The sequence below is a fragment of the Amia ocellicauda genome, chromosome 8 (genome assembly GCF_036373705.1).
Source record: "Amia ocellicauda isolate fAmiCal2 chromosome 8, fAmiCal2.hap1, whole genome shotgun sequence".
Lineage (NCBI taxonomy): Eukaryota > Metazoa > Chordata > Actinopteri > Amiiformes > Amiidae > Amia > Amia ocellicauda.
Window position 1 is genome coordinate 14,231,119 of NC_089857.1, and position 60,948 is coordinate 14,292,066.

The 60,948-nt window shown below is 36.4% G+C and overlaps 4 protein-coding genes and 1 long non-coding RNA gene across 6 annotated transcripts; 4 read left to right on the plus strand and 1 right to left on the minus strand.

The window, feature by feature from the left end:
- Positions 1–15,082: 15,082 nt before the first annotated feature.
- On the plus strand, positions 15,083–15,935 carry LOC136755237 (uncharacterized). Its single transcript, XR_010817641.1, has 2 exons — positions 15,083–15,399; positions 15,572–15,935. It is a non-coding gene; the product is annotated as an uncharacterized LOC136755237 (long non-coding RNA).
- A 10,159-nt stretch (positions 15,936–26,094) lies between these two features.
- Positions 26,095–36,018, plus strand: skor2 (SKI family transcriptional corepressor 2). The gene is made up of 8 exons (XM_066712110.1): positions 26,095–27,881; positions 28,304–28,367; positions 28,948–29,025; positions 31,890–31,955; positions 32,296–32,394; positions 33,736–33,803; positions 34,942–35,004; positions 35,390–36,018. The coding sequence occupies exons 1-7, from the start codon at positions 26,130–26,132 to the stop codon at positions 34,999–35,001; spliced, it is 2,187 nt and encodes a 728-aa protein (XP_066568207.1). The 5' UTR covers positions 26,095–26,129; the 3' UTR covers positions 35,002–35,004; positions 35,390–36,018.
- A 1,313-nt stretch (positions 36,019–37,331) lies between these two features.
- ier3ip1 (immediate early response 3 interacting protein 1) lies at positions 37,332–39,400 on the plus strand. Its single transcript, XM_066712115.1, has 3 exons — positions 37,332–37,480; positions 37,802–37,903; positions 38,177–39,400. Exons 1-3 carry the CDS (start codon positions 37,390–37,392, stop codon positions 38,230–38,232), a joined length of 249 nt encoding a protein of 82 aa, XP_066568212.1. The 5' UTR covers positions 37,332–37,389; the 3' UTR covers positions 38,233–39,400.
- Positions 39,401–43,219: 3,819 nt separating this feature from the next.
- hdhd2 (haloacid dehalogenase-like hydrolase domain containing 2) lies at positions 43,220–47,525 on the plus strand. Of its 2 annotated transcripts, none has more exons than XM_066712112.1 (7): positions 43,220–43,288; positions 44,861–44,967; positions 45,363–45,571; positions 45,824–45,908; positions 46,157–46,373; positions 46,687–46,750; positions 47,138–47,525. In XM_066712112.1, exons 1-7 carry the CDS (start codon positions 43,250–43,252, stop codon positions 47,239–47,241), a joined length of 825 nt encoding a protein of 274 aa, XP_066568209.1. In that variant the 5' UTR covers positions 43,220–43,249; the 3' UTR covers positions 47,242–47,525. The 2 variants fall into 2 exon arrangements, with proteins under 2 accessions (XP_066568209.1, XP_066568211.1); XM_066712114.1 differs by having other exon boundaries at positions 43,276–43,372.
- Positions 47,526–49,977: 2,452 nt separating this feature from the next.
- On the minus strand, positions 49,978–60,109 carry katnal2 (katanin p60 subunit A-like 2). The gene is made up of 16 exons (XM_066712111.1): positions 59,863–60,109; positions 59,227–59,297; positions 58,575–58,741; positions 58,361–58,400; positions 58,095–58,212; positions 57,432–57,530; positions 57,231–57,329; positions 55,829–55,906; positions 55,023–55,121; positions 54,363–54,426; positions 53,889–54,007; positions 52,746–52,837; positions 52,484–52,594; positions 51,389–51,551; positions 51,146–51,248; positions 49,978–50,837 (listed from the first exon to the last, which is right to left on the minus strand). Exons 1-16 carry the CDS (start codon positions 59,917–59,919, stop codon positions 50,698–50,700), a joined length of 1,620 nt encoding a protein of 539 aa, XP_066568208.1. The 5' UTR covers positions 59,920–60,109; the 3' UTR covers positions 49,978–50,697.
- Between the last annotated feature and the right edge of the window lie 839 nt (positions 60,110–60,948).

Sequence of the window (60,948 nt, forward strand, 5' to 3'; positions counted from 1 at the left end):
AGGGGGGGGGCATAACTAAAATCAGCTACCCGTAGCTAAATTAAAATCTGATCGTTTTCTCTGTAATTGTTTTCTGGCCATGTTGTACAGTGGCAATATGCAAAAGACAAAGAAATGGTGTTCAGCTTGCCAGTTTTGATTGCTTCCACTCATTGGCTGGCCTTGTAATTGCATGCAGATGACCCTTGAGGGGCCGATGAAAAAACATTAGTGTCATCTGCTGTGGATGAAGCACCAGTTTTGCCAACAATTCTGAAATATTTAGTTCCCCCAGAACACATAAACCTCTCATATTTTCTAAGCTCCGCCATTGTGGAAAAAAGCACAGGTAGTTTAATACGAAAGCTTTTGGCAAACCACTTGTAAAATAGATGTCAAGCACAAAACACATTATCAATACACAGAGCATTTCTCTGAAACAGTGCTACCAGTTTTACCAGAAATGGAATTGCTTTCAGATATTCTAGGTACTATCTGACAGCTGAGTGAAAGTCTGGTGAACATTTAAGATCCTTTTCTTATGGTACTTCAAACTAATACCTTTACCAAGGAAATATTTATAGTAATATGAGCATTACTGGCACAATACAGTATGGTGTAAAACTTTGGCATTGTGTATTGTGTAAGTAATTTAAGTGAATCTGGGGAAAGATCAGAAGGTGGACGGAAAGGGTACAGCCTAATGCATCCATATTATTGTATAGTTGTAAGTTTTGGCAAAATATTTATCATTGTCATACATCATTATTGTTTATCATCATCATCATCATCATCATCATCATCATCATCATCATCATCGGTAGCCTTTATCCATCCACTGCTTTATGGCTTTAGAGAAACTTACTGACTTTACCCTTGTAATATACTGTTCTGTGCTGTAATACACTGTATCATACAATGTAAATATACACTCACCTAAAGGATTATTAGGAACACCATACTAATACTGTGTTTGACCCCCTTTCGCCTTCAGAACTGCCTTAATTCTACGTGGCATTGATTCAACAAGGTGCTGAAAGCATTCTTTAGAAATGTTGGCCCATATTGATAGGATAGCATCTTGCAGTTGATGGAGATTTGTGGGATGCACATCCAGGGCACGAAGCTCCCGTTCCACCACATCCCAAAGATGCTCTATTGGGTTGAGATCTGGTGACTGTGGGGGCCAGTTTAGTACAGTGAACTCATTGTCATGTTCAAGAAACCAATTTGAAAAGATTCGACCTTTGTGACATGGTGCATTATCCTGCTGGAAGTAGCCATCAGAGGATGGGTACATGGTGGTCATAAAGGGATGGACATGGTCAGAAACAATGCTCAGGTAGGCCGTGGCATTTAAACGATGCCCAATTGGCACTAAGGGGCCTAAAGTGTGCCAAGAAAACATCCCCCACACCATTACACCACCACCACCAGCCTGCACAGTGGTAACAAGGCATGATGGATCCATGTTCTCATTCTGTTTACGCCAAATTCTGACTCTACCATCTGAATGTCTCAACAGAAATCGAGACTCATCAGACCAGGCAACATTTTTCCAGTCTTCAACTGTCCAATTTTGGTGAGCTTGTGCAAATTGTAGCCTCTTTTTCCTATTTGTAGTGGAGATGAGTGGTACCCGGTGTGGTCTTCTGCTGTTGTAGCCCATCCGCCTCAAGGTTGTACGTGTTGTGGCTTCACAAATGCTTTGCTGCATACCTCGGTTGTAACGAGTGGTTATTTCAGTCAAAGTTGCTCTTCTATCAGCTAGGCCCATTCTCCTCTGACCTCTAGCATCAACAAGGCATTTTCGCCCACAGGACTGCCGCATACTGGATGTTTTTCCCTTTTCACACCATTCTTTGTAAACCCTAGAAATGGTTGTGCGTGAAAATCCCAGTAACTGAGCAGATTGTGAAATACTCAGACCGGCCCGTCTGGCACCAACAACCATGCCACGCTCAAAATTGCTTAAATCACCTTTCTTTCCCATTCAGACATTCAGTTTGGAGTTCAGGAGATTGTCTTGACCAGGACCACACCCCTAAATGCATTGAAGCAACTGCCATGTGATTGGTTGGTTAGATAATTGCATTAATGAGAAATTGAACAGGTGTTCCTAATAATCCTTTAGGTGAGTGTATATATATATATATATATATATATGCAGTCCTGCAGTGAGATACACTGTACTGTATTGTACTATATAGTACTCTACTGAAATATACTGTAGACCATACCATACTGTATTGAGTGTACAACAATAAAACATTGCAACTGCTGCTCTAATCTTATTACTACAAACAATCCCAAGGCCATAATTTATCAGGTAACTTCTGTTTTTATATCTGTGTCTGTGTTATTATTATTTATTTTATGTGACGTCATATAATGTCAATAGATATAGAATTTAAAGTGCTAGCTGTAGGCATTCACTCACATGAGGATGGGCCATTTTGTTAATTGTAACACCGTCATTTTAAATAGTTTCAAATAGATGAATCAATTTAAACAAATGGTCTCAATTTAACAGAGCAGGGTGGGGATAATTAAAAATGAAATACTACAAATAATAATCCTGCAAGATTACTACACTCTGCATGTTCTTACATGCAGACTAATAATAAATATTGTAGAGTTGTACAGACATTATTTCTTAATTTAATTTGTGCTGCACTCAATGGTTCGCCTTTTTTTTTGTAAAATATGAGCATGTATCTCTAAAGAAGAAGTTTTGTGCCGTCACTGAAAATACAAAACACTTGTGACATGTTTTCTCACTGTATGGTCAAAAATGTTTTTTGCCCTGAGTGGCTATTGATTTCTAACCAAAGTGGCGGGTTCATCATAAACTTAGTTTAAGGCCCTGTTACACTGAAATAAATATGCGATATACATCAATGTAAAGATAGGTGGCTATGTGTCAATTCACTAGATCAAAAACTACAAATTCAATACTTTCATTATATGTAGCAGTGTTGTCTTATTCTTTGAGTGTCCCTTAATTGTTTTTTGTCAAAGTATTTTGTTTGTTTTTGCTTGCTTTATTCTGATACATAATCCATGGTTTTAAATCGTTACAACTTTTCAATCACTATGTAAGAGGATTCTTTTATCTTTTCATTTGTAGCTTATGCTCATTTTTAGAAGCCTGTAGATGGGTGTGTAACTAGGGATGTATGGAGTGAGAGTTGTGTTAAAACTGCAAACTCCCCCCTTCTCTCTTTCTCCTACGTGAAATAAATTGCAAATGTTTTGTTTTGTGTTCTGATTTTTTTTTTAAATAGACAAATAAATATTTTAGAAGTACATTTCTGATTTACTAGGACATTATTTTCCTTAAACAGTAGGCCTACAATGGTTCATTACCTACATAAAGAACATTCTTCATCCTACCTGATAACTTATTACAGTGCTCTGAATAGCTTTTTATCTGATGATTGAAAATGAAGTATACAATTTAAATCCATGACCTAGTACAGATATTGATATGTGTGATATCTATAATTTCAGACAGTTATTCCCAGCTGTTGCAATATATATATAAAAATACCCCTTTAGCACACATTTCTTTATACCTCTTCTGTATCACGGAGCTTTTGTGATCATTACATTACATGGTTAGCCTTCAAAGTACCTGCTTGCCACAAAAACAGATATTGGAAATATATACTTTAAAAAAACATCCTGTTTTATTTCAGCATTTCTAGTCTAGTGCTAATACAATATCTCTGCTTTAGCTGGATAATTCTCTGACTCCCACTGAATGAAGATTTAAATGTATGATTTGCCTGTTAAAGAAAAGCAAACCCTTTTGATTTGTTGCCAATGCATAGTAACAGTATTTGCTTTCCTGTGAACGTGATTTTAATTGTCATGTCACTCATGACACCAAGAGCTTATAAATATAACATCTGGAAAAACATTAATGCAGCACATATGTTTTAGCTAAGTGAGTAAACATGTTTTTCCTTTCTACTTTAGGTGGTACTGATGGTCAATCCTTTGATATTAGTCTTTTAAGTGGTGGAGCTTCAGACTTTACTAATGTTAATCCTTAATCCCATAACACAAATAATAATAATAATAATAATAATAATAATAATAATAATAATAATAATAATAATAATAATAATAATAATAGACCAAAAACAAAACAAATATTGAAGTAATAGTATCTGTCCATTTAACGTCTCAATATACCACTTATTGACACACAACACAAGTTTGTAAGTCGTTTCTTTTGCCATCTTACATGTAATAAGCATTGGATTGGTGTTATTGATCAACTTCTAGCAAATAGAAAGTGTTTCTATTAAACATGTAACAGAGTTACGTATAACAGTCTTCAGAATAAATCTGGAAGAGGAAATGACTGTCTCATCAATGATGCCAAAACATTAGAGAGCACAGAAGTCTTGGTCCTGTACATTGAACTCCTTAATGAGCAAAGACTTGGAATCAGGGGTATTGTAGAGCAAATAACTCAACCCCTCGTTGAAAATCATTTGGTGCAACCAGATCAGGCACATGATCCCAATTGCTCCAACCCAGATATATAAATGGGCAGAAGATGTATTTCTTGAGTAGTTCATGCAGGACAAATTAGCATGTAGAGCCTTGTAACCCCAGTTTACTTAACTCTCTGCAAAATGAAAAGTGAATCTCTCACCATATGAACCATTTTTTTCTCAATGGGCCCAGGATGGAGCCACAGCCTTTGCAAAGGAAAACCAGACAGTGCTGAGTCAACATGGGTATATTTCTATGTATAATTTAAATATATGACATGTTTTCTAACTAGTATAATATGTATTTTTTGTATACTATTAAAACTCTATAGATACACACACTACATCATTTTTCTTTCTGTTATTCAGTGGTTATACTATCAGCAGTGGTACTGTTGGTTTTAAAGGTACATTCAACTCCTCAATGGCTAAAGATAAGGAAACAGTTGTAATTATGTCAATAATTGACTCAATTAAGCTCTCCCTTGCTATGAAAACCAGAAGACCTATTCACTCTCCATGGCCATGGAGTATCACTTCACTGCAGTCTAAAATGAATCCTAACTATTTTAAAATGTGTTAATTTAGAAGTGAATCTGTTCATAATCACCAGAAATGTATCTTAAAATGTAACACCTGTGGGAGACATTATCTGTTAGTCAGTGTAGAGTTCATATGTTTGCAAATTGTACAAGCTGACAGCTTTACTTTCTTTAGCGTATCTTCCCCTTCCAGCAAGCACCAGACCTGATCTTATCTAACATCCACTTCTGAAATCCTGCTGTTACAGGTTAGGCAATTAATTTAGATTATTGCCACCGATTAATTAATCAAATCGTAATTAGAGGTTGACACAGTCATTTATTTTCTGTCAACCACACTTAATAAGGCTGAGTTAATATTAGGTGATTAAAGAAAAAAAAAAAAAGGAAACCTGACTTATTGGAATGAATGTGATTAATTAACGCGCACTATAAAAGTAAAAGCAGCATGCACCTCATTGAGCTCTGGGTAGCACACACTTAAGGATGGAGATCCCCAGATTACATTGTTATCCTCTACTAAGACAAGCGTCCAGACGTCTGTGTGGTTCTGCTGGGATGCTGGGGGATTCGGGGGGGTGTTTTTACACTTTAACACAGGCTCGGTGCCCTGCTGATGTTTAGAGCTGTTGGCGGGGTGGGTGTGTGGTAATGGCAAGGCAGATTAGGAATACACTGACCCGGTTTTGGACACATAAGTACAGAGCTAACAATGGGTCTTAAGCTTAATGCTCCTGAAGTGTATGCAAGTGGATGTGACATACATTCAACCTCAGATGACAAAGCCATTGAAACACATACATTGAAAGAAAACAAACCAAAAACTGTTGAGGACTCAGTTTCCCATATAAAATTGGATACACATATCGATTTTAAAAAGTGTATAAGATCTGACATCTCCCTTTATCCTTTAAAAATATTCTGTGACATTGCTATGCTATGCTATGAGTCTTACAGCTATCCTGCCCCTAAGAGGCATTAATAGCATTGGCGCCATTGATAAGACTGGCAAGTTCCAGTTCTACAACAGTTAGAAATGAACACATAATCCACAAGAGAACATGCAGACTTTCTTTGACTCCTTCCTTGCCAAGCACACAATTTGACCCATGTTGGACAATGTGATAATTGCAACACGTCTGTCAGTTAATGCCTCACATAAGGGTGATTAACTTTTACTGCTGCTGAGCTGACAATCGGGACTACAAAACAATCTGGGTCATCATATTTAAAATCTAAAGTGAAACCTCTAATCTCTCTTAATCCGCCATTAAAGACAGGGATCATAATGCGTAATATGAAGAAGCGGTGGTGTAGGGGTGTTTAATGTTTGCTTTTGAGACCTGTGTTCATTCTCCACCCTCAGAGAAGGAGCTTGTCCTTATATGTTATAGCTTGTCCTTATATAATTATATGTGAAGAGCTGCTCAGCAAAGGTTTCTGTTTGTTTATCAAAAGATTGGTTAACTCTGAAAGCCTATTGTACCTGCTTTCTTGAGGATTTGTAGGTATTCAACAAATTGACCTTGTACTATTGGATTCAAATACATAAAGATTTTTTTTTACACAAAAGGTTAGCCATTCACTAAGATATTCCACATCTACAGACCTTTGCTTTTTTGTATTATTTAATTAAATATCTGTTAAACAAACTTCATATATATATATTATTGCATTGTAAATGGATTCTTAGCTGACAGATGAAATACATATTTTATTTTTGATGTTATATCAATTTTATTTCTTATACAATTCTTAAAATAATTTAAACTAAGATTGTATGGCTACGAGCCTGTGAATCAAATGTTAACAGAAAAAGATGAAAAAAAAACTTGTTGACAGATTTTGAACAGCTCCACAGCCTGTTTGTGAAGGCCTCAATATACTTAATCTATGAGCTGGGAATGTTTTCCTTTTCAAGTCATTTTTTTAATCTGTATTGTTGGGGTGTAAATAAATTCGAGCTGGTTTTTGTTTTTGATTTGCTTTTATTACTATGGATTAAGGGTGATACAAAAGTAGATCTCATCCTCATACAGAACATATGACACTACCACTATAGTAACATGTTGGTTTTCTTGCCACGTATCACTAGCAAACACACTTAAGTCACATTAAGTGCAGATTAGTGTGATATGTTTGTTTCTGTTGCTGAGCAGACAAGACTGCTAATGAGTTAAAAATACAAAACAAGCACAGACAACGTAGTCCTTCACCTTTTGTTTTTCAGTAAAGGAATTCCATCCAATGTGAAAATAAATGGGCATATTTCAGTCCCATGACAATTATAACAAAGTATAACAGCTGTGTAATCTAGCCTTCGTTTTTCACCATCCAAAATGACTGAACCCCAGTTGTTTTCATGCCATGCCCTGTTTCCTATCCATCTTTGAAAATATCTAGGTATGCTTGTTTGTATGTGCCTGCAGTATTTATTTATCATATCATATTTATAATTGATTAACTCATTGATTGTATATTTTCAGCTTTTTAAATACATTTTATGGATCACACAACAAGGCTTTTGATAGCCAATCAACACTATGGTTGTTCTTTCTTTGCATTTTTATTTAAAAAGTGAAAGATCTATTAATTTTACATAACTAATAAAACTATGTGAACATTCAGTGTCATGTCCATGGCAACATGAAACAAAGAGTTTTGATTCATAAGACAGCTGATGAACTGACTAAATATATATTTGGAAATGGTAATGTGCCGCACTTGGATGGGTTTATAAAATTAAAATTGTTTCAAATAAATGGACAGAATTAATATTGGTCTCTTAAATAAAATATCATTTTAGTTTTAGAGTCCATGAAAGTTTGTGAAGATTTAAAATCATATAAATATTATGAGAAATAATAAAACATTAAATATTTTTATATTTTATGAAGCCATAATGAAAATGTTTCAGAACAAGAGGTAAAATATACTGATACACATTTCCAATTCCTATTTTATTCAAGCACATCTATTTAGTTTATTGTCAACACTGAAAACAAATATTCATAGAAGACAAACACTTGGAGATGTTATTTTGCTGCTTCCTGCCAACAGCGCATTTCAGTGCTTGTTTTTTGCTTTGTTTAGTGAACAATATATGGGCTGTAAACAGTTTAATCTGTAACCCCCATATTTTGCTCTATATGTTACAAGGGATTTAGATGCAGATTATAGGATTACACAATTACTGCGAGCATGGGTGGCACTGGCTGATTTCTGATATGACACTGAAACCTACATCCCAATCTGGCCAAAAGAGACGAGACATTCCAACAGAATAGTACATACAGCCATTTCTTTACACAAACAAGATTATGTTAGCTTCAAATACCCACTGCTGAAAGTAAACTCTTAGATGTGACCTTTAAAAACAGATAATTGCAGCACATCTGTCACTAAAATAACCAACTGAATACACCAGTATAATTCCATATAAGGCACCAGCGTCAGGTATATATAACTTGGACATGTTTTAAAAGTGTGTAAGTACTCACTTGACCTAATCATGTTTGAATACCTGAACTGATTATGTATGAGTTCTGTGACATTTCTTCTCTAAATAAGTCTAACAATTAATTGAGCGTGAAAGTCAAGTATTATAATCCCAGTTCTCTCTATTTTGCAAAATGTGCTCTCAGTCAGAGATGTTCAGAAAGAGACACATTTTTTAAAAAACAAGGCCAAAGGCAAAATAATATGTTGTAAGAAAGCAAAACTCTTAATTATAATGACAGATATACCTTAGAAAATTCGTTTTTTGGTCTGATATACAAGCATTAGACATTGGTATAAAGCTTGAAAATTGGTTGTGATGTAATATTTTACATAAACACAATGATTGTTTACATCTGGTCCATGGGGATAAATTATTACCAATATTTTAAGAATCAAATTCATGCAATTGGTAGGAATTAGCTAAACTTTGATGAAAGATGTTGACTGGTACTAAAGTGTGTCAATTTATTTTTTTTGTCTGCTCTGAAATAGATTTTTGTGATGAACTAAAGTCACATCCTTTTGATTTAGCTGTGAATGTAATTGTCCCAAACACCATTACATGGTCCATTAGATCTTGCAGTAAGTCCATCAGTGGTCAATAGTTCACAACTGCAGCCCTCTGGTGTCACAACCCCTCTGTCCCTCTCCCGCTCAGAGCGCCGGACCACAGAGCCATTTCCATAACTCTCTACAGGGAAATTAATCTCTAACATACATAAAAAAGGACACTAAAGACAATAAGAGGTTACAGAGACATCGTAAACATTACACTCTCCCATTTTCTGAAGTGAAGGGCAGACAGATTGTGTGTCATCTAGCAAAATTATGTGGAGAGACTGAAAGAAAATTAAGTGTAAGCTCATAAAGAAAACTTCTTATGTTTGCTTGTTTTACTATTGTTTTTAGTTTTGTTTGTTTTTTGTTAGTCAGTTTCAAAATAGGTAATGTAAAGCAAACCTAGCCTACATGATTATTTTTTTAAACAAAACTGGTCAAATATAAAATATGTCAATCAATATAGTCCTATAAAAGTTGAGGGTGTGGCTTATTCAACCATAAACAGAGAAAGATGATGGTCTCACTACATTCATGACAGACATTGAAATGGAAGGAGTTTCAGTGAATGACAGAAGACTTTAATGCAATCTGTGTATGATCTTTACATTTACTAGTGCTATCTGACTTGTAATATTTTCCAAAGTGGCTAAATGTTTTGCTATAGGTTGATAGGACACAGTTTTCATACATTTTCATATTTCTTTTTACAAAAACAAAAATATAGCAGATGTCGGAGTTTAAGTGGCTTTATGTTGTTGCTTTTGTTGGCTAATTGTTGGTGTATGAACATATTGATTCACTTTACAAGCTATACGTTCAGTTTTCATGTAACTTTAATGAGATATGTACTGTTTATCCTCATAAGTACACCCTTTACCAACTTTGGAAAATGAGATCTTAAGTAACGATCTTCCTAAATCTAAGTGGTTAACACTCATGCAAAAGATCTTTGGATTACTCTGGGTAGAGTGTAAGGAATTTAAATTCTGTCTTCTTGTATTCAGTCTAATACATGGATCTATATGGTGTTTATATGGTTCATTAAAACATACACCTGCCCTGGCCCACAGAACCTCTGTACTATAATAAAATGTGTAGTCACTTGACTGCCTACTTTTAGCTTAACTTGAGTACAATGCATCTTATGCCATGTACACTTATGTCCATAACTGTACACTGTCCCTGTCCAACAAACAGAATAAATGAATAAATAACAATTGCCAAGTTCACAATCGTTTTATCCTTTCTATTTACAAGATCTGAAGACAAACATCTGATACTCTTATATTCAACACATACAGATTGTTACTGAGTGCTGATTGTAAACATCTACAGTAGTGAAATCTGTAGAAAATCAATGAGATGGAATAATTATAGTGATAATTCTGTTCCTTGACAGTTTACCAGCTGTAGTGACACTGACTTTGAACACATCACCTCTGACATTGCAACCTTAAACCTAACCTTCAGGTCACATGCTCCCATTAAGAATTACATCAGCAGCTGGTCAGATAGAAAATATTGATAGGAATAAATAGTAATTTGCAGCTGTAGATGCCACATTTCAGAGTAGCATCACAGAGGAGCAGAGCCCAAGCCACTGGAGTAAGCTTACTGAGGAAGAGAGGAAAGAGAGAAAGTTTGGTTTGTTTTGTCTTAACTTCTCCCACCAAAAGAAAACACTCGCTGCCGTTAAATTGTCAGTAAGTCATTGCTCTTAACAAGAGGCATCCGCTGAGCAAAATACAGCTGCCCCCTCCTCAGCATTAATCATGGCTTTAAAAGCGTTTATTAATGCCTTGTCAGTCACTAGCGGTAAAACAATGCTGTCAGACCCCTGTTAGCCAGCTATGTGCAAACAATGGTGATTAAGCAACAGATTAAACATTTTCATGAATATTTAAGGGGGCTGTTTTTGAAAGTTTCCTGTCCTTTTACACTAATAGCTCCATTAAAACCTATTTACAAGCCAGTGGTGAGAGTAACTGTGTGCACTTAAAAAACAGGAAAGTTCCCCTGGAGAAGCACTCCAGCAATGTAAGGATGACATCTGATCAATAGGGTTCTTAAAGTAAGACTGTCTGTATCAACCCAATGGAAACTGCCTAATAATAAAGACATAAAGAACTGGCTCAGGCCCAACTTATTAATTAAGGAGGTACAAGTTAGGCACGTGTGCTTAACTGTGATCCAGATCCACTGTACCTGTTTCAACCCGCCCTCCTATTCTCCAAACCAAAGCAATTAGACTGCTTCTGCTGTTTGTTCTTTGGGTGTCTGTTGCTTTTGGTCAGGCTAAATATACCACACACAAAGGGCCTGCTTGATAAAGGTCATTATACCACTGAATGTTGAAAAATAGATGTATCAAATGTTAGTTACAAAACAAAAAAATAAAAAAGCGGCTGAAGCTTAAAATACAGCAGACTGATTTATTGTTTTTGTTTTCTCTAGCGTTAATATTTTATGCTTTCCGCTTACAAAAAGTTAATTCTTTGCATTACAAATCTATGCCACTAAAATGAATCAAGGAATGGGCTTTCTAGTTAGAATTAGGCTGCCTTTCAGATTAATCATATGATAATAATAAGTCAGTGTTTGATTGTTCTGAGAACCCATAAAAAAAAATCCTGACTGAAAATAGCACTATTAAAAGTGAGGGTTTTTTTTAATCACATTAAATACCTCAAGCATGAACACACTGAGGAAATACATGCATTGAACAAAAACTTTATATCCGTAGACAAAAGGGACACAGAGAAAATTGTCTTAACTTCACCTTGTAAATAAAACTAAGTATTAGTAAAACTTGCAATCTTATACATGTGGCAGATCAGAGCTTAAAATGATCCTTAGTAATGATGACAATCTAAATGAACAGTGCATTCATTCTGGGATTCATGTTGCTTACAAAACTCATACAGACACCACTTTCACTAGTTTCCAGAAGTGAAACCAACACATTCCGCCAAGATTAAGAGTAGAAAATATATTGCATTTACTCCCAATTCAGGATGCTTGTGGGAATTAAATACCTATATTTTGTTATATGATGCAATACAGAAAAGTAGCAGGGGGTTGTTCTTTCAGTAAGAAACATACAATACCTTCAATTCTATGTCACATGAATGTACAAGTTAACATTCTGGCAGCTTATCCCAATGACATATTCTCTCTTATAAAATGAAAATGAAAAAGAAAGATAGATGAAAAGAACATACATAAAAAATAATAATTAAGCACTGTGTTCTCTGACATGTGAAGAATAGTTAAGTATTTTGTTTCAGTTGTTGCATGGTTATATTCCCCGTTTTCATTCACATTAAAATATAAATTTAGATCATGGTTTTCCCGCAAAAAAATTATGTCTGAGCTTCTGCCGCACAAATGATGCTAAAGGCATTTTCTTTTAAAGAACACGTCTAGCAAAAACTTTGTGTTTGCCTGTTCCTGAAAAAATAATAATTGCTTTTTCATGGAACTTTTCGTGCAATATTTGTGAATAATCATTTAATTGATAGAGATGCTTTCATTAGATTAAGGATAAATGTCAGGTCACGGATTCAAATGGATGGGTTATGTGAAGAGGAAAATGGCAGAGCAATGATTGTTGAGGATAATTAGAAACCGAAATTAAAATACGACCTTAAAGGTGACATGAAAGGATACGAAAGAGAAATCATAAGAGTTGTCACTTGAAGTTGAGTGTCCTGAAGGAAAATAAAGGTGCAATACCAATAGCTAACTATTTATATTTTTAAAAATCATGTAGTGTACTGCTTTAACTGAGAAAAATAAAAAGCAATAGACCATCATTATCTTGAATTAGGGAGGAATAACACAGATGCGTGTTAACGTATACATCATTGCTCATGTCCCTGCTGACACGCAACGTTCTCACAACGTTGTAGAAACGTGATATTGTTAGCTGGGTAGCCCCTCTTATAGTCTCTCTGGGTCGTTCAGCCAAGGATTTGTAGATGCTGCTGTTTTTTATTCTGTAATGTAATTAACTTCAGGGAAATTGCACATTAAACTCCATAAAATAAAGTGAACTATCAACTGTACAACATTTCGGTTCGATGTCCATTTGAGGTTTAATAACTAATAAACCGTAAATTAATAATAACGTGTATTTGCGTATTGCATTAAAAACAGGTTTAGTGGAAATTAATTGAGCATATCAGACCAGAGATTTGTATTTCTGTAGTAGTCACCTGTTACTCTTCTTGGGTCGCTATATTGTAACATAGGTTATAAAATATGTAATCTCTCTCTCTCTCTCTCTCTCTCTCTCTCTCTCTCTCTCTCTCACACACACACACACACACACTATATTACCACTCTTTATAAAATTATAACTATCATAGTACAGACAGGAAGAATTATGATTGTGTGGTAACTTTTTTTTTTTTGTGGCGTTAAAAACTAAAATAATAAGAATAGCATAAAAACATTCAGAAAAGCCTTTTCTTAAATTATCATCTAATCCAATCAATCAACAGTATCGATGGGGATTTGATTACGTAATTCAAATGTTAGTACAATCACTCACTTCTAAGAGTATTCAAATATACAATACTATCGTGCTCTATTAACTAAGGTTGGTATACTGGTCATGTTCTTCGCAATTAAAAATCATATGTTTGACTTGACATCTGTCATAAGTATGTCATATACGCCTATACACATATTATGTATAATGTATTATGGAGTTTAAACATCTAAACTGAGTAGAGTTTAAAATCATGAAACATCTGAATATAAAATTATCATAAATATCTGCTCTATTCATACTTGCATACGTATTTTATGGAAGATATTCTGGTATTTTATATTGCAATATGCTACTCTGCAGGATATTTTTATTTTTATATTAACTTACATATTTGAAAAATGTTTTTTTCTCCTATATAGAGTATTTTTGGCAAAGCTTATCCTTAATTGGTAATTGAACTCAACACAATGACGTCTGACTATAGAGTTCGTTATTTTACAACATTAGGCTACTGATGAGCTCAAATTGCTTAATTAAAGTGCATGGGTGCTGGGTTTGGTACATTCAGATGAAGTCATTATCACAGAAGCGTTTTTATTTTTTCGTCTTTTCCAGGATCATATATTTTGGAACAGATCATGATGGAATTGGACTAAATAAAATAATTGTAGATCTTGTGAAGCTATAGGCTAGTAAGTGTTTGGTATGCACATAGACAAACGGTGGAGAAAAAACACTTGGTAGGGTAATCCTTCAATTATATACAAAAAAATGTTTTATTGATATACTTGAGTTATAACAATGTATGGCTGTATGTTGTTAGGGTCTATATGTATATCTGAAACGTATTTATCTAATCAGTTATATTATATATAGTTATAAGTGCATTTTGATTATAGAAAAGGGTAATGTCCCCATTTTACAATAAACTAAAAATGTTTAAATCTTGGCAAATAGAATATAAAGAGATTTAGATGAATTTCAGAGGAAACCTGTCAAGTGGACGAATGGACAGTATGTCCGAGGCCAGTAATAATGGGAGAATATGCCGTATAAAACAAGGGATTTAAACACGGGATTTCAACAGATTGTGTATGTGTGTCTGTTCTATGTTTTAATTTGTGTGTATATATATATATATATATATATATATATATATATATATGTGTGTGTGTGTGTGTGTGTGTATGTATGTATATGTAAGACAAAAAATAACCTTAAATCTTAACTGATAACTCTTTTATCATGTTAATATAAGACCATTCTCATCAGATAAAGAGGTTAAGTCTGCAGGTGATTTAAGCCCCTGCTTTTATTGTCCCCTTGCGATTACCACTGGAGGCTATTTCGTTGATAGATAACCACTAATCTTTGTTTTGTAATAACAACTGATACCGGCTAATTGATTTAACTGTATGCTTATACATACATATATATTACACTAACATTAGCCACCTAAAAAAGGGACCTAAGTTAAATGATCGTTGGCGAGTTACAGCAGGGCTCCCATTCGTCCCGGCGCTGTGTCCGTGCCGGCGGTGCGTGTGTGCCGGCTGACGGCGGGCCGCGGTGCGTGTTATTACGGGAGACGCGCGTCACGGAGGACGGGCAGCGCGCCGCAAACGTGCCGGACACAGCAGCCAGAAGAGCAGGGCTGCGCAGCAACTTCTGGCACTGAAGTGCACCCGTATGCCAACGGGGTGTCGGACAGGAGAAGCTCAATAAAAAAGGAGAAGGAAAGAGGCTTGTCTACAGAACCGCTGCCAATGCGAGCCTGCGTTAAAGCCGGACCTCTTCAATAGAGCAGGTAAGCGACCTTCTCTAGGTTTCCCCCCTTGTGTTTTTATTTTTTTGGTGGATTGTGTTTTCCAGGTGATATTGGTGAATGGAGGGGGGTATGAGGCGCACTTATGTTTCAACATCCATTCCTAATTGGCTCGATTGATCTCTTTATTGTCGAACCTTTCTTTTGATTGAAGGGTGGATTTCAAACAGCTTCGGCCGCTTTGTGACCTAATTCTGTGCAATTTGTTGCTAAGAGATTAATTACCGAAGAGAGTCGATCAGATTGATCTGTGATGTCCGTGAAGACCTCCTTGTCATTAAACTTCCCTGCAGCTGGAGACTAACTTTTTCGGGAACATTTTTTATGCAATAACTTTCAATTAAAACGTTAGTTTGTTGCTTTAAAAATATGACCACAAATCCGAATAATTTTTTTTTATTTTGTATTGACTCAATGTCCTCGTCGACATGAATGGTAACACCTTTTTCCATATCTGTACCGCTTTGTGTTTCTTTATTTCAAAGATTAAATAAACAAATTAACACATTTACTGTGAATGCTTGCTCATGTTTGTGCTTGAGGTCTTGTGTGCTATGTTAATTTAAAAAATAAAATAAATGCCACCCAAATAGACTACCCCAGACTCAGTTTTGTCTTGGAAATATTTAACTATGTTGAAATTACTGAAGGAAGGCCTTGGACTAACAGTGAATACCCACTATCTTAATCTCTTGTAACGTGACCCTAGCATGACAGAGCGAAAGACCAGCATAACTTGCATGCTTGCCTTTCCTATTCATATATATATATATATATATATATATATATATATAAAGAAGTTAACTATGTGTAGCATAAACAATTATGTTATTTGAAAATAATTCCTTACTATATTTATTTCAGTATTCAAAAGGAAGTACATGGAGGCCCAGTAACACATATCAGTATATAAGGAATGTTATTCAAAATAATTTCAAATAGATTATAGTATATTAGTATTTTATCCTGTCTAAGATTAGTTTAAGGCAAGACTGTAGTATACCATGTCAAATGTACAAAAATTACTAATATTAATGTTTCATGATTAAGACATTACAAGAATAATTTGGTTGGTTTTATTTTGTGCAAAATGATTTTTTTTAAATGTTGGTGTTTTTAACTTTTAAGTTTTAAGAAACTGAAGAACAAAACTCACAGTAACTGTTGGGGGTCATTCAAAGCACAGTTTGAAAAGCTCTTATAAGGGTACATAATGATCTGTCACTATTTTAAATGTTGATTAAATTAAAGTCAAAGTAAAAGGGCTTTGAAATTAGGATACATTAACCAGTCAAGAATAAGCTCAAATGCCCCAAACTGGGTTCTTAGCCTATATCTAATGTCTAAAACATGCTTAATAATGTTTAAAACTGATCTTTTTGAGACATTTCTTCTGAAGTTTCCTGTTGCAACACATTGATATGGAACTATGTAAAACCTGACAGTAATGAACAAGTGCAATGTAAGTTCCAACATGCCAGTCTTTGATAGCAGAACAGCAGGTTTTGTGATGCAAAATGTTACTCATAATTCTTTAGGTCGATGGACCTTGCAATGAAATGTATGTGCACATGTATCCTTTGAATCAGACATGATGCAGTCATTGATTCCAGTATTTGTGGAAAAAGTAGTGTGAAAATACTGAATAATAAGCATAAATTCCATAAAATCTCTTACTGCTCTATATAACCTACTACCAAGTATTCCTGCAGGTATAGCGAGCAAGTCCTTCACTTCTATATGTCAATAATATTGGGTATTACATTGGGTAAGGGTGCACTTACACTTGGTCTGTGTCATGCAATGCAGTTGCTATATGGAAAGTATTGTCTTGACTAAATAATATCCATTTTTTAAAACAATTGTTTCACATGACCTCCATTGATGTTTCTGTTCATGCTTGACTCCATAAATCTACAACCTAATCCAATGGTAAGCAACAGCCAGTCGCCAGGACCTAGGAGGTATCCCAGTTTGTGTTCAGACTGGGCTGCCACATTAGTTTATTGCAGAAATCATTTTAATTTGTCAAGTGCAACATGTATGGGTCTGAAGCTCTCTGTGATTGAAAAATACCTACAAAACCTGCAGTATGCAAGACATCCAGGATAAGTGTGATCCTCCACTGAACTATGTTGTCTTTGTCTCACTGTTTGTGCACAGCACTTGTATATTTTGCTTTTATTTATCTACAGACCTCAATTATATATATAGATGTATATATAGAGATATAGATATAATGTGTGTGTATCTATAACTGATATACAACAGTGAAATAATGTTGTGAAAACAAGCGTCTTTCTAATGTATTAAATCCATGTTAGCACCAACTACAATGGTTTTCAATTGGTTGAGTTTAATTTAACAATCTTTACAAATGAAGCCGGAGTGTTTGTAGTTAAACAGGTAGGTTAAACAGTCACAAGATTACCGGTCAGTGGCAATTTTCATGACTTCTAAGATGGTTTCAGAGTGTGTTACAGTCACAACTGAAATTATTTTTGTCATCTCAGATTAGACTGTCTGTCTGATACGAGATGACCTCCACACAGATGCATCAAATTCATTTTGGGAAGTCTGAAAAGGTAAGGGTTGAAAAGCTGAATCATTCAGTATCTCCTGGGTCGTTCCTCTGGGACAAGCAAACCCAAGGAAAACTGAAAAGCATGTAATCTTTTCTTATCAGAATGCTTCCTGTTCCACTCTTAGACCACCTTCAGCATGTCCTGAGTTCGAAGAGAAATCAACCTGAAGCAAATTAAATGGTAAATCTATTACATGGTATAAAAATGTTCCCACAGTGCCTCCAACTTATAGGCCTGTATCAGTAGACATTTCAAGACTTGTCACTGAAAATAAGTCTCTGCAGGAATAATAATACCTTATGCACAAAGGATGGTAACACAGTGAGGGGGTAAATGGTGGACGTTAAATTAGACCTAAACTGACATCACACCCATTATGATGAAGGGGAGTAAACAGCCTCCTGGGTGTGATTAGCAGACAGCATATTCCCTTATTTGTTTTATAGGTAATTACTTAAAATGCATGACATTTGCTTCATGTTGTAGCATTTAAAATTATAATAACCAGCTCCCCTCAATAAATATCACATTACAGACAAATTCATAATCTGAGGAACTATATACTGACTTATAAAAAATAGTGCCCTTCAAGATACACCAGGGTTAACCGCCAATAATAAGACATTGCAGTGTTGTTATTATTAATTATTATTGGTCTGGAACATTTTTAAAAATGTTATTTCATGCGAAGTGGGATTTTTAAATGTAATATTTAAATTGTCTTGGCTGCTTTTTAAGGCAGTTATCCTTCATTTTAACCATAGCAGCACCTTTTCATCTTCTTAAAATATTTCACCATCATGCACTTAATGACGGAAATTTAGATTTTGAAAACTATATTCAGTAGTGGGTTTGTTGCATATATGAGTACATTTCAAATGATGTGCTTCAGAATTTGAATGTCATTCTAAGACCCACGTAAATACGAATACAAATACGAAATACAAAATACATTTAAGTGACAGATATCGCAATCATGGATGATTTGTCAAATGGTAATACTTTGCTACCAGGACATTAAAAGACTGAATTAAATAAAACGTAAGAATTAATCATCATATTCATATAATAACAATTTAGGCTCATAGAAAACATTTTCAAAAGTGATATTTTATGTAAAATACAATCCACCCGTTAGTGATGTTGGAAAAATCAGAACGCGACGTCATTCTCGTGGCTAATTGCGGTGCGGGTTGTGACGTCAGTGAATCGGTCACATCCACGCTGTGTATTATGCTCCACTCCCAATAATTGTCTAATTTAATCTTCAAAACCTATGAAATAAGTCTATGTATTATGAGTTAGGGACAAACGAAGCTCATGCATCCTTTAACCAAATAAAAAATGTGATTAATCTGTTTAAATTACATTGCACTATAAGGCTTTATTGAGAAACGAGCGTTTTGAATTAATATTTTTTTTATGATAGGACGGTGGCAATATGTAAGAAATCGGAATTGTGTCAGTGTGAAATGTTGAAAACGAAAGCCCTTCAAATATGCTAAAGTATCCTGTAATGTCTGTGTATTTCTATCAACCTATACATAAATATACACGTCTATAACTTTGGGAAGCTTTTGAATATCAATGACTAACATGTCCCTTCATATTATACATGTATAATTGCATGTCATGCTGTGCAAGGAATTAGAGCAATCCTAAAGCACGGGCATAATGTATCATTTCAGATGGCAGAGAGACTTCTGGTATTTAAAAATTCAAATGAATGGCCCGGAGCATGTTTGATTTGTTGTGGTTTGATTTCATGTTAAACGTCTCTGTCTTACTAAGTCTTGTAACACTGAATTATACGTTTTTTTTAATGTTGACCCAAAAGGTCATATAGGCAATTCTTTTTAAACGCCTGATTAATTCCTCAATATGTTTACTGCATAGTCTGCGCTAAGCACACAATTCACGTATATAAATCTCAAGCCTGTAAAAATATTTGTGAGACGGGCATAATTATATGAATATACAAAATAATAGGTGTAATTAACAGTAAGGGTATGCTTCACACCTCATAATAAAACTGTGTGTGTATATATATATATATATATATATATATATATATATATATATATACACATACACACACACACACATTGTGGTGACAGTTTTTTCGTTGTGTGTGTTGGTTAGGTCTGAAAGGAGACAAAAGCAGAAGTGATGTGATCTAAATGAGGGTTACATGCACCAGATGGGGCTTTGTTATGGCTTCATCAATACCCTTTGGCTTGGGAAACAACTGCACTTTATTGTTCCTCTTATTTATTTTATTAATCACAGAAGCGAGCCTCAAAATTCTGAACTTTTAAGTACTGTACATACATAATGCCAGCCTTTCACAAGTTCGTATATTATTACACTAACCGTCAGATACTTTCTCTTCATTAAGCTTTCAAGGTATGTGATAGTGTGACATAACACCTTTAGGAACAGCAGCTGAAAATGACTCCAGTTGTTATATTAATTATTTCGTATTATATTGTAATGTTAATATCACCAATTTTAATTAAAACGTATACGATTTCACAGTTAAATCCAAAACACAAATTCACGGGATAAAGTATAAAAAGCTAATATGTAAAAACAAGAGAGTAGATGTAGATAATGTTCAAACTTGTCTAGAAATTGAAAGTAAATCCTTCATATAGGCCTAAATGCCTTTTTAAATTTGTATTACTATTATTTTACCTTCACAATGAACTAGAAATGGTATAGGCTACAGTACTTGTTATGGGAGACATAAAAAAAACCATTCAATTATTAAGTTCCCATCAATTTATTACTATCATGCATGCATTTCAACAGGAAATTGACGTGATGGGAGCAACTGATAAAAAAAAATAAACATAAATGAGAATAACGGTTCTTAAATCGTTAGATCCCTCATTTAGCCCCAGATTATGTCAAAAACGTCGACACCCCCCCTAATTGCAAATTACAACCCAAGTAATTGATGACTGCCTTCTTGCCTTCAAGTACTGGGTTATTAATTTCTAGGACAAAAATATATTTAGTCCAGGCCTTACATGGGGCAGTCTGTTTATTTTGCACAGCAGCTAAATACAATATAGTTGATATACAATCATACTATACATATACGACTACACTGAACAGTGAAATGCTTTTCATATGCCAAAATGAAGTTGTTTACTTCTGTATAAATATATGGAAAGAGATTAGTGTTACTTATTCTTATTTCTTCTTCTTCTTAATAATAATAATAATAATAATAATAATAATAATAATAATAATAATAATAATAATAATATTTATTGGCAAACGCCCTTATCCAGGGCGACTTACAGGCTATATAAGCAATAAAAAAGTGCAATAATACAGTACGAACTAGTTACAATAAAGAAACGTGTTTTTCTATTTTATTTTTGGCAATTAAGGTCAATGTGTTTTTTTTTGTAATGGATACAAAAATTATGCTCCCCGACGCTTTCTTTATGTGGCTCTTTCAGAAATATGAAAAGCTTAAATTAAAGCCATATATCGCGTTCCTGCATGATGCAAGAACCACAAATGCTGTTTATTTCTCGCAAAACATAGTGTTATATATATATATATATATAAAACACTGGTTTATGTTAATGTATTCATAATAATAAGTAACCATATGAAATTCAGCCTCTAATCTGCCCGTGTATATTGTGGTTTAAGACTGAAGTATGCGCGTTAAATCATTAAAGCAACTTGATCACTTAAATGTCAACATTTTAGCCTAAAGTTTATTATTATTGGTGATAGGTGTTTGTAATAGATGTAGGTGTGTCTGTTCGTTCTGGTCATTTATTGAGTGATTAACGATATACAAATAGATATTTTGATTGACAGCTGATCACTGAAATTACAGGGCACGTAGCAAGCATTGGAGATAAAGCCTTTTAGACAAATTGCGCACTATTGTACTGTATTTAAAATAGCCTAGATATGATTTCTTCTTAATATAATCAATTAATGATTTTAAAAGACTAAAACATTGAACTTTAAGTTAAATGTGTATGTCGGTTCAAATGCTCAGTATCAGCATCGATATTGTAGACGTCGATTTAAATGCAAATAACTTATTGGAATCATTCCCCGTTATTTATAGAGGGGGCACCAAAGTAGCCCAAAACTTTCATTGTCATGTGCAGTCCCGAGGGTAAACTTTTCTTTAAGTTTAATAATCAAATGTCGATTGTCTTGTCATCTGCATGCCTTTTCTTATTTTTGCTTTCCTATTTTGTAAAATACTGAGTACAAAGGAATTCATGTACTATTTAGTAGCCTATAAACGCTCTTCTTCTTTTTAATTAATATACATTAATAATTTGAATGCATGAATAGAAGGCGCCCGTTTAAAGATTTATTTTAATTGGTATTTAGAAAATTCTGCGTTTCACAAATGCACTATAATCGGTTAAAATAATATATGCAAACGGCACTACAACACAGCACAATTGTTTTTTCCAAGCTTGGTCGATGGGGGAATATTGCCAGTTTGATCAAAAGTTAATATTGATTTCATTTTCTTAATGTGCAAAGTGCACTTATTTACATCTGTCAATTCATGACTGGTTTATTTAGGTTGCATCTAATTTTATGAATCGCATATTGATGAAGATCAACCACATGTTTTACCTCTGCATTTCGTTTACCAATATGAACTGATTTAATGAAGAATGGTATAGCCTGCAATGTAACACAATCCAAGAGCTATTTTAATTGTAGAAAAGTCTGAGATGTGCATTTACTGTATATTTACTGGTGCAAATGAAAAGTGCAGTAAAATAAATGTGGTTTTGAATGGTAGCTCTATGTATGGGGCAGAACAGGGCATGATTAAATATCTCCTAGATCTTAGATCAGACATGCATTCACAATCACAGGGACGCGTGCTATCTTTTCCAGTGCCATGTCCCTCTCTCCCACCATGTTAACAGACTGGGTGCATATGGCATGTGTCGATTGCTGAGTTTCCTCATGCAGATTGGAGGTGAACGCATCCCAGGCAGCCCGGGGCTTGGCTGGTGCATCAGCCCCTCTTTAGAGGAGGGTAAGACGTGTTGAGTGGAGAGAGAGAAACGCCATTGGCTCCTCGGAGAGGCTTTCAGCAACCGGGCCAGTGGAGAGGCAGAGCCAACACACAGCCAACACACAGCCCACAGATCATTTAAAGGCAATGTGTCGTCTGGCAATCGAGTAGTCACTCTTCAGAGAGCAGGGGTAACTTATGCGGAGTGGAAAGCCAAGAATCCTTGTAAATTGGTTAATTGGACTTTTACTTTTTATGCTGATTTTTGTTTTTGCTGGTCAAGAAGAGCGCTTTAAAAAAAATAGTTTTTTTTGTGGTATGGAGATGTACAACCCTGGTTTTATTTAGAGGATACCTTTTTTCCTTACATCATTGGAGGTACGTAAATTAATACATTTTATGAGTTTGATCTAATCGTTCTAGTCTTATGTTTAATACACAGGTTGCATCTGCTGTTTCGTAACACGATATGTATATAGCAATCTTCTTTATGGATTATTATTATTATTATTATTATTATTATTATTATTATTATTATTATTATTCGGCATGTCTAGCATTTAGTCAGTCTACTTTACGACATCATCGGCGTTATTATTATTATTATTATTATTATTATTATTATTATTATTATTAATATTATTATACTGCAGAAACATGTTTTTATGTAGACATGGCAAGACTGTTAGCAGTATAAGTGTGTGTGTGTGTGTGTGTGTGTGTGTGTTGGTGCAAGTGTGGCTGGGGGAATGTATATTTGTGTGGTTATGTACAGACTATCCCTAGTAACATAAACGTTTTCTGCAACAAATATCGACGTTGATACAAGGTTGTAGGATGGTTGGTGACAAAGCAACGGTTTGACAACGTTGCGGCAGTTGTGTTGTGTATTACTTGAGTAAACATTTCTTAAATCACACTTAATAATGTTGTAGCAATGTTAAATGTCAACGGATACACAAAGGGATGTGGTTTAGTTCGCAACGCTGTAGCATCCTTTCTGTGAATTAAATGTAGCTGCACTTCAAGTCCCAGCACTGCAAAGTGCGCCTGATGTGGCCACTGCTGCGCGCAATGTCAGACCTGGGCTGTAAAAGCTAAGCGCGCTGAAATGCTGGTGTAATGCTTGATGTAAAGCAACACTGTTGTGCATCTCAAACTGAACAATGTATCATGTCACAAATCTTTTTTTGCGGAAACATATCTGAAGTGTTGGTGAAACTTAATAAAAAGTTGATCTTGTCCTCACTCAAAGCAAATGATTTCAACATAACAACAGCAACAATATTTTCACATTTTTACTGTTTTTTTTTTCCGGTCAGATTTGTCCTAATAAAACACCTGCTTGTGCTTGGTTTGTTTCTCGTGTGTGTTTGGCTGGGTATTGTTCTGAGCACCATGTTGTGTTATATCCAGCCTTTTTGTTTTAAAAAATGTGGTTTTGAAGATAATGAGAATGGTGCTTAATTGTGGAACCGCAACAAGTTAAACTAGGTTAACAAAATCATTTTTTTTAATGGAGTAACAGGCTTGAAATTGTGTACATTAATTACATGTTGTGGTTCCAGAGAATGTCAATGTTGTTATTATTATTATTATTATTATTATTATTATTATTATTATTATTATTATTATTATTATAGCAGAATACAAATATATTATTTAGTATTTAGTAGTATTCCTTAAAAATCGCAAACCAATGACATATATACATACATACATTCGTGCATTTAATATTAATGCTCTCAATATGGGATGTGTTCATCTAAGATTTCAGTTTATTACTGACAATTAGTAATTAATACAATTTAAATTACAAAAAAAGGAGACAGAGACCAAGTTGCGTAATCATTTATTTCCCTTAATAAAAATTGGTATATTGTGAATAAACGAATCGCTGAATTGAGGCCACGGAAAGTGAATACAGTATTTTAATTTGAAAATGTTTGAATATTTAGCATTTTATATTTAAAAATCTTTTCATTCAAATAAAAATACAGAGAAATAAGACGTATATCGAAGTGAAATTCTTATATATTTAACCTATTATTTTAAACCCTCCAAAATATCCTTTTATTCTCGCAATAACCAATGTTTGGCAATGAATAGAAGTATACTGTATTTATGAGGTGCAGCAATAACAGGTGGTTTTTTTTTTTTACTTTTACATTTGATCAAAAACAAGTGACTGTCATGATTTTTATTCTCTTAAATCTTATTTATTTATTTATTATTTATAACTATTGTCCAGGGATATAAAGATCTTCTAGTTTTTGTTTTCTTTTCCTTCGTTTTTTTTTAAACAAATGATTGTAATCGTGCATAAACATCAAAGCAAAACACTTTTTATTCAAGCAGAGACAGCAGTTATTTTGGTGACAAAAGATACCGTTTCTATAAAGAAAAAGATTTTGAGGAAATGAACACATTGTGTTCCCAAACAAGCCATTTGTTGATTATAAAAACAAGCACATATTTTGTATTTCTCATGGCGAACAATATGCATCAAACTGAATCGAACTAATACATCATAGTAATAAATGTAACCAGTTAAACATTTTTAAAACATTTTCTCAACTGGATTTTGTTTTACAATTTTAGAATTTATAACCATGGATAACTGATAAAAAGTGTAAAATTTATTCCAAAATATTCTGATTATTTTAAGAATGCTTTTTTGTTGTTTGTTTGTTTTATTGTATTTATATTTCTGTTTGCATCTTTTGGACTATATAAATAAATAAATAAATACATATAATTTGGTTGAGTGGCATTGTAGCAAGATATAGTGAAATATACAAATGGAAGAGATTTTGTTATTGTTTTTTACTTATACATATCCATAGCCTATAACATTAAATACACGCACAATCAATAGCGTAGACCTATACTGCAAAGGAAGCAAAAAAATACACAAAAGTTGTTCCTGAATCAACCATGCAGTAAACATTCAAAATGCCCAATAATGAGTAAACAATGTGTAAGTTTGTTTTTGCTTTTCATTATATTAAATCTCTATAATAACAAAGATATTGTTCTATTGTTTCTGACAGGGGAAGAGGGAAAAACGATTTCATCTTGAGGACTTCAAAGTAATGGAAAAGACTCCACTTCCTGGACCTAACGATATCGTAATGACCACACCACCCAACACCTACCAACAAGAGCCCGTCACCCCGCCTAGAGGCAACTCCTCCTCTCTGAAGCCCAACCAGGTCGGCCAGGTCGTGCTGTACGGGGTTCCCATCGTCTCCCTGGTGATCGACGGCCAGGAGAGGCTGTGCCTGGCGCAGATATCCAACACCCTGCTGAAGAACTACAGTTACAATGAAATCCACAACCGACGGGTAGCCCTGGGCATCACTTGTGTGCAGTGCACCCCTGTGCAGCTGGAGATCCTGCGGCGGGCCGGGGCCATGCCCATATCTTCCAGAAGGTGTGGCATGATCACCAAAAGGGAAGCCGAAAGACTCTGCAAGTCCTTCCTTGGGGAGAACTCGCCTCCTAAGCTTCCCGACAACTTTGCTTTTGATGTGACACATGAATGTGCATGGGGCTGCAGGGGGAACTTTGTCCCAGCCCGTTACAACAGCTCCAGAGCGAAATGCATTAAATGCTGCTACTGTAACATGTACTTTTCCCCCAACAAGTTCATTTTCCATTCCCACCGCACCCCAGAGGCAAAGTACACCCAGCCCGATGCTGCCAATTTCAACTCTTGGCGGCGCCACCTCAAACTCACTGATAAAACCCCACCAGATGACCTAGCCTTCGCGTGGGAGGACGTGAAAGCCATGTTCAACGGGGGGAGTCGCAAAAGAGCCCTTCCACAGGGTCACTGCTCCTCTCTGGGGCAGGTCAAGGCAGTTAACACTGTTCTCCCGCACATGATCTCCCCAGACCTGACCCAGAAGAGAGCGAGATTCGAGGAGGACGAAGACGTTGATGGAACGAGCTTGTCCCCCCGGAAGAATCCGCGCAGCTACCCTGTCATTCCAGTACCAAGCAAGAGCTTCGGCATGTTGCAGAAATTCCCCGCTACCTCGCTGTTCCCTAACCCATACACTTTCCCGGCTTTCAGCCTGTGTCAAAAAAAGGAGGACGGTGAGCCGGCAAATGGACAAAAAACAAGTGGACTTTCTGGCCTCCTTTGGCCAGGTAGAAAAGATGCTTTCTACCCTCCCTTTTGCATGTTCTGGCCTCCAAGGACAACAGGCGGCATCCCGGTACCCACCTACCTCCAGCCTCAGCCCAATGCCCTCACCTCGCTCACGGAAAACCCAACGCTGCGACAAGCCTTCCTTGACCTTTCGGAGCAGAGCGAGAGCAGCGCCTTGGCCAATCCCAGGGCAGGGCTGTTTGACAGTGACTGTACATCGGCGACCAACGATCTCAGGCCGGCCCAAGACGCGCGGCTCAAAATTATGGAAGCGCCTTCGTTCCCGACCAGGAAGGCCAGCTACCATTCTGCATTCCGACCTGTGGTGAAAGACGCCGAGAGCATCGCCAAGCTGCATGGAAACATGGAGGAATTCGGCTCTGATCGGCACCTTTCTCCAGGGACCAGCTGCAGTTACCAAAGCGAGAGTGGCGACAGCGATGAGGAGCAGGAGGTCGACGTAGAAACCAAACAAGACGAGGAAGAGGAAGACTTCAGCGCCAGGCAATGCGTCCAGCTCAGGGGGCTCACAGAAAACACGGAGCAGAGGAATAAAGACAGGGTGCATTTCCCCAGTATGGGCACGGATTCCACGGAGGAAAAAAACGGCCTCTCAGCCAGTTCACCTGCCAGTCTAAAAGACTCCAGCCCGATTCACGCCTCACTGGAGGAGTCAAACTACAAAGATGTAAATATTCCCTTAAGGCTGTTTAGCTAATTATTATTTAAATGCAGCTTTAGGCTCAGTTGATATATATGCATAATAAGATTGATAGCCATACTCCCTGCAGAAATGAAATATTCAGTGCGCTTTGATTCTCCCTAATAAGCTGAATCGCATATTGTTTAACAGCTACATTATATTTGTTCTTCCTTTGTCACTTTTCCCTATTAGCCTTTTTAATCTTTAACCCATAGATACTCTGCATCAGCTGCTAGGGCTAAAGGAGTCAGGCGCAGCTGTCGCGGTGGAGAAGTGTGCCGAGAAAACGCACTTTAATCTGGCCCTTGATAATATGCACGTTGATTATCACGGATCATTTTGCAACCTGAATTATACATATAATTTGGAATTGTGTATCAATATGCGCTGTTTCAATTTCATTTCAGGGACACAAAAACAGAGGTGACGGACAGACAGCTTTTGCTACCAAAGAAAATATCAGCCTTTCAGGTGAGGGTTAAATCCACCATTTACATCTCTATGTCCCCTGATTTTCCCATATTGAATGTATCACCCAACTGTGTTCACTGTATGAATGGAAAGGTTCAACTGAACACATTTTAGCAGAGCTTTTGGGAACACTTTTTAAATCATATTTAGTGCCTACCCTTTATCATTACTCAAACTATGATCTATAAAGAGAAGTATTTATTGGACATAATGAAAACACGCAATGTGTCAAGATACTGAATGCCATCTTACAATTTAAAGCTCTTCACTTTATTTAATCACAGTAGAACACATAAACAGTTCCCAATTTATACATAGTATTTCACACTCTAAAATTAATATTAATTGATACATAATAAAGGGCATTTTCTTTTGTGTACTAAGTGGAATTTTGCCTCCCTCCTAACATGTAGTTAATTTATTAGTAATAATTACATATTTGTTTTGTGTATTTTTAAAACAATTTTCCATGTCAGCACATTAATTGTGTTTTATGTGTCCTTGTATGGAAATGGGTCTGTGTTTCTGAAAAGCAGACTGATACTTGTTTCTGAGTGTTTCTGTTTTCTTGTTTTTTCAGACGAAAACAAAGAACAGAGCAACTTCTTTGTTTCCGAAACGGACACATCTGGTCCTGAGTACTGGAGAGAGACTGCAGGTATGAACTGAATTAATGAATGACTCTTTAAGGAAATGTTTATTAATCCACGGAATGGAGTGCTTGGCTATAAAAAGGCGAGCAGAGAAATTATTTGCAGTTCAGACGTATGCATGCAAATGTGTGTATGCATATCTAATTCATCCAAGGGCTTAAAAATGAAAACCTCCCAAATAAATACTATAGCCAAGAAATATGAGCAGCCCTTCATTACATTACAATGTCATTGCATACGCATTCTACTGGGACACATAACAGTTCTAGAAGAATATCAGCCAACACAAGAAAGGCGACAATCGGTATTTGAACAATATAAAATGGAAATAATTGCATTTTCCTCCAAGAAACCTTCCATTAAAAAGATCACAGCTTATTGCTTTTAATATCTGTCAAAAAGACATTAAAAGTGTTTTATGACATCTATGCCAACATTTATATTATCTACACGATAATGATCTCTTCACATAATGTATAATACATTTTAAAAATTACATGAAACAAATTAAATGAAACCACCTTTGCCTGATTGCTAAATGTCTCCAAGGGCTGAGAGAGGACGTGATTAGAAGTTTTGATTCCAAAGTGTCTATTGCAGTGTCTTAAGGAGAGTTCTGTTTCTTGGGAGAAAAGAATCTAATTTTCCATTTATGTAATGCAAACTGCTTTGGCTTTGACTATTCACGGTTAATTGACTGTCAAACGAGGTTGTTATCCTCAGGCAATGTCTGCAAATTTGCTTGTCAAATGAGACAGAGAGAGGTAAGGAGCAAGAACACTGCGGTTTAAAATGAAGAAAACGTTAGAAGGCTTAAGAAGGAAGAAATAAAATGAAAAGGCAGATTATATTCACAAATGGGCTGGATTGCTTCATTTAGGTCTTTGATTTGATTTGCATGTGACACATCCACCACATCCACCCACAGATATACATATAAATTGTGTGACTGGATTGATTTTATTTCCTTTGAACAACACACAAGGGTTCCTTTTCACTTGAAATCCCGTAGACAATATAGAAAATATTTAACCAAGGATTGCACTTCGTTGTATAAAAGAAGAAAGGTGACAAGTAAAAGTGTACACAAAACCAGGCAATCTCATGGATGTACCTTTTATCCGCTTGACATTTTGAGTGTGTTTTCCTTTATTTGTAGTATAATAAAAAGCAATGAAATTGAAATCGTGACCTGTCATTGAGAGGTCCCAGTTTTACAACAACAATTATGGTAGAGAAAAAACAATAGTGTGCAACATATGTGTTTTATCTAGGCTTTTAAAGTCTCCTCTGCGATGTTTGTCTTTATCCATTGGAGCGCCAGAGAAATAATATTTAGAAACACAATGATAATGTGTCTGAAAACAGTCTAGTTGGCTTCACATTATTTTTACAAACCATTGTTGACAGAATCTTGATCCACAGAAACTTTTCCAATTTCAATATTATGCTCATCTTTCCTGTTATTTGCAATATGCAAAACACTAATCAGAGGGTGTCCTATTAGCTTGTCAGATAGATACAATGCCTCAATGCCTTACTGACTTGTGCTGACCTGACAGTATAAATAAAATATTCTAAAAGATGATTTGATTGACAGCTGTGTGCTCAATGTATGCAACAGTGAATTAAATGCCAGTTATGTCCCTTATGAACCCTGAATATATATAATTTTACTATGAATCCTATCTTGGACCAGTTAAAAAAATAAATCACAGTAAACAGGATGGCTGATAGGTGAATGATTATCCAGCAAACTGAATTCTAGTCAAGTCTGACATTTGTATTAATTGTAGCAGTGGTTAAATAATAATAATTATTTTTTTCTTATATAAAATTATTATTAATATGTCTTTTCCCTGAACTTATGTCATTAATTACATGATGGTCTTTATTTTGCATATGGTTTACACTGTTATATCATACAAACTAGAAAGCAAATAACTACAATGGGAGGGAACTTACTTGCTTACCTAGGTTATCTACACATAACCTTCTTGAGTTTTTACTGGAATTACATGTTGGCTGGTAAAGGGAAAATACATGCATGCATTATAACAGCTTCATGGCACTGTACAGTTCCCAAGTACATGACATTGTACAGCTCTAGACTGTAGTTTTGCTGGTCTGTTCGATTGACATGCTTTTAATTGTACTGGATGATTCAGTATGAATTATGTTTTACACCACATATAATTACACCGCAAAGATATGATTCTGTATCAGCATCAATACTACAGTATTTAAGTACATTGTTGTATTGCATGTGCAAGAAATGTAAAGCTTTGAATTAGCTTTTTTGTAGCCAGTGAATATAATGTGTTTGTGCATTTAAGGGGGATTTTGTAGGTATTTCAAAACATTTGAACATGACTGCGTATCCCAGTAATGAAGGATGTCTGGGGGATGATAGTGAGTCCTATATAACACCTCCCAGTGTACATCAGGGAGGAGAATGTGGTTAGTGTGCCTTCTACTGGTGAAGGCAGGGAGCTGTGGCCAGGTGTCACAATATGACAAAAATACAATATTTCAATTTAGTTTTTTTTGAAGTCGTAATTTATTTGCTTTAAGTGTATGTGATGAGGGTTTCACTCCCTGTAACATTAGCTCCTTGAACTCTGACCCTTATCGGTCACAAAGACAAACCATTTACCATGAGAATCACTCTCTACTTTGTCATAAAAACAAAAAACATGACATTGACATTGTGAAATGCTAAGAATCAATCTCTCCAGAGCCGGTATGGATTGCTCACGTATTTGTTCCATTTTGGAAAAATTTGAATTGTTTTTTTATCCTCCTGAAATAATGTATTATACATGGTAGAGATTATAATATTAACCGGTCTTTCCCTATTTTGATTTAGGTGATCAGAGCCAAGAACCAAACCCACCTGCAACTCTAAAGAAGGATGTGGAAAATATGGAAAAAGGTAAAGAGAATGACACTGATGCGTTTGATTCATCATAGGCTTGTTTCTATCGGAAAAACATAAGGTTTTTAACAAGACGGGGAATTTCAATCTAACTGAGATGAATGTCTTGACGTTTGAATTCATTGAGAGGCTATACCCATTACTGAAGATTATATATACATATATAATACATTAGAATGATTTTTTATTCATTGAATGAGATCAGGGTTATTTATAATTTTGTCATCATTACTTGTCTGGCTAGACAAATGTGCTCCTTGATCCTGTGCAGTTAATTTTATTTGTTGTGAGTCAGATCCCATCTGCCCTGGTTTCATTTCCACTCCCTGCTTTCCAGAAGAACTCCAGAAAGTGCTGTTAGAACAGATCGATTTGCGAAGACGGTTGGAACAGGAGTTTCACGCGCTTAAGGGCAATTCTACATTTCCAGTGTTCCGTAAGTACATTTTACAGCACAGCCCCACCTCCCACATGCACACACTTATTACTACCTGCTACTTCAAGTCATGATTAAAGACCTTTTACTGTATCTTCACACCTTTAGACTGCAGTGTTACAATTATTACATGTACTGATGATATACTCTTTATTTGTTCAACTTATATGTATATACATATATAAATAGATAGATACATACATATTGTTTTACTGACTATAAATGCACTACACACAGCATTGTGGGTGAGGGTTACATTGCTGTTTTATCGCTGTCTCACAAGTATCAGCAGCCTTATGTGTGCTTATTGTTTGTTAAACAAATTTACAAATAACTGGGGAGAATGTGGTTGTTACTTTAATTTTGCTAAACAGATAAATATTATCTTTTTAATCATCCTGGTGGATGTTTCTAAAACATCAAACTGTAGGAGATGAACAAAATCATTAACTTTGAACTGCCTCATCACAAGAGCTTATATCCATGGGCTTGTTCAGCTTTTGATTGTTTTTTATTTGTATTTGTATTATTGCATGAATTCATATTACTCTGTGATTGGATTCAGAAAGCTAATTCCACACAAGCATATCATAATTGTGATGCATTTTAAGTATAATGTTGTTTATGGAAGCAAATATAATAGTACAGTCAGTTTAATGAAATCTCTGTTTTGTACATTATTGAAATGTCTGCCTTAATCCCAGAAAGTGGATTTAAATCCTGGTGGTAGTAATTATACCAACAGTGACATCTGGTGGACACAATATGCCATAGCTGGACCCTATGAGAATAATGAATTAGCACAGGGATAGATAACATTTGGTGTTGCATTGTGAGTCTTTTTTCCCCAGTTCATCATCATGTTATCTTCAACATTAGGGTCAGCTAAGTGATTATGTGTGTCATAGATGAATTAGGCCCTGGTTGGATTGAAGTCTGTGTTACTGGTGCTATCCTATTTTCTTGCATGTGTTACACTTAATTTATGGTCTATTTAAGTAACATTGCTTCCCTTTGTATAATCTCAGATAGTTTTGTGCCTGTTATTTATTTATTTATTTATTTATTTTTATTGTGACCATATCAAGGGGTCTAGAGTAAAGAAATCAGACCAAGAAATAATAATTACAATTAAAAATGAAATAGATAATCATGAATACAAGTTCAAAAGGAACACCTCTTGTTCATAAATGCTATGGCCCTAGGTTGAGTACTACTTACAAAATGCATTTATGGATGTAAACTATGTTATACTTGAATTGCTTTTAATAATATACTAAGTTACTGAATAGTAAAGAAGATGAGGGTACATTTTTCACATTTTTTTATTTTTCTATGCAGATAACTTCCAAGACCAAATGAAGAGAGAGCTGGCATACAGAGAGGAGATGGTCCAGCAGCTGCAAATGGTAAAAGACTAGTCGTGGAAGATGCTTAACCTTTGTTTCTTTTCCATTACATAGAGCATCACTATTATGAAAGGGACAGAATGTGAGGTGGGGGTAGTATAGTTTAGAATTGGTTGCAATTCCATCATCAAATAAATATTTATTTCAATTCAAAGTAAAGTAAATTGCAGAATCGATTATACAATTTGTAAACAGTTGGGTTATTTTAACCAGCGGCTACAACATCATCCTATTATGGGTAATCATTTCAATGCTAGAAATTGAATAAAACATCAGACTAGCACCATTACTCACAGCATAAGTTTCTATTTGAAGTAGTTTGGATTTAGTTTAATGCAGTGCTCTATGTTCAAAATCAATCATTTCCACATCTGCCAAGCTATACCTTAAGTGACTGCGTGCTCCTGCTGCCATTCTGTGCATATTTACTCTGCCTCATTTTAACGTCATTAGTCAAGACTATGAATGGAAAAACTGTCAAATTGGGTAGAGAAAACTGTTTGTGAGCATTTGCCAGTGTGATATATTTCAAATTAGCACAAACATTCACACTCAATCTGACAGAACAAGGGCTGCTTGGGAGCATGAAGACACTGTATCATAGCAGTTGACTGCTTCATTACATTGTGTGCAATTCCTTTCGCTGCTTTAACTTAAGAATTTGATCAAATGCTTAAACTTTTTTCAATTAATCACACAATTCCAAAAAAAATTAAGGAATCACTGTTGTTGAATTGATTTGCTAAGGATAAAACATATTGTAATTAACAATTGGCAATACAGATTTGAGTACCATGTCTGTTCAACTTTACACAGGACGCTGCATAAAACAATTGCTGAAAGAAATCTCAGCCTTGGAATACGGTTGTATCTCACAGATAGAGACAATATAATTGCAGTTCTCTTTGTTCTTCTGTGGCTGCACTGAGGTGTCTAAAAACATCTCTGTCAGTACACCACAGTGTTCTGGAAATCTGCTCCGCCAAGGCCACCAGCAACAAACAACCAAAAAGAAGAATATATACAATTTCCACAATCATCTCCTTACAATTCGTGTTTGCCTTATAGTCTCCTTGCTATTCTATTTCTCCTAATATTGGTGTTACCCATGTTAAACCCTGTACTTGTTTTTTTGCAGATTCCCTATGCAAACCTAATAAGGAAAGAGAAAATAGGCACACATCTCAACAAAAGCTAAAAGGTATGTAAAAGTAAAGAAAGTAAATCCTCCCCACAATGCAGTAGTTCTCAGGTTTGTTTTCTCACAGTGTTAAAAGTGGTGGATGGCTTAGCAGCAGCTCCTACTGTGTTATTTCCACTCACATCGGTACCAGAATGACAGTGGTTTGCCAAATGCACAATTCCAATATCCAATATGTGTATATATTTATAAATGATTGTCATATTACAAATTAAGTATATAAATAACTATAACCAAATGTGTTATGCATAACCATAGACATTATTAATGAATCTCTCTAGCAAAGAGCTTGCATTAAGATGAATAACAGGAGGAGTTTGCAGTTCACTAGTATATATGAGAATCATCAACCACTGCATCTGATATGGTGTGTTTTACTTTACAGGTACCAGGCATCTGCTGAAACTCATCTGCTATAAGATACAATCATCTGCTCAGAGTGCTTATCAGATCTCTGGAAGAAAAATCATTTTATCAACAAGGGTTCTCCTCAAGGCAACCTGGATACAAGTGACCTCATTCCCACACATGGACTTCAAAGTGTAAAAAATAAATAAATAAAATAGCAAAGTGACTGCGCAAGGAATTTTCAGTGGTTGAACTGAGCGCCCGTTCCTCGCTTTGTACATTTTCCTCTTTGATATAACCGGACTCCCCACGCCCTTGCCTCCACTACAGACCTCAGTAAGGTCTGCAAGAGCTGTAAAATAGAAAGACATTATTTTAGTCCTGCTGACAAAGCCTTGTTTTCTTTTTCAGACCAATATCTGTTAAGTGAACTTGCAAATCCTTTATTTGATTGGTTATTAAATTGGAATGACAGTATTATCCTGATGTCATCGAAAGAGGAAAACAGTTCGGCTTTGAAGACAACCGTGCTGGAGCGAAATGTCCCCAAACCACACAAAACCCCTGCCCATATTTGGGAGTGTAATTAAAGAGAAAATAATACATTATGATGAACTGTTACCACAAATGTATTTAATATGTTCTTGTAGTTTCTTTACTATTAATGTGGATAAATAAAAGTATATAATAAGAATGTAAAACCTGTTTTTTTTATTTCATTCATGTCTTGTGATCTTTGACAACTTAATCACTATTTCAATCAGAAACTTTAACAATCTGTGAAAACCTCGAAGACACTAGTCACGCCTTTTCTTCTACATTACAGAAACTGTTCACAAGGATGAGGTAAAGTGCCAGATAATTACTTTCAATAAAATATATATTTTATGTCCACTGATCTTTCTTTGTATTGGTTGTCATAATGTAAAACTGTAAAATACGTCTATCCAAAATACTGGAAGAAACAGTATTAATCTGCAGCACAAAAAGTATATCAGTTTAGCCTTACAATAACCATACATTATAGTGTTACACAATAAAATGACACCTCAAACAGCTTCAGTCTTAAAGGTAAACATTATTTAAGAGGAAAAAATAATATTGGGTAGTTTAAAATTATTATTATTTCAATATTTAGCAGCTATCTGCATTCTACAGTTAGGTCTGTGTAAAAAGTAGTACATTTGTAATCCAACAATACATTCATTTGGGATTAACTAGCCCAAATTAGCCCAATTTCTGTATTCTTGGTATAAACTGTAAACTCAACAGCCCAATTGTTACCTTTAATGCAAATTTATAATATCAAATTCCAGCAACTAGGCTTGGACAACAGCTGGGACACTTATCTTTACTTGTCACTGCTTTTGTATGCATGTGCTGTAATTCTTATCAATATATTTCGTTTTCAATGACATTGACAGGTATATTGTTAAATATATATTAATTAAATATAGATAGATAGATAGATAGATAGATAACATGAATCCATTGCAGGTGGCAACTGAAATACACGGTCAGCCAGATACTTCAATATGTAAATCGGTTTTAAAACCGTTTTATTTATTTTTGTGTCTTATATCTGTATATTAAAATCATAAATTAAAACACTACAGGTTCTTCTCCTTATTTTTTTTTTAGTCAAGCGTCTTTCAATATTTCATTTTGCTAGACCTTTATGAATTAATAGTACATGAGTAATCTAGAACAAAGCTGTCTGTCCAACTGCTAGTATTTCAAGTCACATTAAACTACATGAAACATTACATTGAAATGCAACCCGAAAATCTATACGTTTTTTTGTAATAAGCATCATTTGTAAACTTTCTACTGAGATCCTAGCAGATCCCCTCAATGCTTTTTTATGTTGCATCATACAAGCGCTGCTGGAACAAGACATCATTACCAAATCCCCGAGAAGTCTACGAAAAAGAAAGGAAAACGCGTTCCCGGCCTGGCGTCTGCGCGCAGTTAGTCCCTGTCGAGCTGCCGTCCCAGCTGATACGAACACGTCAGACAGAAGAAGACGGTGCCAGCATGGCGTTTACTCTCTATTCCTTGATTCAGGCAGCGATTTTGTGTGTAAATGCAGTCGCTGTGTTGCACGAAGAGCGGTTCCTCAGCAAAAGTAAGTAGTTGCTTTCATGGAAGAATTTGCTTCTTGTATTTAGCAACAAATAAACAGCAGAGGCTTGCTCGCTGGACTGTGTCACACAGGGCGCTATGGAGTGTAATGTACATTTACAAACACACCCAGCACAGAAGAAGAGCTGCTCTCAATATCACCAACACACTGTGATGTTAACCACAGTTCACTCCAATGCGTGTTTTAGAAATCTGCATGTGGAGACATAATTACGACCTGTACTGATGAGAACTGAAATGTCTTGTATAGTTAGCACAGGTCTTTGCCATATTTAATGTGTTTTTCACTTTGTCTGTCTGTTAGTTGGCTGGGGTGCAGATCAAGGCATTGGTGGCTTTGGTGACGAGCCAGGAGTTAAGTCCCAGCTGATGAACCTGGTTCGCTCTGTGAGGACAGTGATGAGAGGTGGGTCCCGCATTAGCTGCACATACAGCTGAGATGATTAGGAGATGATTACAGCTGGGTATGTGGATATAGATGCATACTGTACTAACTTAATAGCTTTGGTTAGAACACCCTGTCCATATGCTTCCCTTTTTGTGTATTTACTATTATTATTAACTAAGAGATATCATGTCTGCAGATGTGTAGCAAGCAATCCATGGGAATAACTTTGAAGGTCGCACTGCACATCTGTTAGAGAAGTGTGTTGATGTATTGTGTTTGCTTGTCTTCCAGTGCCCTTAATCATCGTGAACGCAGTGTGTATTGTATTGCTGCTGCTGTTCGGATAAAGAAGACCCTGAAGAGGGTGGATAACATGTTGGACTGAATTCAAAGACAAAATATGGACTACCTTCATCATCCCAGGATATAGATTTTAGTTCTGTGTCACCCCACAGACTTGTTGTTGTTGTTGTTGTTGTTGTTGGTTACGATTCCTTACGTTTTTTATATGTTTAAACGCCAGCTGAGAGCGCTGTTCAAACCTCTTTTTATAAACCCATAAACAAACAAACAAACGCTCTTGGATGTGGATTTGGCAGTAACCATGTCACACTTGTCGCGTTGACCATTTTTCTAAACTGTAGGGAGGAAAAAGCAAAAATAAAGGCATGAATGTGATCACAACTTGCTGGCTCAGTCGTTGAGTGGACAAACAGCTTAGCACTTCATCTTGTATGGTGTTACCCATGTTTCAAGCAGCATTTGGATTTCACTTTCCTCTGAAAATCAGTCCTGCCACTATAATCCCACCGGCTTTGACACAGATTTCCATCGCGGCTGTGAAGAAAGCACTCGGAGACCCGTTTTCTCATTTAACTTTTTGTTGATAGGCAGAGGGCTTCCTGAGACACTTAAATATGTCATCTTGCTCCTTGGCTAATAAAACACTGTAAGAGTTTCAGATGCGGAGAACAAAAACAAAGCCAATTTCTACAAGCACTCCAAGTCCCCAGTTGTCAAGAAACATCAGATTTGGCATTATGGTTTTATGCTTTTGTCAATATTTTCATTTAAAGTCAGGGGTAACTTATTCTCCATGAGCAAAATTTTAAATAAAAACATCACGGTGAGCAAATCCCTCCTAGATTTGTGGTTAAGATTGAAAGCACAAGTGTAATGTTTTATTATCTTGTCACACCGCTCTTGGGGATAGTCGATGCTACAGTAAATACCCTTGCAAATTGTCTGCTTCTGGGCACATCTTTGTGATATATTTACTTGAAATATGGAAGGGGAATATAGTGGCTTAAACAAGGAGCTATCTTATAATGTAAAAAAATTGCAGTGTATGTACTTAGTCCCAAAGGAAATTAAGGTGGGGTTGGGAGGGGGGTGATGTCTTTTGCAGCTTTTTTTTTTCTTTAAGGTTTCATATCATTCCTTCCCTGCTTCAGTGTTGGGGTGTTTAGCTAAAATTTCAGTGTTTTTAATAAAATACATCAATTTCCTCCTTCACTGTTTATTGTCGTGCTCTTATTTGTGTGCACTCTAGCCACACAGATATACACATTAACAACTCTGGTTGTCGTGCAAGCTTTCACTGCATTTCAGTTTTTCAGATTGCTCAGTGTCTGTTTGTGCAAGTTAATTTGTCAATTCTTCTGGGTATTTCTGAGACATTAACATTGTGTGATTGAGACTTCAATATTGTTTTTGTGTTTTTTATAAGGACAAAATTAAAAGCTTTTTTGGGAATATCTAACCTAAGTTCAACAATGGGGAAAAAATGATATTTGCCTTGGATATGTTGTAATTACTTGTATAGTGCAGCATGGTAAATCCTTAGATACAAATTAAATGTAATCCTCTTCCAGCAGAGCCTCAGCAAACAGCTTCTAGGATTCTTGCTGGCAAACTGTAAATGTGTGGAAAATGGAAACTACTGCTGTCAAAACAAATGGGCAGCCCAATCCTGGCGATAATATTCATCAACATTCTTGTGTGTATTATGATATACCAATATTTACATAGACTGAGTATGAAGCCAAGCATCTAATTTTGAAAATGCTACTCGATACACAGCGGATGTGCATTAGTACACACTCGGATGTGTTCCCACCTTCAACAAATGATACCAGTGTCTTGTTGTCTTTCACATAGTTGTGTAGTACACCGTCCATAGTACATCCTATTCTCATGTCTGACATTTACATCCAATTCAATCCAATGCCTAACAAATCACATCAAGTTACAACTGTGCAATGCTTATTGTGGCCAAGGTTATTGGGAACTCTTACCTCAGCTTTTGAATTAGATCCCTTTAAAGACCGCTTAATTGGTGCATGTTGCATAGAGTACTGTGCAAAGGTTTTAGGCAGGTGTGAAAAATGCTGTAAAGTAAGAATGCTTTCAAAAATAGACATGTTAATAGATTATATTTATAAATTAACTGAATGCAAAGTGAGTGAACAGAAGAAAAATCTACATCAAATCAATATTTGGTGTGACCACCCTTTGCCTTCAAAACAGCATCAACTTCTGCACAGTACTGTATGTTCATTTGGAATGGAAATATCTTTTTTTATTGCAAGGTATGTTATCAAGTCAGAAGGTGATTATATTCCAGATAAGCTGCTGAAAATCAACTTCCTTTGCATTTATATTACTTGACCTTATTACCTCAAGGTCACCCATAAACATATGGATGTTATTACAGAATTCCATGTTCTGTTATTTTATTTTTTTGGTGGTGGTGAAGGCAGGAAAAACAGTATTATTGTTATTTTTATTATTTATTAACACTCACATTATCCTAAATATATAAAAGTAGGAGATTGTCAAATCATAACCATATGTTTATGAGGAGGATCAACCTTAAACCCAGTTTAATCTAAGATTAGTTTGGCCTAATCTGAATCCAAGATCACATGGATTTATGTTTTGCAGAAATGTATTACAGGTCAGAATATTCTCTGCCTGGGAAGCTTTAATAATTTGAGATATAACCTGCTCTCCTATAAATTTGATATATTTTGAATTGCACACTGGTGACTAATGTGTCCTTTGGCATGTAGTGTTGAATTTTTGAGGTTTTTAAATGGAGATCAACACAGTCACGTTTTTTTTGGTTCTTTGTTTTTTGTTTTTTCTCAACTAACTTAATCCAGAGGGAAATGTAATGTGGAGCAAGGTTGGACAAAATGTTTTAGGATGTAGTTTTAAATTATAACACCTTACATTACCTTATTGCATACCTTATGTTCTTAGCATTCTTTTTAATAAGAACAGATTTGAATCTTGAAATCAAACTTGGCTGAGGTTCTGTGAATGTTATTCGTGAAACAGTTGGAATCTTCCCCTATTGCATTGTATGGAAGGGGGGAGTGAAAAGTTTTCAAAAATTACCTGTAGACTTGAAATTGAGTTTTACACACCGTGCTAATAGGCTATTTTACATTTAGTTCCTAAGTGAGTTTATCCCAGTGTAAAATGGTACAAAGCTCTGGCACATTACACATTGATGAGATGGTCAGATACATGTATTGTTTTTTTATAGGCACATGCTTACTAAATACAATTTACCTACAAAGTACCACTGATATTCGGGCTAGGGCACAAGTTGAATGGTTTTGGTACAAGTGTTTCTGATACAGGTTATATTATCAATGTACAACATATTCAGTCTCGGGCTACTTTTATTATTATTATTATTATTATTATTATTATTATTGTTGTTGTTGTTTTAAAACATGATAATGGACTCTGCAGAGGAATATTAAATAACTGACCTCAAACATAAACTTGATTGATTTAATGAATGCAATGTGTTAAATATGTACAATACAAAACTATATATATATATATATATATATATATATATATATATATATATATATATATATATATATATATATATATTCAGTATAAATATTATGATAACACTAAATTGTATGAAACATTACTTTTGTTACTTGTAAGACCACTGTATTTGTAATAGAAATATATATTACGCAATATGTAGCCTATACTTATCTTTGAAACAGAAGCATATCTTTAAATATTTATGAATGTCACCAAGTAAAACTAATAAAATTGTTAGGAATTCATCAAATACATTATTTAAAATATTGAAACATTTTATGCAAATAAATATTTTCCCCAGGTCTGACCAGTGCTCTTTTTGATTTGTTAAAGACACTGAATTAAATAATTAAATACATGGAAAGACCATATCGCATGTGGGCATTTTAACATTATTATTACTGGTAGTTTAAAACCGAAATACATCCAATGAAAGAGGCTTGGATGCTGGAAAGATGACTGCCAGCCGCATCTAAAGTGGTTCTTTGGTCTTGCAACCCCTGTGAGAGATAAAGGTTTAATAACAGATGCTGCCTTTAAAATGCATCTTCTCAGCAAAATACCTATAATGCAGCAAATCTGTCTGTGGTTAGGGGAATACATATGTTTTTTAACAAGTGATTAATCTATCCCCAGGCTAACCCTCTTACACGATTATCAAAGGGAGCTACAAAGACTCCAAATGAAGCCTCTGTGAGCACCGTCAGTTGTCTGATTTTGCAAGTCAATAGTTTCATAAAGAACAGTTGTTTTTTGCCATCCGCTTTATTTATGCTTGCATGCTTTAGAAGCCCTTTTCTCTAAATATTGGTTTTGTGGACATGTTTTTGAAATACTGAAAGCAAGGGGGGAAACGCCTTAACAAAATCAGTTGCAGAGATCATCTGGCCAGTGCACATATATCTAAATGTGCTGTTGAAAACATGTAAAAACTTTGCTGATTTATTATGAATACTTGATGGTCTATACTCTCACATAAGCAGATTGTGTGAGTGATGTATTTAGCATGGTTAAATGATCCTTCCATCATTATTATTATTAGTCTGTATGATAGAACATGCAGAGCTCTCTTGCAAAATCTTTATGAGGATTTAATCATGTTGTTACCATCATTTGACCATGCTTTTACCTTGCTACACCATACTACACTTTGGCATATTGTACCAGGTTTTTACTATGGTACCACACACTACACTTAACCATGTGTTTACCATGCTACATCACACACGTTATGATATGAAAATAGCTTTATTAGTGTTGTGGCTATTTACATTGTATGATAAATAATAATAATAATAATAATACATACACTTATACTAACTGACATACTAATCATGAACAAGGACCTACCTGCTACTAATTGTTACTAACGGTCATATAAATATACAGCTACAATATATATCTTTGGTTGGGTACTGAACTCGCACAGGCAAGTACTATTGGAATTTCAGATTCACACACACACAGGCACAGCAAGGCACTCAGGCAGAGCTGAGGACGACTATGTCTCGGAGGAGGGGTCCTCCAGGAGGGGAAGTGACAGTGAGTACACAGTGCGGGTCGGCAGCCTGTGCGGTGGCATGAGGAAGAATAAATGGCCTGAGGAAGAGTATTGATAAGCTCTGGGTATACAGGGGACATCTTGAACATCTTACTCAACGCATCTGTGCTTTTTATTTATTTTTTAGTTTACATTTTATACGATAGACTCATGAAAACGCGAATACCATTCATTGGCGTTTTGTTTTGGACTTAGTGGAGAAATTATGAACTGCTTGCATTTACGTTGTTGATGTATTTTTATTATTATTACAATTATTTATATTTTTAATTTAGATCTCTATACAATGGTGAAGTCGATTTAATGTAAAATGAACGTATTGTGAGACACACTATTATTAATACATGGTAGCTATTGGTAATGGATATTATTTGTATGCTTTCGGTGCTTTTGCATAATACAATTATACAGAAATCAAGTTTGCTAGATGATCCAGGACTTTAGTTTCGCGGATCTGGTTTTGCTTTTTACATTTCAGATGAGGTGTGGTGCTGACGTCATGATCAATGCTGCAAATCCATATTTTTTTTATCCATATAAGATAGTTTTTAGTGTGTGTGTTGCCCCCCCCAGCACAATAATTAACAGGCTCTGTTTGGGAAAGTATTCCTTTTAAAAATTGGCTATTTTAACTGTGTTGCATTAGCAAAGTAAACATGCATGCAGCCAAAAGTAATTCTATTTTTTATGGTAGATTTCCCACATTTAATTAATTATCCTTAAGATAGTTGTATTACCTTTTCTACAACTCATACAGTTAGGACAGAAAGCATGACCTTTTAAAGCACTCACAGGGCAGGGTTTCTGTGAATAATTCCCAGACACATTATTTTAAATAAAACACAGGACAGCTGAATAAAGATGAAAAATGGTACAGTAGATAAAATGATCTGCCTACATCCTTTCTTTCTGTCTAATCCTCAGATATGAGTGTTGAGTAAGAGCATTAATTGTGCTCTCAGTGACTGATAAATACTGACTCAAATCCAGCATTTCTAAATAAAACAGTGGATAACTGCTGCTTTTGGTAAACAAGTCAGATCTCAGCTTTTAGGAATAAATAATCTGTGTGCACTGTACATCGGATCAATGTTGAAATCTGACTCCTCACCAGGAGAGATTATTTAACTGGTCCATTGGCGCAGTGGATGTCAGGTTTGGAAGTTAAACATTTTGAACATTTTTAAATACATATGTATTTTAAATACAATGGATAGATATTTAATCAATATGGATGCACAGTGTGTGTTGTCAGGTTGTGTCACACCACGGGTGCTTTGTGAGACTCAAGACTTCTTGTTGATAACATCCCATAGCACAGAAACACACAGCAACTCCAGTTTCAAAATGTGGTTAACGTCCAAAGGAAAAATAGAAGTCTTTGGGTTGCAGTCCTATGCTCGGTCCTTTATTGTGCTCATCTTCTTCAGAGAACACTGCTAGGTTGAAAATTTGCTCACTGCATCTTTGTTCAGGATTCATTGTCAGTCTATGTATTTTTTTATTAGTGGTGTGCTCCGTGCAAAATATTTTTCTGTGGTTTTCTGCTTCAGCTGGGAATGGCGGTTCGACGTGCTGTGAAGGCCGTGCTGATCGACCTCAGCGGCACTCTGCACATCGAAGACTCGGCAGTTCCTGGAGCACAGGAAGCTCTCGCCAGGTAAGATCAACCTCATGGGATTAGGACCCTTGTTTATGGACCTGGGGCCATGGGACCATGTCAGGAAGTTTCAAAGGTTGTAGAGCTAGGAGTATTGGAAGTGGGATGAGGAAGTATACATCAAAATGTAAGGTCTTATCGCCACCACCCAGAAATGAATAATACATTTAGTCCTCATTTGTTTTCATATCTTGTTTTGCTTTTCAACCTGTGCTAGATTTGGGTTGCAATTTTTAATGTTTCATTAACATGCAAATTCTACCCATTTTGAGAACTAGAAAGAGTGTCACTGCTGAGGGACATCAGGGGAACGTGCTGACGCCACCTCCTCTCTCGGCTGCGTTGCTGCAGTCACAACTACGATTGACAAGCTGTGTTTCTACCCTTCTCTCTAGGTTACGAAGAGCACCCGTTGCTGTAAAGTTTGTCACCAACACGACCAAAGAATGTAAACGGACACTATTTGAAAGGCTGAAGAAGCTGGAATTTGACATCAAGGAGAATGAGATTTTCACCTCCCTGTCTGCTGCCAGGAGCCTGTTGGAGCAGCAGCAGGTCAGACCACTGCTGTTAGTGGAAGACGGCGCCCTGGAGGACTTCACAGGTAATGCACAAGCCTAGCCAGAACATTTAACAGAGGGTTCCCTAGTGGAGTTTCCCTCTATAGTGCAGGATGATGGTATAGTGAGGGGATCAAAGTGTCATTTCTAGACTTTCCAGTCTTGTCAGTGAGGGCTGGATCCAATTTCGGACACCTCAGGAGTGTGTAAAACTTTGATATTGCTTCATCTCACTCAGAGATACAATGCAAATATTTTAGATGATAAGAAAAATACATCTTTTGTTTTCCCTGTAGGAATTGAGACCTCTAATCCCAATGCAGTGGTAATAGGTCTAGCTCCTGAGCACTTCAACTACCAGACAATGAACACAGCCTTTAGGTAAGATATGGACTCATTAAATATGACAAGATAGCCATGGTTGTTTCACTTCTGGACCTTTTTTGATCTCGAATGTGCTTTGCATTTCTTGTCAACCGCTCCTCCCACAACTTTGCATTGTTTCCAGTATTATTGGGCACATAATTGTGCAAGACACAGATCCTTAATTGAGTGGCCAGACCATGTATAATGTCCAGTGGAAAAGGCAATGAATGGGTGAATGAATATACTCATACATCTCTGTTAAGGTTAATTCTTGAGGGTGCTCCATTGATTGCCATACACAAAGCCCGGTACTACAAGAGGAAAGACGGGTTGGCTCTGGGGCCAGGGCCCTTCGTCACTGGGCTGGAGTACGCCACAGATGCCAAGGCCACGGTGGTCGGAAAACCACAGAGAACGTTCTTCATGGAAGCTCTGCGTGACATGGACTGCACACCAGAGGAGGCGGTCATGATTGGTGATGTACGTGTTCATTACTTACTCACTATGGTGGATTCATGTTTTGGTCACAGTCCTGAATCTCAATTAAGAAGCGAAAACAAACTGGGAGCTGCAGAAGGTTCGATTTTAAAATAGTGGAAAACTGTGGTTTGGCATTTTATAGTTGTTCCAAAATAGATACATTAATTAATAAACATTTCCATCAACATAAAGCTAACAGTAATGTTGAATCAAGTATAGTTGGTAACAATGTAATAATAATAATAACAATAGGGATAAAATGTATGAGTTTGGAAAACATATTTTCAGACAATCAAAATTTCATGTTCAACAGGATGCAAGGGATGATGTCGGAGGAGCCCAAAACTCTGGATTGCTGGGAATTTTAGTCAGAACCGGTAAGTAAGAAAGCAGCAATCATTTGCAGGGCTGGAGTATGTAACTCAGAGCCAGGTTATGTATCTTGGGAGGCACTGGGGATTCAAAATATATGAAGCCATTGAAGGTGTAGTTATGATGCCAGGACCAAACAGAACAGACTAATATGACCTGTGTCCCAGCAGAGTATGATCATTGCTTCCATAAATAAGGATTCAAACCCACAAGACGTCACTTCCTTCACTTCACTTCCTCATCTGTGAATAATAATATCTAACCATAAAGACACATAATTAACTGGAAGGTACTAACATCTGTACAGAGATCTTTGAAGCAGATATTTTTTAGTATTATGTGAACACAGCACAGTTGAAAATGCAGCTAATACAAAGATCTCTCTCTTTCAGGTAAATACAGGCAAGGGGATGAAGGTAAAATAAACCCATCCCCATATCTGACTTGTGACAGCTTCCCTCATGCTGTGGACCATATACTTCAAAACCTGATTTAAAGAAATGGTAATGGGTATGATCTGAAGACTTGCATTGAGCTTCTCCATTCTTTCACCCAAGAGAAGGCAGTTCACTCTGACAACACATCAGCTGTTGATTTATGTTTCTGTAATGTTTTCCAGTCTTTCTTGCATTTTCCTAGTTTTGATGCAGACAGACATGTTACTGAAAGCAGTTTCCCAGCTAGTGTGCCTTCATACATGGACACACTACGAAACATTTTGAGACTTCACACACAAGAAAAATAAGAAAATATTTGAATAAACATCTCAGTGAAATCTTTTATGTAGGTGTGCCTTACTGTATTACATCAATAAGTTATTTACCTCCCTTTCAAAACACCTTAATAATATGTTTCATCAACTGTGATACTAATTTGTAGTGCAGACATTTCACTGTATTTTCACTATTGCATTACATCATTGCATTACATCAGTAGGTTACCACAGCATTTTCAGCAGTGCTGTGCAGAGGAGACGTATCAATGTACCGCACAGTATTATTTCAGTAGCTCTTCTGCCCCATTTTAAGACCATACAACAGCCTGAACTCCAACCCTAAGCAACACCAAAATTTCAAGTTTATGAAATTTTACACAAGATCAAGTTATCCCAGTAGAAACACAACCCTAACCTGAATGAAAGCCCACGTTTACTGGGGACTCGAACCCTAAGCCTCGCCCATTGACCTAAATTCTCAAAATAAAGTTCTCTAAAAAAATGGAACTGGAAGACCATTCCTATGTATGTGTACCCATATTTAAAATGTAGCTAGGTCAAGTTTTCAAAGTATTTTTCATCTTACATTTTCTAAATCTAAATCTTAAGTTAATGAATTGCCATATCTGAATTAAATGATCACATAAGTAATATTGGACCCTTTATAAAGAACTGTAATGCTGCATTGTAGTACAGAAAGCAGGGACTTGTCATATAAACCATTGTATTACATGAGTAAGATACCTGTGCATTTGGATCCTAAGCATAACTAACGCAGATCAAAATGTAACCCGTACACAACAAGTAATTAAAAGAAGAAAAGCCACCTCGATTTAAGAATGAACAATAATGTTCATGAACACAACAGAAGTCTAACTTTACATAATACAACTTACATCTCACTTAACACAGTTGGAGCATCAGTTATTGTAGTCTTTATCAGGCAAACAAAAAATGAAAAGTGGCAGCGCCGGGTAGAGAGCAGCCATGTGTCCGTCTGGTGAGACGCTGTAGCAGAGCAGGCATTGATGCAGGTGCTCATGCATTATCAGTCTTCTGTTATGTGGACATACACCGATCAGCCATAGCATTATGACCACCTGCCTAATATTGTGTAGGTCCCCCTTTTGCCGCCAAAACAGCCCAGACCCGTCAAGGCATGGACTCCACTAGACCTCTGAAGGTGTGCAGTGGTATCTGGCACCAAGACGTCAGCAGCAGATCCTTTAAGTCCTGTAAGTTGCGAGGTGGGGCCTCCATGGATCGGACTTGTTTGTCCAGCACATCCCACAGATGCTCGATTGGATTGAGATCTGGGGAATTTGGAGGCCAAGTCAACACCTTGAACTCCAGGCCACCTTCTTCCATTGCTCCGAGGTCCAGTTCTGATGCTCACGTGCCCATTGTAGGCGCTTTCGGCAGTGGACAGGGGTCAGCATGGGCACCCTGACTGGTCTGCGGCTACGCAGCCCCATACGCAACAAACTGCGATGCACTGTGTGTTCTGACACCTTTCTACCAGAACCAGCATTAACTTTTTCATCAGCTTGAGCTACAGTAGCTCGTCTGTTGGATGGGACCACACGGGCCAGCCTTCGCTCCCCACGTACATCAATGAGCCTTGGCTGCCCATGACCCTGTCGCCGGTTCACTGCTTTTCCTTCTATGTGTGGCAAGGAAGGACAGAATACTGATCAAATTAGATTGAGATTTCGATTTTATCTTTGCGTGCAAGCTGTATTACATCAGTAGGTTACCTGACAGTAATACAGTTTTACCATTGTAAAAGTTCACCTATGTAGTGTGTGCAGCACAGAATGCTATGTTGATGTGAAGGCTTTAAACGATTGGGAAACCCTGACACGTCAATTCAAACAATTAAAACACGAGATTATCTGAAGTATGACCAACTGTAAAGGCAGGCGGGAAATACATAAATCAGTTAATTAAACAGCACCCCACACTAATTACACGGCTGGGAGGAGGTTAGTTACACAGTAATTCACGCCCTGATCTCACTAGTATTGTTTTAAATCATGTTAAATACTTTTTAAAATGGTATTAGCTTAATAAGATATTGGGTTTTACTACTCCACGAAATTAATTAAATACCTGATTTTTAGTGATTCTCACTGAAGATCATATCTGCTGCTGTTGTAATTGTTAAAGCAGTTAGCAATTTAGTTTTTAAATTATTGTCTATTGATTGCATTTTTAACGGATTTTTATTTTCAATTTATATGCAAAATGTGCTTCATGTTTCCACGCAATACACTGTCCTTAATAACTGCATTTATGCATAAATATTTAAATGTCAGATGGCTATCATGGCTTGTACTTATTGATACAAAATGAAAAAAAAAAGAAAACATTATAGATACATTGAAATTACTACAGAATTATTGCATTTTGAATTTGTAAATAATAGATATATTGTGAAATATTAAGTTAATTGTGCTTATGGAATCTTATTAATGATTCTTGTGAATCATTTAATTAAATAAAATAACATTATATTTTGCACAGTTTTATTGGTTCATCCATTTCTCATATTACAAACATTTTATTAACTTTCTTATGAACCCCCAAACGTACACAACAGAACCTTTTTCTTGGGCTAAAAAGTACAAATGTGAGTGAAACTACAAATGTATAGTACTCAAGTAAGAACTTAAGATTACTTCGTGCCTAGACTATACTATGAAACATATCTGTACTGTCTCAAACACTTATGTCCACACCATTTCCATCACCCAACAACTTTTGGGCATATCAGTACACATCATATTATTAACAAAGCTTAATAAATACTGTGAGTAACCAGCTCATTCTCCCAGATATGCTTTGGTTTCAAGGTGAAAGTCATGTTTAATGCCACTGGAACATCTTGTAACTATGTACTATGGTATGTAAGAATATACTAAATTATATTTTTAGTAAAAATATATTATCTTCAAATCACATTTTTACAGCACAAAGTATCCCATGACATTGTTATGTTAATAAATAAAGACTATGATTGAGGGAATAAAACATTTTACATCTAAACTGCCAAAGTGTTGTATACAGATATATTTTACAGTTACCTTGTGCCTAGCTCCTGCTCCATTGTTGAGGAATTAGGCTTTTATGTGCAAAACAAAACAGGAGCCCTGCCTGTAGTTAAGAAGTCTCACATCCTATCTTTTAAAAGAAACAAACAGCTCGCCGTGTTGGACTCTGACAGTCACAGTGTCTTCACACGGACTCATACTCCTTCTGCCATGCTGTGTATTTCTCCATCAGGTTTTTGGCGGAGGGTTTTGTGTGAGTAATCACATCCAATAAATCTGCTGTTGTCACTGTGTCCAGTTTTATTACAGGCATCTCGGTGGCACCTGCAGGTATACATGAAAGATATTAAAGCCAGTTTGACTGGCTCTGAGAAATACTCAAATAAATATTAAAGGAAGTAAAGGCTAAATGATCTGACAACCTCTGTGTCACTGAAGGGAGAGGGTTTAGTAAAGTGCAGTATTAATAAAATAATACATATAATAATATAACTAATAAATCCTTAAGTGTTAATGTAAAGCTACCAGAGTAAAGCAGGTCAAACAAGTTGCACTTAAGAAGGAAGAACTTTTTATTTTGTCTTGACAATAAGTATTGCTTCACAGAAAGTAATATCTCATTTAATTCTTACCCGTTGGGTGATTTTCAAGAGCATCGAATATTTTCCTTACAGGTCTCATTGCGGCTTCTTTACACACTAGCTTTATATCGGAGCCAGAATAGCCCTCAGTTTGCTGAAAGAAATATAACCATATATGCATTGAACTAACAGAGTTAAATGCAACAGGCCCTCCATTTGCTTATTTCTCAGACTTAACATTTGTAATTTCATTAAAGATAATTCAGAATAAATAAATATAGCAATTAGACTGACTTGTCCGAGAAGGCTGTAATCCAGTTCAGTTCGTAGTTCCACTCCTCCAGTGTTGCTGGATGGGGGCAGCCAGTGCCCAATCATAGCCTGCCTTGCCTCTTTTGTTGGCAGACCCACTAGGATCCTTTTCTCTAATCGGCGAAGCATGGCATGGTCCAGCTCCCTGCAGGACAGAAAGAGCACTATACTGTGAACAGTTGTGCCACCACTTACGATGCCCATCACTGGAGGCCACAACTTAACTGTAGGCATTGTAATCCTGTTGAGGGTAATGCCTCTTGTGACTGCAGTGCTGATCAAATACAAAAGAAAGACATCCTATACAAAAACAAACTTATAAAATAGGTTGGGAAAGATCTGCCTATTTGGATAATGAACATGCTAAGCAATTGCATAACAGAACAATTAATGGCTCAAAACAAGTCCTGGTAAAAACAACTTAAGGCAACACTTAGAAGTCTAGAATTGTAATTTGTTTTTGTTCAGTTGTGATCTCAAACAAGCCGTCATACTTAGAAAATAGCTATACTGATACTAAGGATGCCTATTCAATTTAGAGACCTGTCCATTTCCTGTAGTTCTATTAATCACTAACAAATGTATATATTTTTTAATGTATTTATTGGGACATATTGGTGTCCCAATAAATACATGTAAAAATAGCCTAGTAATGTTAAAAAAAAAACATGAGTACAGTAAGACGCTCCACTCGGCCTCTGGTCTTATGCTTTATTATATCTGTGGACATGCAATTGTTCGAGCATACTCTCACTACATTTAGTATTCCACACTACATTTAATCCTCATTTGAAGGCCATGCTTTGATATGTGTGCAGATAAATACCATATGAAAACGAGCAGTCTAAATACAGAGACAATTCTGTAACAAAACCCCAACCATATAACAGAGCAGACCACAAATACATCCATATCTGAGAATGGAGCCCGTTGCAGTACACATAACCTGAGGCAGCAGGCCAGTCTTTATATCACAAGCAGGGCCGTACAGTGGGGAAACCTCATTGAAGGGGGTGTTTGCTTTCATGGCGTGTCTCTGTGTAACGCAGTACTTTGTCCTTACGGAGAGTTTCTCACCATGGCAAGTTGGACGCTGCCAGCACAAAGACGAGGTCATCGGAGCGGGCCAGGCCATCCATCTGGACAAGCAGCTCCGTCTTCATCCGACGGCTGCCCTCATGTTCACCCCTGCAGGACCAAGAAAAACACAGCAGAGCAGGTTTGTCCGGGGCTCCTGTTAAGAGCAGACCCTCAGTTTTCTTGGAAGCAAAACATCACTGCAGCATTGGAAAAAGTCAACAGCTAGTTTAGTTGAATGGTACCAGCAAAACCCCCATACCCTGCTCCAGTTCCTCTCTGACTCATCACTGACTCCAACTCATCCAGGAAGATAGTAGAGGGGGCATGATACCTGGCCAGTTCAAACAGCACCTAAGAAAAGATACATTTACATTTATTGAGAACTATTTCAGGGTGAGCATCATCTAAGCACTATACATGGACTAATGACACCCCAGGGTGTAGTAAAAGGATTTGTAGAAAAATGTAGTAATGTAGGAAAGAACAATCAAAGCAATACATATTTCCAAACAGCACACACTGAAATTGAAGCAGGAAGCTTTCAAGAAGGTACACATTTCAGAACATGGATATGTTACAGGAATCCCAGGCTGAGAACTACCTTGGGGTAAATGAGAAACAAATATTACAATGCCTTAATGGACACCTTGATTAGCTCCAACTCTTTTCGTAAGGGATGGCTGTGACTGGCAGCCTCCCACTTATGTTTATGGGGAAAACGATTGGGATCCTTCTAATTGCACATTTTTCTTGAGTGAAGCAGCTCTAAGGTGACTCTCTGGGTTCCTTCAAGAAATGTCTAGATTCAACCCTGAGCGACTACAAACCAAAGAAGCAAACCAGGACAATCTTGGTGACCTTTCTGATGCTCACCATTTGTCCATTTGTCACACGGATCCCACACACAATGTGATCACGCTTTCCCTGAGGTAGCAGCAGAGCAGAATTTGGGTACCGAGTGCATCTATTCTTCCACAGTATACGTACATTCAAATGCTGTCAATTTCCAAAGATGTACATGGATTCTCTTAGGCCTAGTACATTTACAACACATATAAACACATCCATATAAACTAATACTGGCTGATCTAATGTTAAGTTTTGGAATGATACATCCACACATGCTGTGCCAGTGCACTGGCGTACGAAGCAAAATTACAGTCATTTTGCTGATGCCGTTTTTTTCAAGAACTGATTTGATGAGGTCCTTGAATCACAAGAAGCCAGATGATGCCTATGCATTAAATGAAAGACTTAATTTTTTTACTTTTCTACTATATCGGCTCAATTGAGAGGCATGTTCTGCAATTAGGACACACAAGTCTGGAATGCTAAGTAACGATTCTTCAGATAAAGAAAATAAAAACAAAACATAAAAGGGTGTTTTGAAAGGCAGTCTTACTCGAACCAGCTTCTCGGAGTCCCCTCTCCATTTGCTCACGATGCTGGAGGCCGAGATGTTGAAGAAGGTGGTGTGACACTCCGTGGCCACGGCCTTGGCCAGCAGGGTCTTGCCGGTGCCTGAAAGACAGAGCACTTTCAGCACTACAGTGCAACATTATACACAACAAACAAAGGCACGCTTATACTGGTGAAAGTATTAAAGCAATTGCTCAACTCACACCACTTCATTACATTCAACAAATCAGAACAAAGGGGAAAGAAGAGGCATGAAGAAGGTTGATACTAAAATCTGCTACATTCACTGCAATATGTGCCATACCCCTGTAGGTATTTAAATTCAATTTTAGATGTGGTCAACTAATTTTACAGTATTATCTTAGAGATCTAGATACACTATAAACTATAGATTTTCACTCATGTGGCTTGACATAATATCAGGCAGTCCTCCATACACCATGCACAGAAACCTGACCTGGAGGTCCATAAAGCAGCAGTCCTTTCCATGGAGACAGAATCCCTGTAAATAACTGGGGATACTGAGAAAGAAAATGGAAAAGCCCACAGTAAAAGTTAATTTGAGTGTTTGCCTAATTAAAAACATTCCTTTCTTTTCAATTCAGTAAAGCAGTGGACTAAAAAAGCAGTTTCTCATTTAATATTTTATTTTACCATCATTGCTCAATATTACATAAAGGTGACGGGACATTTTGTAACAGGGAACACCAGGAACTAATGCCATCGTCTGCTCAAAGTATTTATATCTATTTTATATTTTGTTTATTTTAGGGAGACCATACAGGTTTTTATGCAGTTTTCATGATACGCATTTCATTTCAACGCCAATAAACACAAATTAATTGCCAATAACTGTGGTGAACTGAGTTTATGAACTGTCTGTCTCATTGACACCTCTCTGTATTCCTTTTTAAAATAAAGTTCATTGACCAAACCAGGAACAATAAGGGTCAGGAAACTGTTTCCAGGTTTCAATAGACACACATGTAATACAGAAACTTTAATGTCACCTTTAAGAAATGGCAGCTATATTTCCCTCTTTTATTTTAGTTGAGATAAATTTAGGAAGGCATCCCTGACATTTTGAGCTATAGCACAGTGTCCGGCTGCTCCGTACCTTAATTGGATAGACGACAGCTTCCTTAACTAAGCGCTTGGCTGCATCCAGACCAATAATGTCGTCCCATCTCACGTTTGGGTTGTGTAAATATATATCCTTTAAAGACAGCAAGCAAAAGGGTTTACAACTCCCGCAAAACAGATTCTTGCAGTACAGACCAAAACGAAAAGTAATTTGTCACCCTCTGGTGGAAAAATGGGGAGAAAACATGAAATGACAACATTAGTGGACAATCACTGTACTAGTAGAATAGGCTAATACTCTGAATACGAGTTGTGTTGAATAAAGGTATGAGACAGAATAATAATAATGTGAACTGATGCACAGGTATCAAGTGTCCACAATCAGCACACATAACCCCAGCCCTACGCACAACAGCCTATGAAATTGACAAGAAAAATGCTACTTCACATTGCTGTGACTTGGCAACCTGTGCAACACAAAACAAAACTGACAGCTACATTATACCCTTGTAATGTGAAGGCCTCTGTTCTCATCAGAGCAATTTACAGAATCTGAAGAGCGTGTTTTATTCAGGGATTTAAAGTTACATATAAAATCAAGTCCTCTGGCTTGTTTTCTTTCCAACATGGGCTGCTGACTCTGGAAATATGAACAACGTCAAAACACAGGTCTGTTGCTACAGCCTCCAGGAAAAATGTATTTTAATCAGCTTTAAAAGATGTAAAGGCTGGAATACTTTTGATGTATTGAGATATTTATGCATTTTTAACTTTGTTTGACTTTAAACCATTTCTACAAAAGAAAGCAGCCCCTGAACTCGCTTTGTAGGCCCGTCTTACCCTGCTTATTACAGCTGCCAACTCTCTCATCTCACTGTTCATTCCACTGAAGGCACTCAGCGGTTTCATCAGGCGCTCCTGTAAAAATGACAGCAAAAAACAAACAAGCATGAGAGTACGTCTAGCAGAGAAAGGGCAAAAGAAAAGGCTTATTCTTCCTAAAAAGCATACTTATGGGTTTCTGATGCACCATTAGCAAAGCTGCTGAAACACAAATTGTTCATAATTACAAATAATTCCTTTAAAAGATTCATTCTGACTTCAGCAACCTTTGTTATCATTAGTAGTTAAATTTTCAACTATTAATAAAAGAATACTGTAGTGAAATACTCGTGCATATGACAGTGTCCTGTTATATAGTGGGCACACTGGGAGTCAATCAGTAGGATCGCAAAGCATTGTGGGACTGCTAGGGATCTACTGTAGTTTGCGGTTAACTGGCAAAAGCTGAATTGTTATTGATTCCTGTTATGTTGCTTTGGTGTTTTGTTTGCATTTGTTCATTCACAGCCATCTAACTGCGCAATTGTATTTGGGTTGATGTCGTGTGTCGGGTTATTTTAGCAACCATTGTTAAGTCAGTGTTTTCTCTTTTTTAAATTGTAAGCAGTTACTGGCAATGAAAAGGTCAGGTGTTTCACTCTAGGGAGTTTACACTGTGAATGATAATCTCTGTTTGATCAGAATTCTATTCCCCTTTGCTTTATTAGTGAACTGGCAGGTAGTTTGTTTGTTAGATTACTACAGTAATATTGATAATGGAGACCTTTACCTTTTTAATTTTACCTTTGGAGAAACCTGTATTGATATTTATAAACATCCAAACGTTTACTAAATAGATTTGAAATAGGATTAAAAAATGGCACAAGAGAAACTGAGATGTTACTTGCAGAGGAAAATTTGCCTATAGGTGTTCTAGCTTAATCCAATACCTACTTCTTGTTCAGAAGGTAACTCATACAATTAAACCCGGTCATGTTTCAAATGCTTCATATTGAATAAGCCAAGATATTCAGTTCAATTTAAATTATCTTGCGTTACAAGTTAACATAAAACACTTCTAAAAACACGGATAACGGTGATCGATAAAGCAGGAATCAAAGTGCACTTACTTGAGAAAGCCAATTACTTTCTTCAACCACAGTTTAAAAAGTGCCATCAGGATTACTCCAGAGTTGGAAAGGCAGAGAGTGCACAAATGTGTGGAAAAGTGGCCTTTGTGTTCACAACTGCCTTAATTATGTCCACATTAGGCAGATCTAGTACTACAAATCCTAATTACTCCAGGCCGGGTGGAAGCACAGTGGTTGCCAGCCTGTGAGCTGCACTGCCTACTTCAGGGATGAAAAGGGTGCATGTGTTGTCTCCCCTTCAATTCAAAGGAACACAAGTAACTACCTACTGAAGGGTCTGGGTTGCAGCTTAAGCTGTTCAGTGCGATGTCGTTTGAAGCTCCTTTGATAGCATCTTGAATCAGCCCACGATAGTCAATCACCTGGCCCTGAACAAAGCAAGAAAGACAGGTGAGGCTGATGCTTGTCAGTATCCATTACAAAACAGAATGATGGGGCGAACTCCCCTATACAGTATCTACAACACTCACCTTTCTTACATGTGTGCCCTCCCCTACCCCGTTTCTACTGATAGGGGACACGTTTAGTCCAAATTCGCCTTTCTCTGGGGGAGTTGACAGGCCATTCTCCTGCAAAACAAAAGCCGTTGGGACGTGTCTTTCTAATCATGTTGAGGATTTTGATTGTAGTGTGTCAAAAGGAAGGTCCTTTAAAAGGTGTTAACTCTCCTTTGATCATTCCAGTATTGTATACACAAAAATATGCCTTGTCTTGGTAGGTTACAATTGATTTTGTATATCTTTATGTCAAGAGGTGGTAGTGAAAGCATATATAAATGAGTAAATAAGTTTTGGTGTACATTTTGAAGTATAACAATTTGAAGTATGGCATTTCTTATGTTCCTAACTGATATTTAAGAATAATATCTCTTGACTTTGTGTGTACTTTATTCTGTCTTTCAACAGAAACAAAAATGAAGAAATAAATAATAATAATAATAATAATAATAATAATAATAATAATAATAATATATATTGAACAGTGATGCTAAATCATTCTAGAAATAATTTCACTGTGTAACCTTTGCACACAATGCTTCATGTACATTTGGAGAGGTCATAACTGTGAACAAGAACATTTTCAACTCTGCGTATATGAAGCGACTTGAATCTAGTCAGGATAGTAACACTCACAAGTTTATGGCCATCCTTGGCTGATGTCTTGGGATCCGTCTTCTTTGGGCCTGTCTTAGATCTAGGACGCTGAGATGTATTTATTCTGGGCAGGCTGTGTGCTATAGTGTTGGGAGTTCTGCAGTACAAAAACAAAACCATTAAAAATACAGCAAAAATAAATAACAGGTAGATTGATTTTTAGATAATACAATGAATTGTTTTATTACACCATATACATTCATGTTGAAACAATGGCGTCAGTATTAACTGAACATTCCCATCACCTCTTAAATTTCCCACCACTTCTTGGGTGCCTGATATCCCCTGAAACAGAAGTATTGAAACCAATCAGTCCTTACATAAATACATACATACATAATATGTGGCCTATACAACTACATGAGCCTTATGAATGGGATCATAAAGGGAAGTGAAAATAACAGAATCTACTTAAATTGGTGAGCTTGGACAAATTCTCAGATTAACCACAGCACCTACCTGACTCAGCAGATTTTTTTGTGAGCTTGGGGTAGCGCTGAAACTTAATGAAGTAGTAGCTTTCATACTCCATTAGTATGGTCTCCAAATCTACATTATCACAAACTTCAAAGCGCCGTAAGCCTTGGCTAGTTTCTTGCTCTAGGGCACCAGCTGCGTCCATATACCTGGAAAGATGAGAAAATGACAGTACAGGAAACGTCACCTAGAAAAGTATACAAAAATAAATGTTCTGCCCTGGGTAAAACAGAACAGGATACATTGCTGTTACAGCTCCCTGAAGAGTTTTCTAATAATGCTAATTTAACCATGCTACAATATTCTCAGTGCTGGGGAGTAGGTCACTAAAAGTAGCTACTCTTCTGTAGTCTGCTACTTTTTTCAGTATAGTTTAGTATAATTTAACTGATTTCAGTCCCAAAGCCCCATACACACTTATTTTATTTCATGTTGTTGTTATTATTATTATTTAGGAATAGCAAGATTCTCACTGTTCTTACTTACTATACAGTATAGCAAACCCCAGCCAATAGATTGGGCTTAGCATAATAATAATAATAATAATAATAATAATAATAATAATAAGTGTTATAGTCACAACTCTTACGCTTTAGTTTAAAATATCTTGAATGAATAAATATGCAGCACATACCCTTCTTCAGTCAAGTAATGGAAGATCAGGATAAGAAGGTTTCTCCTTCTGGCTTCTGTCCTCATTTCATCCTTTCAGTAGGAGAGACAACATGTTTGTGTAGTTCAGTAAATATGGCGCTCATCACTGTCCATTCATAAGGGATACTCTTACAGCCACACGACAAAGCTAACGAGCAGAAAGCAGCAGCAGAATGAGAGCGGGCGGCATGCCGGCACTAGGGGGCGCTGTTTACTGATCCCTGTGGAAACTCGCGTCTCCCATGAGCCTCTGGGATTGCCATGGTAACCGGAGACTCCGGCTGCAGGGAGATACGTGCCCTTTAAACAGCATTAAATCGCATTAAATTACATTATATTGGCCTTTATAACGTCCTCCATCACGTCTTTTACACGCAAGTTTTATCCCCACAGACACTTCCTGAACAAATCCACATTCTTTTCCACGTTTTGTTTTTATGAGCGGGATCACTTCTTAATTAGCTAAACAAAACATATATTACAAACCTATTCACCTTTTTTTGTTGTTGTTGTTTTGGGAGTTTTAAATTAAATTAAATTTCGTAGTGCAGTGATGCAGATCTCCTTGTCTGAGCTGTGGTGACACCCATGTAAATGAATAAAACAAGACACTCACCGCCTCCCGAACTTGATTGGCAGTCTTGATGGCTTGATATGAAAGCTCCATTGCCATTGTTCAAGTTTTTTTAAAGAGAAAAAAAAAACTCGCTCTAAGTTTAATATTCATCACATAGTTTAGAGCAGACGAGAAATCAACTTGCAGTCTGCCTGCTCGCAAACGGGTCATTCGTATTATTAGACCGTAGACTTAAAAAAGTGCGTAGGTGACTTACGCCACAGGCTGCCGTTACACTGTATTGTGTTGCGCTCTTTCATACGCCAGTTACGTAGTGGTAACTTTTATGCAGATTAGCCTACAGGTCTCTCGGCGCGGTCTAATGAAATGCAAATGAGTCTGAGTCTCATTTACAAATTAATATCCTTCTGCCTATTTTAGTTGTAGAAACTGAAATGAACTTTACAGTGATTAACAGCATCATGTTTGTGCTTAATTTTAAAAGACACAGGCCGAGGTTAACATATCTGTACAGGCTCATACGATTCAGAAAGAGTGAAATATTAATATTTGTGAAATACTTCATAGTCACAGAATAACAGCAAAAAAATCCAGAAAAACGCATTTCAAAAAAGTTATAAATTGATTTGCATGTTAATGAGGGAAATAAGTATTTGATCCCTATCAATCAGCAAGATTTCTGGCTCCCAGGTGTCTTTTATACAGGTAACGAGCTGAGATTAGGAGCACTCTCTTAAAGGGACTGCTCCTAATCTCAGCTCGTTACCTGTATAAAAGATGCCTGTCCACAGAAGCAATCAATCAATCAGATTCCAAACTCTCCACCATGGCCAAGACCAAAGAGCTGTCCAAGGATGTCAGGGACAAGATTGTAGACCTACACAAGGCTGGAATGGGCTACAAGACCATCGCCAAGCAGCTTGGTGAGAAGGTGACAACAGTTGGTGCGATTATTCGCAAATGGAAGAAACACAAAATAACTGTCAGTCTCCCTCGGTCTGGGGCTCCATGCAAGATCTCACCTCGTGGAGTTTCAATGATCATGAGAACGGTGAGGAATCAGCCCAGAACTACACGGGAGGATCTTGTTAATGATCTCAAGGCAGCTGGGACCATAGTCACCAA

Excerpts from the sequence above, each read along its gene's own strand:
- skor2 (XM_066712110.1), top strand. The coding sequence starts at position 26,130 with ATGGAAAAGACTCCACTTCCTGGACCTAACGATATCGTAATGACCACA. Across the intron at positions 27,882-28,303 it reads AGGAGTCAAACTACAAAGAT|GGACACAAAAACAGAGGTGA; the intron begins GTAAATATTCCC and ends ATTTCATTTCAG. Across the intron at positions 29,026-31,889 it reads GTACTGGAGAGAGACTGCAG|GTGATCAGAGCCAAGAACCA; the intron begins GTATGAACTGAA and ends ATTTTGATTTAG.
- ier3ip1 (XM_066712115.1), top strand. The coding sequence starts at position 37,390 with ATGGCGTTTACTCTCTATTCCTTGATTCAGGCAGCGATTTTGTGTGTA. Across the intron at positions 37,481-37,801 it reads AGAGCGGTTCCTCAGCAAAA|TTGGCTGGGGTGCAGATCAA; the intron begins GTAAGTAGTTGC and ends TCTGTCTGTTAG. Across the intron at positions 37,904-38,176 it reads TGTGAGGACAGTGATGAGAG|TGCCCTTAATCATCGTGAAC; the intron begins GTGGGTCCCGCA and ends CTTGTCTTCCAG.
- hdhd2 (XM_066712112.1), top strand. The coding sequence starts at position 43,250 with ATGTCTCGGAGGAGGGGTCCTCCAGGAGGGGAAGTGACA. Across the intron at positions 43,289-44,860 it reads CTCCAGGAGGGGAAGTGACA|CTGGGAATGGCGGTTCGACG; the intron begins GTGAGTACACAG and ends TTTCTGCTTCAG. Across the intron at positions 45,572-45,823 it reads CGCCCTGGAGGACTTCACAG|GAATTGAGACCTCTAATCCC; the intron begins GTAATGCACAAG and ends TTTTCCCTGTAG.
- katnal2 (XM_066712111.1), bottom strand. The coding sequence starts at position 59,919 with ATGGCAATGGAGCTTTCATATCAAGCCATCAAGACTGCCAATCAAGTT. Across the intron at positions 55,122-55,828 it reads TGGCAGCTGTAATAAGCAGG|GATATATATTTACACAACCC; the intron begins GTAAGACGGGCC and ends CTGTCTTTAAAG. Across the intron at positions 51,552-52,483 it reads GCAGCGTCCAACTTGCCATG|GGAGCTGGACCATGCCATGC; the intron begins GTGAGAAACTCT and ends TCTGTCCTGCAG.